At 41.4% G+C, this 72,089-nt stretch overlaps 1 protein-coding gene across 1 annotated transcript; it reads right to left on the bottom strand.

The window, feature by feature from the left end:
- Nucleotides 1-14,739: 14,739 nt before the first annotated feature.
- Nucleotides 14,740-56,031, bottom strand: LOC128742536 (uncharacterized). The gene is made up of 8 exons (XM_053838935.1): nt 55,935-56,031; nt 38,726-38,817; nt 38,555-38,656; nt 29,099-29,203; nt 28,797-28,990; nt 28,488-28,730; nt 15,310-15,434; nt 14,740-15,245 (listed from the first exon to the last, which is right to left on the bottom strand). The coding sequence occupies exons 1-8, from the start codon at nt 56,029-56,031 to the stop codon at nt 14,740-14,742; spliced, it is 1,464 nt and encodes a 487-aa protein (XP_053694910.1).
- Between the last annotated feature and the right edge of the window lie 16,058 nt (nt 56,032-72,089).

The following is a 72,089-nucleotide window of genomic DNA, read 5'->3' as shown; positions in this document are numbered from 1 at the left end:
GCCCTACGAATTCTCTTGCTATTGGGGACAGACGACGCAACAAAATCTGGTAGAGCACCTTGTAGGCGGTGTTGACCAGCGTAATGCCGCGGTAGTTACAGTAGTCTAGCCGGTCGCCCTTTTTGTAGATGGGACAGACTACGCCTTCCATCCACTCCTCCGGTAGTTTTTCTTCTTCCCAAATCCTTGAAATCAGCCAGTGAAGTGCCGTTCTAGCGGTTCTTGGCCATTTTTGAAGAGTTCTGCCGGGAGTCGGTCCTTCCCGGCGGCTCTATTATTCTTCAGCAGACCGATTTCTCGTCGGATCTCTTCGAGATCGGGAGCCGGTACGCTGTTGTCGTTTGTAGGTACTCCGAGGTTAACTTCTCCTGCTTCTATATCACCGTTGAGGTGTTCATCGAAGAACTGCTTCCACCTGTCGACCACCTCGCGCTCGTTTGTGATTAGATCCCCTTCATCGTCCCTACACATGTCAGGATTTGGTGTGGTGACGGTTGCGGCCTCGTTGACGGCCGAGCGTATCCTACTCCATCCGTTTTCGAGGTTCGCAGCATCTAGCTCCACAAAGGAAGGCAGAGCTTCATCCAGTACGCGCGCGTAATTTTCGGCAGTTCGCGGGTTGTCTAGTTGCCGAATGTTTAGCCGAGAAGGGCGACTTTGTCGTGAGGTATAAACCGTCGATAGTTTTGAGCGTACATGTACTGCTATTAGGTAGTGGCCCGAGTCAATATCCGAACTCCGTAGGGAGCGTACGTTGGTGATGTTCGAGAAAAACCGGCCCTCGATGAGAATATGGTCGATTTGGTTCGGGGTTCGTTGGTCAGGTGATCTCCAGGTGGTCTTGTGGATATCTTTGTGAGGAAAGAAGGTGCTTTTGATCACCAAGCCTCGGGAAGCCGCAAAATTGATGCATCGCTGGCCGTTATCGTTCGTGTCGGTGTGCAGGCTATGGGGCCCGATCACCGGTCTATACATTGCTTCCCTGCCGATTTGGGCGTTCATATCCCCGATGGTGATCTTGATGTCGTACGTTGCCTCCAGCTGCGCATTGAACCCTTCCTTCTCGTCGTCGGGCCTACCTTCTTGTGGACAATGAACGTTTCTGATGGTGTAGTTGAAGAAACGGCCTTTTATCCTCAACACGCACATCCTCTCGTTGATCGCTTTCCAATCCATTACGTGATCCTGCATTTTTCCCAACACTACGAAGCCCGTTCCCAGCTCGTTGGTCGCTCCACCACTCTGGAAAAATCGGGCTCTGCCGCCACGGATCCTCCACACCTTCTCGCCCTTGCGACAGATCTCCTGCAGTGCCACGATGCCAAACTTTCGGGGTTCTAGCTGATCGAGCAGCACCCTGTCGCCGCCAACGAAATTTAGCGATCTGCAGGTTCAGGTAGTTTTTTTTTGGTTTAGATAGGTAGCCGTACTAGGGCTTACGCTACCGAGTCTCGTGATGGGGCTGCCATCTTGCAGTGTCGAGACACACTGTGCCTCCTTCCCTGTTGGTATACCACCTTAGTTTCCACCGGAGTTGGTTACCCGATCTCCGCTAAGGTTGCTCGTATTCCAGCTGGTACCACGAGGAGGTAGGGGCAGGAGTTGCTAGATAAGAGGCTAGGGACTAGAGATGGTCGGGTCTCGGATTTTCAGACCCGAAACCCAAAAAAACCCGAACCCGTCGGGTTCGGGCTTAACGCTTTTACCAGGTGTCGCGTTCGGGTCGGGTTCGGGTTTGGTAAAAAAAAAAAATATTCGGGTTCAGGTCGGGTTCGGGCTTAGCGAAAAAAATAAGTCCGGGTTTCGGGTTTGGGTAATAAGAAACCGAACCATCTCCACATTCAGTTCTTGTAAAACTATTATTTTAACATAATAAAATAAGCAATACTTTAATGATATTTAGTGTGACTCAGATATCAGCTACACTGAACTGGTTGCTTTTCAGACGGTTTAGTGTTTTCAGATTTAGATCGAGTTTAGACCAAAAGTTATATATTCCAGAATTCGCCAGAATTCGTCAGTTGGATCATGTCATAACTGCGCCCAAACTAGTTGGGTGGACTGACAGAAGACTAGAATTGTCTGCTATCATAAATTCTATTCCGATTTCCAAAAAGTTTCGAGCCTTGGAATAGTTGTAAGTTTATCAGATAAACTAAAGGTGATAAAGAGGTGGGCAAAACGGCTCTTTTGTGTGAGCGGCTCCGAACCGTTCATTTGCTGCTGCGAACCGATTCAAATGAGCGGCTCATGGCTCACAGTTCGTTGTTCGGCAAGTTGACAGTTCGGAAAATTACGATTCCCGAACCAAACTTCGTGTCGCCTTCGGGTGCGTTTGAGGAACCGTGGTTCTTTTTCAAGAGCCGTTCGTTTGAACGCTCTGTTTTGTGAACCGGTTCGCCCATCTCTAGTTTATCTGTCTTTAACACACAACGTACCGTGCAGTAGAGCTACCACAAATACAGATATTTGTGCATGCATAAATTTGGGACCCATCAATTATTTCAGTTGCTGTGATTTCTGGTTCTACTAATGTTCCTGAATTTTAAAGTACTTCATAAACTATTTATGTTATTTAAAAGATTAGATCGCGAAAATAAAATACTCCGGAGAAAACGGTAGGGTCCCAAATTTCTGCATGCACAAATATCTGTATTTATGGCAGCTCTGCCGTGAAGGGGTCATTTGACCCATTGCTTTTTTTGGTTCATTTTCACGGCGTTATAACACAATTCTGTTTAGCTACTTTTATTAGAAAATATATTTAAACATAATGCAAAGTATGGTGCTCTACTATTTCTTTTTTGTCGAGAAAATTATAAACGCTAATCTATTGATAATCGCGTGATTTCCTGTCTTCTCGCGAAAAATATTCGTAGAGTGAAGTCGTTATGTTTAGTGTTAAAATCAATCCCTTTTATGCTTGCTATCTTTAAACTAAGGTGCTAGTGCCTAAGAACGAGCTTTCGGCTATTAGATACCGGTATAACATAACGAAGCAAGTTCCAAGCATTTCAAAATAATTTTTTATATAAATTTTTCTTTTCGCTTTTTACAGGTTTCATAGAAAACTTAAGAAATATTCCCGTGAAAAGTAAAAGAAACGATTCTAGTGTATACTTTAATTTTTTTAGAATTTTCAATTCGGTTCCAAAAGAAATAGAAGGGTGAAAAAACCCAAAAATTTCATATGAATTTTAGAGCTCGAACGTTATAGAGAATACGAAAAGAAAACTGCCGAGATTTAAATCGAGGTGTGAGTTTTATGAAAATTAATATGAAATTCCAGTTCAGGGCGGGATCAAATTTAACATAACATAAAAATTCGGGCTCGGATCGGGTTTTGGTTTGGCCGAAAAAAAAATTCGAGTTCGAGTCGGGTTCGGGCTCAGCGAAAAAAAAAATAAATCCGGGTTCGGGTCGGGTTCGGGTTTGACTGAAAATAAAATTTCGGGTTCGGGTCGGGCTCGGGTTTGACAGAAAATAAAAATTCGGGCTCGGGTTGGGTCCGGGGTTGACTGCAAAAAAATTTTCGGGCCCGGGTCGGGTTCGGGCTTGGAAAATATGAAACCCGACCATCTCTAGGGACCACAATGGGGTCTGTTTTACGCGTTATTCAACCATTTACCAACCAAAGGATAATATATAAATGTAAAATAAACATCAACTTGATTAAAAACTAAATCAAACATAATTGAGATAATTTGTAAACAAAACAGAGCCACAGTATACGTTTCAACATTTTAAAAGCGAAAATGTAGCGGCTTCAAGTATTTACCATATCCTAAGATCCCCAACAACTACTCGCAAGCAAGGTAGTGGAAGACTAGCCAAAATTATGGACGCAGAAGGACTTCGTTCTCTTTCTAGTGCTTTCAACAACAAGGATTCAACTGTTCCCGCAAGTACATCTGCAAAACATTGAAAAGAGTCGGAATAAAGTGCCGGAAAAAGACCAGAGCCCGGAATACACTGAGGAACAGATTTCGGCACCTAAATCCCAATGCCGCTGGTTGATAAAAAATTATTCCGGAAAATGCTTTGTTTTGGACGACGAAAGTTAATTCCCTCTTTCAAAAACTCACATTCTCAGAAATGATCGATACTATTCCATGGATAGTTCTAATGCGTCTCTAAAAATAAAATATTACTTTAAACTTAAGTTTGAACAGAAAGTGATGGTGTACATTGCTCTTTCTGAGTGAGGTATTTCTAAGCCATGCTTCAAGCCTTCTGGTTTGGCTATCAATCAAGATGTGCACCAGATCAAATGTTTAAAGAAAATTTTGATCCCGTTTCTATAAAAACGTCATGCCGATGGACAATACGTATAAAGCATCATCGCATTACGCCAAAAAATACAGTCGTTCCTGAATACCCATTCGATCCCATTTGTACCCAAAAACCACAACCCGACAAATCTGCTTTAGCGTCGCCTGATCGAAGATTTTTTCGGGATTTTGAGCTCCATGATATACAAAAGTAATTGGAGAGCCAAGGATTGCAAACATTTGATAGGTAGAATCAAGAGATGCATTCGCAAAGTTACCATGACGGCCGTACAAGGCTCCCCTTCCAACATGAAACGGAAGCTTAGCCGAACATCCGATTACGGACGGTTTTCCAATGTTCACCAACTTTTTTTCAACAATGGACAATGTATCTTTAATCTCAATAAATCAGAATCTTTTTCAAGTATCTTTGTCTTTTTTTGACAGCTTGAGAAATAAATTCCAAAATTTTAGTTGTCACCCGTTACAGACGATATATTACAAATACACAGACTGGCGAAGACGAATCTGGTGAAGCCAAGAAGAATACTTCCGGAATTGACGATAATAATAATTGAACAATAGCTAACTACCTAATTCAACAATAAAAGCTCTTCCAGTCGCTGTTGAATGGAGATGTAAACACGGAGATCAGCAACTATAGGAGAACAATTGTGAGCGATGGCCTAGCTGTAATGCCACAGACACAGGAGAAGGTTAAGAAGGCAATCAGTGTGCTAAACAACGGTAAGGCTGCTAGGAAGGATGGTATGCCGGCTGAATATCTAAAATTGGAAAGCGAGTGGCTATACGAAGCAATCCACCAGTTAATTATCGACGGGTCAGATACTTACCCCGCGCGCGTCAGTTACTAGACAAGTTCCTGGAGTATAACTTACAGATTCATCACTGTGTGTGGACTTCAAGGTGGCGTACGATTCAGTCAAACGAAATGAGTTGTGGCAAATAATGCTAAAACATGGTTTTCCGACGAAACCAGTTGACTTAATGCGTGCGAGAATAGCGGGAGAGACCATTATAGTCACTTTCGTGTTGTTGAATGGGCTGAAGCAAGGGGATACACGCTCTAACTTGCGAAACGAAAAGTAAACGAATCTTTCAATTTCATGTATATTGTATTTCATATTGTCCTAAACTTTTGTATGAATCTGTAAAAAACCCAGTTTATTTCTCGTTCACTTTTTTCAACTAATAAGCAGAAGTGCGTATATTGTAATCCAATTTTTTAAAAGCAAGCTAGTAGGTACAAGCTGATTCTTCATTTGTGTGATTGATTGATTGCAGGAAATCTGTTTTCGGATGCTTCCTCCCAGCAAGACATTTGCCAGAAGCCACCTTCTGCATGAAATTGAAGTGGTTTTGCATCACCAAATTTCCCTTTACGTCGACGAGAGCTGGAGCCGATCCAGGCGTAGTTATACGGTATAAATTCTCCGGAGGAAATAGAGATCCGCCGTTCGTTCTACTTCTGTACACTATTCACTACAAACGCCCAAGTTTTGCGTTATGAATAATTGAAGCACTACTCTTAGCAGCCGAAAGCAAATTGCAAGCATCGCGCTGCCGTTTCTCCACAGCCCGGATTCCACAGCCGCGGAGGCAGGCTAGATGCATTTCAATCAACTAAACCAATCTTCACCCTTTGCTCGCTATGCCGCGACTCACAAGCTGCTAGCAAGGCTATCACACAGAATGCTTTTGCATCCTTGAACATTGAAAGCTATGCGGTTAAGACACTTCACTTCCTTAATTCCCAGCTGCATGAGCGAAACTCGAAGGGGAACTACTGCGCTTCCTTGGTGGGATGTAAACATCGACCGACAACGGAACCGGATCCGCAGGTGCACTTGATTGCTCTCTTGCTTCAACTTTATTGAATTTTCCATCGCAGCCGGTGATGATGCTCTGAAGTCTGAACGGCCAAATTCCCACTTACCAAAATATTCCGATCTCCCAGTTTGTGCCTCGTGAGCGCGACTCCTAAACTCTCGGCTGAGTTCGTGCATATAATCATCTTGTTAAAGTGTAATTTGATGTTGTTTGAATTAGCAATATTGTGTATACTGAATAATTAATTTGCACCAGCGAGGCTAACTTTACCGTTGGCACCTTACCTTTGGGTGACTCGAGCGAGAGGATAGTGACGGGAGGAATGTTTTCCGTGCCAACCGCCGCAAGTAGTTGAAGCTAATTCGGGAAGCAGTAAAATTATACTTCCGTAAACCACTCACTTAGCACTGCTTTTTACGACGTTGCGAGTAATGATGAACACGAATGGTTGACGTTGTCTCGTTGGTTGTCACTACATCGGTGCTAAATTTTAGTGCTGGTTATAAAGTAAACATGTATAATTTATCCACTAGACGTTACTATCACACCCACAGGTATTTTTGGGTATGATTCAGGAGCGTGAAAACAAATTGTTCCCATTAGCGTTATATTTAGATGTGCATAGCAGCGTTTGATCTTTATCTAATAACGCTAACTTAAACTGCGACGAAAAGTGCTGGAATATATTAAAAATAGAAAAAGGAACGTTGTTCAATAATATTCCACACTCCATACTGATAAGTATAAAAGAATAGATTCTATTTCAGGTTTGTCTGCAATGAACAAACAACAATGAAAACAACGATTTTTAAATAATTGACTCTTGTAATTGATATGATTAGAGAACATTTGATCATCGGCAGGATAGCAAAAGTTCCCAAAACTCATTAGAAACTCATTGTTCTTTTCAAGCGGAACCCACTATTTTCTAGAATTGCAGTGATAACTGTTCGCGTTGAACTGTATTGTATGCTGCTCTGATATTCAGGAAAATGATGTGTGGGAACGTTGTATTCCCTTGCTTTACTGTATATTGTACTGTATTTTCTTATTATTGGGAATAGATGACGTGACAAGACCTGTAAGAGCACTTTGTAAGTGGTGTAGGTTAACTAGTGTAATGCCACGGTAATTTTGTATTCAAGCCCATCATTCTAGTTGTAGATGAGACATTCTTCCGGTAGTTTCTCCTCCTAAATCCTACAAATTTTCCAATTATTTACCGTTCCTTGCTATGTTTGAAGAGTTCTACCGAAAGTCGGTCTTTTCAGGCCCAATTTCTCGCTATAACTCCTTAAAATCGGGAGTCAGAATGTTACTGTGGGCACTCCCATATTAACTTCCGTTCCGCCTCCTATTATGTCGATATGCTCATCGAGAAACGGCTTTCACCTGTCGACCACGACGCACTCGTCTGTGACCAAGTTTTACTTCTCGTTTCTACACAACTAAGGTTTCGGTGTGTACCCTTATCAGATTGGTTTACCTTCTCACAAAACTAGGAATAGTTAGACCAACCTCATGTGCATAAACCCTGGGAAGAGATGTAGGTTCGAATCAGGTTATAATTGGGTCCGAATATTGCTTGATTCGATCTGCGGATCCCCAAGCTTGAGTAAAAAGGAACGGTACATAAATTTCTAAGCATTGCTTCAATGACATTCTCTTACCTAATTTTCCGTTCTTCCCTCTTCACGTCGTGCATGTTGCCATACATTCTCCTATCGTCCCCTCCGTCGATTATGAGAAGTACTTACTTACTTTAGTGGCAACGGTCCGTTACCGATCATGCGCCAAACGAATTATGGTCCTCCAATACCGCTGGTCCTGGGCTGCCGTTCTCCAATTCCCGCGAACACCAGCTAAACGTGCATCGTCTTCGACAGCACACAGCCACCGGGTGCGGGGTCTACCTCGGAGTCTACGGCCTACGGTGGTTCTCTGCTGAAAACAGTTTTGGCTACTCTTAAGTCGGGCATTCTGGCCACGTGTCTAGCCCACCGCAGCCTGCCACATTGCACTACCTTCACTATATCAGCATATTTGTATATTACTTGATACAGCTCGTGATTCATGCGTCTGCACCAGACTCCATTTTGCCACCAAGTACAGATCGCAGAATTTTACGCTCAAAAATCCCAAGCACTCGTCAATCAGCTCCCTTTAGCGTCCATGACTCGTGTCCGTAAAGGTCACCGGGAGGATTAGTGTTCTGTAGCGTCAGTTTTGTGCGAATTTGCAAACTACTGGACTTCAGCTGGCTACGTAATCCGCAGAAAGCCCGATTCGCGGCTGCAACTCGTCGTTTCACTTCGCGGCTTACATCGTTGTCACATGTCACGAGTGTACCAAGGTATATAAATTGCTCTACTACTTCATACCGTTCCCCATCTAACTCTAACTCGACACCAACACCACTTGGGCTCCCACGTTCCCTACCAGCAACCATGTACTTCGTTTTAGCGTGTTAATGGTAAGTCCCAATCCCGCCGCTTACCTTTTAAAAGACCCGAAGGCCTATTCCACTCACTGCTCTACGGTTGATTCCGATGATATCGACGTCATCCGCAAAACCAAGAAGCATGTGAGATTTCGTGATGATAGTTCCATTCCTTTCCACGTTTGCCATTCGTAATGCACATTCCAAGGCTATGTTGAATAGCGGGTTAGAGAGTGCATCCCCTTGCTTCAGTCCATCCAACGTCACGAAAGCAGCTGAGGTCTCACCCGCTATTCTAACGCATGATTTGGATCCGTCCAGCGTCGCACGAATCAGCATAACTAGTTTCGTCGGAACACCATGTTCTAGCATTACCTGCCACAGCTCATTTCGTTTAACTGAATCGTACGCCGCTTTAAAGTCCACAAACAGTACAACAAACGGATATTATTTTTGGTGCCATCAATTTCTTCATCTTCGGTTAGGGCGTTACTTCTGTCCCGCCTTTTTAACAGCCCTCTCTCGTTCGACATATCGTTGATGGGCAGCTGTCTTAGCCGCTCTGGCTCGCACTCGCTCAATGACGGCTTTTGCCTCTCTTCGCTATTCGATCTTCCATCGTTTCGTCCAAAATCCATTCCTTGCGCCCGTTGCGCACTTTGCCGAGGGTTTCGTCACTGATCGTGATGAAGGGGTTCTTGATGCCGCTCTATTGCTCTTTGATAATTGCACTAAGTGGGAGCTCCGAGGCTCGGGATTCAAGTTGTTCAACAAGGGTCCTTTTCATGACAAGGTGATGGCCAGATGCAATAACGGCGCTGGGCGTATTGCGTGCATCAAAAAGACTCCTTCACTTTCGGATGATGCAAATTTGGTTTTCTGTTCGGCTGTCCCGAGAAACCCACGTGACCTTATGTGCTGGTCTATCAGGAAAGAGCGATCCACCAATGGTCATATTTTTATCACCACAAAACTCTGTAAATACCCAAGCAACACAGCTTGTTATAGAACAATATAAAATTACATATATCAGAACTTTTCTATTACCTGAAAAGCGCAAAAAATTGAAGTCTAATGAAACAAGAATTGAAAGAAGTATGTATAAGGTTATTTCATTCCAATTTAAAACGTTATTATAGCATAAGCTACAACTTGATCTTCCAGTAGTTTAAATTTAGTAATGGAGACATAATAAAAACTTCGTGTTGACATGTTGACAAAACAAACATTTATTTGATATGAGCTGTCAAATAAATTCATGTTATCCCAAAACATCTCAAAACCTTAATAATAACGACATATGTTTTCAAAGTACGTTTATAGTACTCTTAAACGACTACTTTCCACGAATTCATTTTCTAACTTGTTTTGTGTGTTACTTGGGTAGCTCCACGTTTTCGCTCATCTCTCCTAGGCCATGGCGTTCTATGACGTATTCAAGGAAGATCCCTGTCACGACAGCTGTCAGCTGAACCCGCCTCCGATAATGGTGCTAGTAGAGGTAGACAACAAATTTTGGAACTAAATTTATACGAGACTACGCATGTATTTAATGCTGCGCAATATAACGAAGGCAGCGTGGTGTTTCCCCTCTTTCGTTTATCGTAAAAAATAAGACTAACAAAAGTCAGAATTTTTCCTTTCTCATGTTGCCGATAACAGAAAAAACGAACATGTTTCATTATCTACATCCCACATGCAACAAATTTTCTGAAGCATAAAATCGTATGATTGCGTAATTCTTACAGCTGCTGTCAAATTTGACGTAAAATCGAGCCAGCAAGCCTTGAGCCAGGCTTCAGGAAAAATGTATGAGAATGACGTTCGTGCCAGTGATGTGATTCAAGGTCCGTGTTGCTTGAGCCAATCTTCGCGTTGAAGTAACCAAAGTGGATTGGAATATTGAATGAGAAGAACGCAGCGCGTAGAGCCACCTGTCAGAATGTGGAGCGATATAAACAGAAGCGGAGATAGCAAACCCGAGTCTTCCAGGAGAAGTAGTACCTTCCAGGAGAAGGAGTGCGCAAAAATCGAGACGACACACGGAAGTTCTATCATGGACTCAACGAATCTATTAAAGACTTTGTGCCATGGCCCGAAATGTGCAGAGATAAAGATGGAGTGGAAAGATGAGGTTATTTGCCTTATCTACAAGAGAGGCGATAAGTTGGATTGTTAGAACTACCGTGCGATCACTATCCTGAATGCTGCCTACAAAGTGCTCTCCCAAGTCATATTCCATCAACTGTCGTCAATAGCCAATACATCCGTGGGAAGTTATCAGGCCAGCTTCATGGAGAGCTAGTCTACGGACCAAATCTTGACTAAGACCAAAATGGGTACAGCGAGCGAGGTGGCAATACCAGGTGGAGCGAGATCTGACGAGCACTGGGTGCCCCCGGAATTGGAGATCAGTGGCGATGGACCAAATTAGCTGGAGTAATTACATTACGCAGGCCTTGCCCCCCCGGAATATTTTGGCTTAAATAAAAAAAATTCAATGCAGAATAACAATAAACCAAGCTAAAACTGTAGCACAAGTATATTTTTGACGAGTGCGCCTTTGAATAACAATATAACCGACATCGTTTTGTATCTCTCATAGTCTTTGAAAATTTTTAACTATGCAACTCTCAGTTACTCGGAACATTCGGCATGACAAAGGCGACAAAATAAGGACATGGAATGGAGACTTGGTATCTGGAATTGCAAATCGCTAAATTTCGTTGGTGGTGACAGGGTGCTGCTCGATCAGTTAGAACCCCGAAAATTTGGCATCGTGGCACTGCAGGAGCTTTGTCGCAAAGGCGAGAAGGTGTGCAGGATCCGTGGCGGCGAAGGCCAATTTTTCCATAGCAGTGGAGCGCCCAACGAGCTGGGAACGGGCTTCGTAGTGTTGGGCAAAATGCAGGAATGGTCCAGGACTGGAAAGCGATCAACGAGAGGATGTGCGTGTTGAGGATAAAAGGCCGTTTCTTCAACTACACCATCATAAACGTATATTGTCCACACGAAGGTTGACCCGACGACGGGAAGGAAGCGTTCTATGCGCAGCTGGAGGTAACGTACGACAGCTGCTTACGACAGGACATCAAGATCGGCATCGGAGACGATTGACAGGGAATGCATAGACTGGCGATCGGGCCCCATAGCCTGCACATTGACACCAACGACAACGGCCAGCGATGCGTCAACTTAGCAGCTATCCGAGATTTGGTGATCAGAAGCAATTCCTTTTCCCACAAAGATATCCACAAAGCCACCTGGAGATCACCTGACTAGTGAACTTCGAACCAAATCGTACGTTCCCTACGGGGTGCGGATATCGACCCGGACCATTACCTAGTACACGTGCGTTCAAAACTATCGACGGTTTATGCCCGGCGACAAAGCCGCCCTTGTCGGTTAAACATTCGGCAGTTAAACAACCCTCGAAAATGGATGGAGTATGATACGCTCGACCGTCAACGAGGCCGCAACCGCGGTACTAGGAGTGGAAACCTCGAGTGCACGAAATGATTAGTTTGACGGGGAATGCCAACAAGCGATAGAGAGGAAAAACAGAGCTTGGAAAAACTATCTAAGCATATCCACGAGAGAGAACTTGGCCAAGTATCGACGAGCGCGGAATGAGTCAACCACGATCCTGAGGAAGAAAAAGCGCCAGAAGGAGGACAGAGACCGTGAGGAGCTGGAACAACTATTCTGGGCTAATGACACGCGCAAGTTTTACGAAAAGGTGAACCAAACTCATAAGGGCTACACACCTAAACCTGACATGTGTATGGATGAGGGGATCTAATCACAAACGAGCGCAAGGTGGTCGACAGGTGGAAGCAGTATTTCGATGAGCACCTCAACGTTGATATAGCAATAGGAGACGCAACGGAACTGCGTGCCGACTCCCGATCTCGAAGAAATCCGGCGAGAAATTCGTCAGCTGAAGAATAGGACAGGACATTGTGCTCCCTGATCGAAGCGTCTTACGGAGGGAAAAATAGGCTCGATGCGAGAGTGACATGCAGCTTTTAAAAATCCTGTAAAACATTCTTCTCAACAGCAAACTAATTAGCAGAAATCATATTGTACGCAAACTTTTGAAAACCATTAGAAAGTTACTTGTGTTACATGAATACATGAATACTAATTAATTAATTTGAAAGAAAATTCTGTAACATAAGCATTAAATATATTGCTTAAACAAATGGTTTTCTGCATAATAACGTGGCCTCCCTCGAGAGGCGAGTGAACCTCTTAGTTCTAAAACTTCTCTAATAAAAAATGGCTTGCGAACACCCCCCCCCCCCCCCGGACGAAAATCCTGGCTACGTTACTGCCAAACACTGTTCTATGTCGAACAGTTAGGAATTACAAGCGCTGGCGAGAGCGACGCGCTGGAACGAAAAACTTTGCCAGTCTGGTCTGGGCAGTCAATCCGGTTGGTCAATATATCAAAGGCAAATACTTTTTACAGGTATATGCGTCGTTGCGCTGGTGCAAAGGCTCCAGCCTTGTCAGTTGGCATCGCTGTTCGTAAGGCGGCAATCTCTGTGGTTCATTCCAGGGCAGCCGTCGAAGCGCGAAACGAACTAAACCGCGTTGAACCCTTTCGATGCGTGCGATCTGGCTTGCATGATACGGTGTCCAGGCTTATACAGCGTATGTACAGCGTTGTCGCAGTGATTTGCTCGTTAAAACAAAGCTTGCTGTTCATTGTTACTCCCAAGTCCTTCATCGACGTAACACGGTCCAGGCTGAGACCGTTTACTTTTTAATCGTAGTTCAGATGCGTTCGCGATTTCGTAAAACTTATTATTTTGCACTTCGTCCCATTCAGTTTCATGCCATTTAAGACACACCAACTGGCTACAGTCTTGCTGCAGAGCAGTGCAATCGATCAGCGAGCTGATGATCCGATATATTTTCAAGTCGTCAGCGTACAAGAGATGCTAAGAGTTAAGTCGGTTGCTCAAATCGTTTACGAATAAAATGAAAATTAAGGGGCCAAGATGACTACCTTGCGGCACACCAGATGGAGTTGAAAAACTGCCTGACTCGACCGATCCTAGTTTCGCGGCAGCGCGATCTGTCCGATAGGTATGATTGCAACCACGAGATGAGCCAGTGAGGAAAACCAAGCTTTTCCAACTTTTTCAGTGTTAATTCGTGGGGCACCTTATCGAATACTGTAGCAAAATCCACGTAAATGCCATCCACTTGACAGCGCTTTTCTATAAGATTCGTAGTGGTAGAGCGATTTTTCACAAAGCCGTGTTGGTATTCACTTATTATGGGTTTAGCAGCAGAATAGAACTTCTCGTGGATCAGAAGTTCGAGCGTTTTTGCCACGATGCTGGAATAACAAGCCAGTAGTTGCATGTTCGAATCTCGGTAGAGCGGTGTTGCTAGAGTAAGCAGCATCGCTGCATTAGCTCCGTAATTGTCCTGTACTTTAAAATATGGCTGCAAAGTTGTCGATAAAGAAGGTTCAAGCCTTGAAGACGTTTTTACACAATGCTTTGGTTTGCTTTGCTTTCGGATGAATGAATTTAATCAACCTCTTACGTTTGGAAGTTCACTTTATTATCTGCGTGACTGCGGTTGGCCGTTTAGCTAATTATTTAAACATACACTCAGCTTGGAATTCATCAAGCAAAACCTCTGTACACAACTATCTCATTGCTTCTGCTAATTCTACTAACTTCCTTTTGTTATATAACTGCTAGTTTTGATTTTGTTTGGCTTGTGCTTTTATGTGTTCCATGTGTTATTTACATATATTTTTTATAGTTCTGTAGGATCATTAATTGTTATTCGATTGAGCCTGGAATAAACGATTTGGTTGTTTTTTATTCAGTGAATACATTTTCAATAATTGTCTTTCGGTTACCAATAATATCATTTATTTAGTAATTTTTTTCACTGCGATAAATTAATTTAAGTAATTAATTATGACGGATAATGAGAATGAACGTATGCTGTAATACTAAATGTTATTGCAATTAATAAACTTTATTACTAAACACTAATTTGCGTTATATACTAGGACCGAAACGGTACAAATGGGAGAAGGCTTCCTTTACCAATTAATGGTAATTAAGTATTTACATTATTTCCTTCGACACTGAACATCATCTTCATCATCACAATTGCTTTGAACCGTTCATTCGTAATCTTTTAATCACTGATGGATTTATCACCGCTGTGCCTGCTGCCTGGTGACATTTCTCCCACATTCGAGGGGTTGTTGTGGTTGGTGCTGTTCGGGCTGTTGTTGTTTAGATTTGGCGTCCCGCCGAGCGCGGTCAGTCCTGCGGCGTGATTGCTCAAGTGGTGGTGCATCGAGAGGTCACTGATGAAATCGCTAGGCTTACGGCCACCGCTGAGTGCCGAATGCAATGACAACGGTGGCAAGTGAAACCCCGGAAACGCTAATCCTGCAGCCGCGGCCGCTTGCAGCGAGTGCAACAAAGCTGCCGAATGTTCTTGGGCTTTCCGTCGGAGTTCGGCTACGGAGGATGAGCGTGGGTCAGCTACTCCGCTGTTGCTGTTCGTTGCTGTGGTACCAGCTGAAGCAAGCGAGTGCGACAAAGTCGTGCAGCTGGGTGACGAGCTGGCCGTCGAGCATCCGGAAGTGATTGGGGACTTTACCGGACAGCATGAACACAAACTGGGAAAGGCGGCTGAAATAGTGAAAACAACAACAGAATATAAACGGCTGAAATAGGTTGATATTGAGTAGAATACCTTTAAGATTTGGAAATAATGGTGGGGCAAATTGTGACCCAAGCGAAGCAAGGTGAGGGGGAAGAAATAGTGGCGGGGTAGTTCTCGGTTGTCCGTTATCCAAAACCGGACGAAATCCTCCATTGCTGAAAAGGAATAAAAACGAATAATTGGTAAATAATCTAAAAGATAACGTTTAATCATTTTGTAAATCAGTAAACATAGTCACACCAGAAAGCGTAAATTTTTCTCCTTCTCACATGTTACATTCTGATAGACCAAAGTAAATATTTACCTCGACGAAAAGCAATTTCCCTCAAATTAAATTTTCTCAACACGAATTACGGTATAAAATAAAAGGTTAATATATTTTCAGGAAATTACGTTTGTGTTCATTTTTATTCTACGTTCTCTCGTCGTACTCCAGTGGCAGTGTGAAGCACATCATCATTACTGTATCGCTTGTGCGATGAGTGAGCCTGAGCATATTTTTTTTGTATCATGAGAATCATTTTCAAATGGCTTATAAATTGGAGTTATGTGACACACTTGTATTTAACTATACTAGCCTAAAACTTACTTCATCAAAAAATATCAGTAAATTGGATTAATTTCAGCTACAGCATTCAACATTACTATTCAGTCAAACAGAGCTGAATCCCCGAAGCCAAATCCGGTGAAATGGAAATTGAAATCCAGTGGATGAAAGATAAATGATTTGATAAAAATTGATAACGTCTATCGCTATGCTCCCTGGAGAGGGACCGGGGAAATACGCGCTCCGGCACTGATTTGGTTGCCGTTCGTGCGTCACGATTCGCCCGCCTGCTTCAGAAAAAGAGACAGAAAATCGATCACATCACATGCAAATTCTTTTTCTCCTTTTCTCGATGTCCCAAAACGAAACCATCACGGCACTTGGATTTGTATAAAATGTGCAGAACTTGAACAGGTGCATTAAAATTTGATTCGAATCGATTCTGACAAGCATAACATAATATCCCTCACCGGAGCGACCCCCGTCGTCGGTGCTAAGCACTACTGGATGAGGGACGAGCCTGTCTTTTGCTATCTCCGTGTGGACTGGCGGGCGCCGGTCTCTCGCGAATATGGCGCTTGCCATGCCGTAAACGTTTCTGGCATAATAGAGGGATGCTACAGTGTTTGCATGAGAATTGAAGTTGTAGACTAAGTAACGTGTCATAGCCAAAAATGAAAAACGATTTGCTTAAACCGACTTTCAAGTGTTTCAGAAACCAAATTGTGTGATCGGTATTGTGGAATTTCACCGACAATTGCCTTCAAAAATGTAAAAACATTCCGGATCCGGATTCCGGATTAGCTTACTAGACTTACCATGGCTGCGATGGAAAGGATCCAGTGCTGTGTGAGAATCTTGGATCGATAGTCGGAGCAATTAGAATCTTGCAGGGAACTTCAACAAGCAGATGGTCTTTCATGTTTGCTATTCAACATTGCGCTTGAAGGTACTACAATATATGAGCGGCGATCGAAATACGGGGTACGATTTTCAATAAATCAAGTCAATTCACATTTGAGGCGGTGGAGGATTAGTGCACCAGACTCAAAGGTGAAACAAAGAAGATTCGCTGAAGATAAATAGGTCTAAAACGAAATATATGCTGGCGGGCGAAACCGAGTGAGACAGGGCCCGCTTAGGCAGTTCCGTGTTAATCGACGGAGATGACGTGGAGGTAGTCGACGAGTTAGTATACCTTGGGTTACTGGCAACAGAGGACAACAATACCAGCCAAGAGATTAAAAAGCGTATTATCGACGAAAGTTATGCTTACTACGGACTCCACAAACAGTTGCGGACGAACAATCTGAGCATCCGTACAAAATGCACATCGTACAATACGCTAATTAGATCGATTGTCTTCTACGAGCATGAAACGTCGACATTGCTAAAAGAGGACCTGTAGGCACTCGGAGTTTTCGAACGGCACCATGCAAGAGAGCAGTGTATGAAGGCGAAGAATAAACCACGAACTCGTGCGTTTCTACGACAGTACCCAGTATTCAGAAAGTGGCTAAACCTAAACGGGCATAACATGTTGTTAGAATGCCGGACAACTATCCTACAAAAATGGTTTTAACATCGAATCCGAAAGGAATAAGGCGAAGAGGGGCGCAGCGAGCGAGGTGGCAAGACCAGGTGGAGCGAGATCTGGTGAACATTGGCTGCCCGCAGAACTGTAGACCAGCTGCCATGGACCGTATTAGATGGAGGAGTTAGGCCAACTAAGTAAGAAAGTACGGTGGTCAATGCCGCATACAAGGTGCTCTCCAAGATTTCGTTACGTCGTCTATCCCCAATAGCCAGATCCCCATGAACTACGAATCAAATTTTCACCCGCCGTCAAATCCTCCAGAAATGTCCGGAGTACAACGTGTTCACATCTCATATTTTCGTGGATTTCAGAGCAGTATACGATACAGTCGAGCGCGAACAGCTATGGCAGATAATAAACGAGAACGGTTTTCCGAATAAACTGATGCGGCTGATCAAAGTTACCATGGTGCGAGTGATGTGCTACGTGCATGTTTCTGGGGAACTTTCGAGTCCTTCCGAATCGCGACAAGTAGATGAACTAGTTGTCAGTCCCGGTGATTTGGTTAGCATTCACGCCTCTCACGCCGAGGACCCGGGTTCAAATCGCAACCTCACAGAAGTCACGAATGACCTAAAAGTGTTAAAGTGACTATAATTTAACAAAAAAAAGTAGATCGACAGTCCTGTATATTATTCAACCTTACTACGGGCATCGAAACGAAAGGAACGATATTCAGTAAAAGTAGCAAACTCCTAGCCTTCTCGCAGACGAGCTCGATATCATTACTAGAAACCTTGGGAAGGCTACTCCGGACTAAACACGGAAGCTAGGAGGATTGGCTTCCAAATGAATGCGTCGAAACCCAAACATATGGTAGGAAGAGGCTCCAGGGAAAAAACCTGCGTCTCCCACGATCAGTGACTTCTGACGGTGATGAACTGGAAGTGGTTGATGGGTTCATACCCCAGTAGCCTGCATGTTATAAAACAGTTGGGCTGGCTATTATATGACTAATTTCAGTCATTAATACGTTGATATAACTAAAAGAATCGTAAGCGGGGTATATTCGGGATCTCTAGTCACCGCCGAGTAAGGAGAAATCGAGCCTACTTTTTCCTCCGCAAGACGCTTTGGTCAAGAAGCATACGCCGCCGCGCAAAGCTGATGGTGTACAAAATACTAATTATAATTGATAAAGCTAGTCGTCTATAGATTTTAGACAGTAACTTTGCTTACGGAAGACTTGGCATATTTGAATGAAAGGTGTTGCGAACTGTTATTGGTGGAGTACAAACAGAAAGCGAAGAGTGGTGTAGACGTATGAACCACGAGTTGCAGGCACTACTTGGAAAGATTCTCATCGTATAGCTGGGAAAAGATGGAAGACTACAGTGAGCCAGCCACGTCGTAAAGATGCCGGACGATTCTACAGCATAGAAATCCGTTCTTTTTAGTAATCCCACCGGCACCAGAAATAGAAGGGCCCAACGTGCTAGATGGCTCGACCAGGTTGAAGCCGACTTGCGTGTGTAGAGACGCTCATCGAATTGGCGACGAGTAGCTCTGGACCGAGTACAGAGGGGAGGAATTCTTAATACGGCAAGAGTCACCCCGGCTTTATGCTGTTAGAAGTAAGAAGATGTATTAGATTAGTCAAAAATTCGTTCGCCAAGGGGTCTAACAGTTCCAAAAATGTTGAATTTTGAATAAATCTTAAGATCTATTTCACTCAAGCTGCCTAGTTAGCTTCGAGGTACGATGCTGGTCTAACAAACCAGTCGTCGTATGTTCGAATCTCGGCTAGGCGGTGCTTGCTTTTTGAGATCTATATCATGTGATATTTCGTAAATTTGAAACAACTAACAAATGACCATGAAATAACTAACAAATGACCCGGTTTGTAAAGAAGAAGAACAGGGCTTTTAACTTACTTACTTATTCAGCCGAGAGCCGGGGTGGCTCTTGCCGTATCAAGAATTCCTCTCCATTGTACTCGGTCCTGGGCTACTCGTCCCCAATTCGTTGTGCGTGTCGACACACGCAAGTCAGCTTCAACCTGGTCGAGCCATCTAGCACGTTGAGCCCCTCTATTCCTGGTGCCGGTGGGGTTCTTGAAGAGAACGGATTTCACTACACAGTCGTCCGGCATCCTTGCGACGTGGCCGGCCCACCGTAGTCTCCCAACATTCGCCAGGTGTACGATGGGAATCTCTCCAAGCAGCGCCTGTAGCTCGTGATTCATACGCCTCCGCCACTCTCCGCTTTCCGTATGTACTCCACCAAAAATAGTCCGCAACACCTTTCGTTAAAAGACGGCAAATGCACGTATGTTTGCACGGCGTTCACCAACGTGATGCCGCGGTAATTACAGCAATCTAACCGGTCGCCCTTTTTGTAGATGGGACAGACTACGCCTTCCATCTTTCTCTTCTTCCCAGTTCCTCGAAATCAGCCAGTGAAGTGTCGTTGCTAGCGGTTCTTGGCCATTTTTGTTCTGCCGGGAGTCGGTCCTTTCCGGCGGCTCTATTATTCTTCAGCAGACCGATTTCTCGTCGGATCTCTTCGAAATCGGGAGCCGGTACGCTATTGTCGTTTGTAGGTACTCCGAGGTTAACTTCCATTGCGTTTCCTGCTGCTATGTCGCCGTTGAGGTGCTCATTGAAGAACTGCTTCCACCTGGCGACCACCTCGCGCTCGTTTGTGATTAGATCCCCTCCCTTGTCCCTACAGATGTCAGGTTTTGGTGTGTGGACCTTGCGAGTTTGGTTCACTTTCTCGTAAAACTTGCGGGTGTCATTAGCCCGGAATAGTTGTTCTAGCTCCTCACGATCTCTGTCCTCCTTCTGACGCTTTTTCCTCCTCAGGATCGTGGTCAACTCATTCCTCGCTCGTCGATACTTGGCCAAATTCTCTCTCGTGGATATGCTCAGGTAGCTTTCCCAAGCTCTTTTTTCCTCTTTATCGCTTCTTGGCATTCCCCGTCAAATCAATCGTTTCGTGCACTCGAGGTTTTCACACCTAGCACCGCGGTTGCGGCCTCGTTGACGGCCGAGCATATACTACTCCATCCGTTTTCGAGGGTCGAAGCATCTAGCTCCACAGAGGAAGGCAGAGTTTCATCCAGTTGCGCGTAGTTTTCAGCAGTTCGCGGGTTGTCTAGTTGCCGAATGTGTAGCCGAGGAGAGCGACTTTGTCGCGAGGTATAAACCGCCGATAGTTTTGAACGCAGCGTACTGATACTAGGTAGTGGTCCGAGTCAATATCCGCACTCCGTAGGGAGCGTACGTTGGTGATGTTCGAGAAAAACCGGCCCTCGATGAGAATATGGTCGATTTGGTTCGAGGTTCGTTGGTCAGGTGATCTCCAAGTGGCCTTGTGGATATCTTTGTGGGGAAAGAAGGTGCTTTTGATCACCAAGCCTCGGGAAGCCGCAAAGTTGATGCATCGCTGGCCGTTATGCAGGCTGGCTCCAGTCCATTACGCGATCCTGCATCTTGCCCAACACTACGAAGCCCGTTCCCAGCTCGTTGGTCGCTCCACCGCTCTGGAAAAATTGGGCTTTGCCGCCACGGATCCTCCACACCTTCTCGCCTTTGCGACAGATCTCCTGCAGTGCCACGATACCAAATTTTCGGGGTTCTAGCTAATCGAGCAGCACCCTGTTGCCACCAACGAAGTTTAGCGATCTGCAGTTCCAGGTACCAAGTCTCCATTCCATGTCCTTATTTCGTCGCCTTGGTCCATGCCGAATATTCCGAGCAGGTATTTCTTGATTCTTGTTAGTTTTTTAGGGTTTAGATAGGTAACCGTACTAGGGCTTACGCTATCGAGTCTCGGGATGGGGCTGCCATCTTTCAGTGTCGAGACAACACTGTGCCTTCCCCCCTGTTGGTATACGATCTTAGTTTCCACCGGGGTTAGTTACCCGATCTCCGCTAAGGTTGCTCGTATTCCGGCTGGTACCACGTGGAGGTAGGGGTAGGAGCAGACATTGGGAGTAGCACTATTCTCTTACTGTGTAGCACAACATATGCCGAGACTGCACAATATATTTTAAAGTGACTAGTAGGCGCCTATTTCTGTTAGCAAGAGATAGTTGCGTGCTGTGCTTTTCAAGCCAAGGGATACCTGAAAACAGCGTAGGCACATCCAAGTATACAGCACATGCGCTCGCACAGAAATGTCTCTGAGTAGCTCTGTCTTGAAGCACAGTGCTTGGATCTACCACAATAACGTTCATTTCCTTGGAAACCACGTGTTGTCGGCTTGTACAAAGAACGAAATAAACACATAGGTATGCGTGCCGTATGAAATCACGGCGAAGCTGTTGGTATCCGATTTCGACTTTAGGAAGATTACATGATTCGTTCCAAAATTGGTGGACTCATGTTTTATGGTGCATCAAATCCAGCCATAATCTGTTAACCAAGCTATTGATGCCCAGCATCGGCTGCTCGCAAGGCGTTCTAATATTTCAGGAATGTAAGCAAGAGTTGCGTGGTAAAACAGGGCAAGCTCTCACAAAATGTTGACATCACATAATATGCTTCAGAGATCGCGGGTTGAACAGCATCAGTTAAGTGTCTAACAGTTTGGGATCAAGTTTCGAATATACCTGCCCAAGATCCGGAACTATGATTCCCAGGAGACGTAACTTTGCACCAGTAACTCTGTTGAAAGACCTTAAATGGGCTACAGTGGCTTAGGTATCAAAAATTGATTCGGTTAGATTCATCTCATATACCTAAAACTCTGTCAACTGTAAACTAATCCTGGAACCGATTCCGGAAGAATCTATCTACGATATCGTAATATGATATTATGCTCTTGTAGAAGCTGCGGAGCTTTATTGTCGAAAATTGAAATAAGTCACATTATATGTGCTAATTTCCTTTCCGATCCAAACTTGTAACGGATTTCAATCCGTGTTCTGTGATGATGTTTTTCAACATACAACTAGGTGGTATTCCGCCAAGGAACATCGTAATGAATCGGGATCAAGTGACGAAACTAAAAGAGTTTTTTAGGGAAAGTACTTAAGTTTGGTGAAGGCATGGTGTAAAACATGGACACGAACGACTTAAAACGTAATCGCAAACTTAACTCTTAATACTTCTCTAAACATTGGACTGTAATTTACTCGTAATTGCTATCATATTTTAATTACCATTTTTAAAAGATGTTGATAAAATTCAGCTTCAGCCAAGTTTTCAATTGACTCGAAATGTTGCATCATGATTGACAAAATATATTAGTATCGTTAGAACCAGATTCACTAATAAGCATACTAACGGTTGAATTTTGCAAAACAAAAAGCTGTAATAAGCACAGTGCATTGCACGGTGCTTGCTGGGAGCTTTCGAAACACAGTACTCACAAAGTGCGAGAGCTAACCAAAAGCATGTCTCTTAATTTTATATACCATCTCTCAATATTCACTTGCTCAGGCGCAAACAAAGGAGACTGAGACAAGTTACATAGATACACGTTTGTTTTCTACACGTCTCTGTGCTATATGACAATGTCTGGGTAGGAGTTGCTAGATAAGAGGCTACCCAAGTAACCAAAAGTTCCGATAAAAGGGGATTTTTGGCTTAATCAGCCAACGAAATGATCATGAATAGAACTCTATTCAACTTCATTTTTAAGTAATTAACCGTACTTTCAAGTTCGTATTTGATGTTTAAACTTCGAAGGGAATACAAAGTAACTTCCAACAGAACCAGAAAGTTCGCAAAAAGTTAACTTAAGTCGCTATATAGAACACTGTTCAGCCTAAAAAGAAACTTCAATAATTTTCAAAACAAAAAAGATTGGGGGAATATTTTCCCACTTCTTCCTGTTTTGCAGGTTCATGACATTTCTCATTAACTAAAGTGTTTAATTTCGGTTAATATAATCGATTGTTTTTTTATAAATATTAATTTATTGTAACTTACCACACACCACCAACATAAACCTCGGGGATTTGAACTCGAGTACTTCTTTTCGGTAACTTAGACGCATACCACTGCTCCGTTGCTGGAATATGCGATTTGCATCGTTTTTACTCGATGTGCTAATTTCTCATTTATCACAGCCCCGAAACGAACTTACACTTAAGAACAACTCATCGGCAAAATTCATGTCACTAGTGGCGTCAGAGATGGCGCAATGCATCAGGATAGGCTTGCAACGAGGAACGCTCGGGTTCAAATCCAGTAGCGGTCGGTGTTAGTTAGGCTTTTTTTTAAATTGTCTATCTTATCGCATGAACCGACTTTACAAAAGTTAGGAGGAGGCGGAGGTAGAAAATGGAAAAGTATAAAAATAGATCTACAAGCGCTGTTTTATAAACTTTTGCCAAAGTTTCTTCAGAAGCTGCTTAGCGCTCTATGCAGCGAACCCGAGGCAGCTTTGAAGTTCGGTTAATTACGTGTAAAGCTGCTTAGCAAGCTATACCTCCATATACATAAAGCTTGTTAACCTTCCTTAGACACCATTATCCGAACTTAAGGTTACTTTCAAGCTGTATGTTGAACTTTCAAGCTGCATGTGGACTTTCAAGTTGCTACAGATATTAACGGTACTTTAATAAGAATGAAGTTCGGTTTACAAATGTAATGTCTGGTTGTTCAGCAAGAAAGTTCTGCGGAACTAAATTTGAACCAAACATGAACTTTCAAGTATGTTCCTTAAGTGAAATTCGAACTTTTGGTTGCTTGGGTAGGGACCACAATGGGGTCTGTTTTACGCATTGTCAAACCATTTCCCAACAGGGCTTTCAAATGGAGTAAAAAATTTTTTGGCGGCCATCTTGGATCTGGAATTTATCAAAAACTTGTCGTTTTCACCATGCCCCCCCAACCAATTTTTATTTTAATACCTCCATCACCATTTTAATAACCACCATTGGAAAGCTGAGAAAAAAATGCTATAAGAAACATTCATAAAATTAGGTGTGCAATTGCATTGGCATTAACTAAATGATACAACTAGTTATTTTTAGCAAGATTCACAATTTTCATATAATTATTGTGATATTTCCAAAATTTGCTATGAAACCATGAATTTGCTATGTCGTTTGTAGTTTAAACGACACCGTTTTGTAAAGAGGAGGGATAGGGCTTATAAACGAAGTGGAAAAAAAGTGGGCTGTCATGTTGGATTTCATCAATGAATCGCCATTTTCGCCATAATCCCTTCAACCGATTTTAATTTTAAGACCACCATCGGAAAGCTGAGCGATAAGGGCTGGTACCGAATGGCCGAAATCCGAATGGCTGAAATCCAACAACAGTCACAGATGGTCGAATCACGAAAGGCCGAGTCGCAAAAGGCCGAATCACGAAATTTCCCGGAATGTCCCCGTCTAAATCAACAAAATTTTTATTGCTCATTTTGGGACACCTCACACATTTTGAATAAATTTTTTCATCTATTTCTCTTCGCGAATTTGAAACATCCCCCTGAAAAACCTTTAAAATTTTCCCCTCTATTGCCTTTTGTTCCACTCGTAGCTCTGTGATGATTCACGTCATTGATAGGTGGGGGGCAGCCCCCCTCACAGAAACCACTACTATTTAGGTGCAAGCATTTTCCTAGGTTTACTGACCAGTAGAGATTATCCCTTAGTTATGTCCGAGCGGCAGCGAGTAAGGACGGCATATACCCAACATTTGTGCAGTCTGAAGGCCGTGATTATTTTCGGCCGAATATGACGCTCGGCCATTCGGGTTTCAGCCTTTTGTGATTCGGCCATTCGTGATTCGGCCATTTGTGATTCGGCCGTTCGTGATTCGGCCGTTCGTGATTCGGTCATTAGATATATTATGCCATTTGACAATTATAAACTTGGAGCTATCGACTGTTGAAGATTCACGAATTTGGTTTTTTTCCGGCTGGACAGTCAATTGGCAAAGCAAAACGACACTTTATTTTTTCTATGCCCGACGTTTCGATGTATTTGACATCTTTTTCAAGGGGTTAGAACCACGTATCGTCTTTTGTCTGGTGGCTTCTGTTGAAGGCTTAAACTAGTCACATCTACTTGCAATACTAGCATTAACCGAGTGTATCTGAACGAAATTTTGGCGGATCGTTTAAACATACACCCTGGCTGAATCGGCACACTGCTTGGCTATATCTATATATAGCCAAGCAGTGTGCCGATTCAGCCAGGGTGTATGTTTAAACGATCCGCCAAAATTTCGTTCAGATACACTCGGTTAATGCTAGTATTGCAAGTAGATGTGACTAGTTTAAGCCTTCAACAGAAGCCACCAGACAAAAGACGATACGTGGTTCTAACCCCTTGAAAAAGATGTCAAATACATCGAAACGTCGGGCATAGAAAAAATAAAGTGTCGTTTTGCTTTGCCAATTGACTGTCCAGCCGGAAAAAAACCAAATTTATGCCATTTGTTATTTCGGCCATTTGTGTTTCGGCTTGTGGCGAACGAGGGGTTCATTGTTTCGAGGTATTAAAAGTGTAATTCTCATTTTTTAACCATTTTCAACCAATTAAGTGCAAAAGTTTTAATTTTTGAAGACCTCGTGTCAGAAGTGGCCCTGTTTCAACGTGAATTTTTCCGTATTTAAAATCAATCTTTCGTTCACAGGCACGTTATTGTGGCCAGCCATATGCTTGTTGCAAGTAAATGCATGCAATGTTCCTCAAAATACCAATATATCTTCCTCAGCGTTAGCGTTTCGTAAAACACTGTCATTCAACCACTCGCATTGATATAGGTACTCTACGATAATCCTTCGTCAGATATAGCCAGAAATAGCACATCTTGTGTGGGCACAGTTGATACCTTAACCGTATATGAGCGAAGAGTTCATTCAACAAACATTGACTTGACAGACGTTTTATGTAAGACTGAGTGAAAAGCATCACCGTACCTGGTAATGGTAGTATCATTTGTAGTACCTACTGAGGCCGCTAGTACATGTCACAGTTTTCAATATTTTATATTTTATTTTTGGGTTGCTGTGACATCCAAAGAGTGGGAAGTCTAAGATTTGTGATATAATAGAATACAACAGAAAAGAGCGTTCGTGAATTCTGGAATTCTAAAGGGTGTCCCACATCAAATTGCATAACGGAAGAAACGCTGTAGAAAATTACCCATTTGGTATTTTCTCTTGAAAATTTGGATAGAAGTAGTTTAGAGTGTTTACACTGTATTTTCATCGCGGTCAGTTTTTTGCAAATTGAACAAAATGGCGTCACCCGAAAACAACGTCAAGAATTTATTTTGCGCAAGCGCCTAAACAATTCTCAAATCTCTCATCATGCATGAGGAGACTTACGTCAAGGCGGACTTCCGGCAGCTTCCGGGATTACTGTACTTTACCACCCAGCACAAGTTTGATGTTCTGGAGGAAGTAAGGATGCAGAAACTTTCAATGTATGCCAAGAAATACATGATTTGGCAAGCGATCTGCTCATGTGGAAACAGAGTGCACCGTTCGTGACTACAGGGACCGTACATGGGCAGATCTACCTCAAGGAGTGTCTACAGAAGCGTCTGCTTCCTCTGTTGAAGCAACACGAGGGCCCTACGAGGTTACTTTCGTATCCAAGGACATGACCTCCTCACACCTCCCCTACGCACTGGAACTAATGGCCTATTATGAATCAGTTACTAAATCTGTGGAAGACATGAAGAAAAAGTGGGTTTCCGTACAGAAGAAGCTGCAGCCAGATGTTGTACAAAACTTTTTGAATGAAGTTAAGCGTAAGGTGCGAGCATACGGTTATGGTATTGCAGTTGAATGAAATAAATATGTCAAAAGCTTACTAATGGGTTATATTTTATTGTCTGAAAGTTTGAAACGGATCGGTCAATTAGATAATTTTCTACAGCGTTTCTTCCGTGATGCAATTTGATGTGGGACACCCTTTATAATGATGTTCAATATTTTTCCAGCACCCTGTATGATGATGTTCAATATTTTAAGGCATAAACCCGGTAAGAACTCTTGTTTTCGAAATGCGGCCATTAATTTACGCACTATTTGAATATTTTATAATATAATATTTTCCCTGTGTTTCCGTTCAACGTTGAATTCCATTCAACGATGAAATCATTACAAACAAAACGCCGTCCATGGCATTATTATTGCAAAAAGGAATATTTCGAATCAAAATTGTAGAAATAATAAATAAACATTAAATAAATTTTACCGAAAACAGCTTTTAGCGGAGTTTTTTAAATGTGAGTTTCTCCCAAAAAACAAATAATTGAAATGTTCTCTTCTACAGTCAGGCCACAATCATGGGCCTCACACAATTGTGGGTCATTTTAGCTTTAGCTGCTAAATAGCGTTTAAATATCACTTAATGATTGATCCAATTATTAGTGCTACTTATGAGTAACAATTTTATCAATCACTTCGTATAATTTTCACGCATTAAACAGCATAAAAAGCTAAAATGACCCATAATTGTGTGCGGCCCATGATTGTGGACTGACTGTATATATTGCTTACAGAAAGATTAAATTTAGCTGGATGAACACTGCTTATATAGGAAGCAGTAGTTGCTATCAATTTACCCATCCTATCCAAGAATGACAGCAATTAACGGTATATTTGCGTGGATTACTGCCGTTGAAAAGAACGCAAAAGTCACGGCATTATCGTTTGCAAAACCGGGAATGACATATGCTTTCGGCGGGCGCACTCCATTCGAGAGTCAACTCATCTGTTAAACACTAAACAAAGCGATGATGTGTCATACCAGCCCAGCAGCAGGGCAAAAAGCCTATAGGGTGTGCAGCAGTCAATGCAGCGAAAGTGACTTGCTGGGTAATGATTGTTTTCGTATTAGATCATTTGGAGCGAAACAAACACGCCACGTGCCAGGCGCACACTTTCCGGATGCAGGTAATTGCATTACTTTTCAAGAGTGCGTCACTGGAAAAATCTGATTCCATGCCTGGGAGCTGAAGGCAAGCCAGTGCGATATCTCAATTATAGGATTTTTGCATATTCTCATGCGAATGTCAGTCGAAGAAGATTTATTATCCCGAGCGGGATGGCTTTTAACTGACATTAGAATAAACGCCGGCGGAAGAGGCACTTTCTTTGGAAGTCATTGAATAGGAAAATAGGGGATTGCATTGCACCTACCTCTCACTGAAGCTGCCGAAGAGATGACTGCTGAAGCTGGGAGTTCCGTTCGCTGCTGCAGTCGAATTCGGACCGTTACTGGTGTTGTTATTATTGTTGCTATTGCTGGCCAGAGTTGGCAGTGGGCTGGAGTCCTCTGCCGAAGCACGTGTCGACGTTGTTAACGAAATAGGCCCACCAACTTCGATGGGCGAGTCTGCCGACATGGAAGGTGTCGGACTTAGCTCTGACTGCTGGGAAAATCTGCATAAGAGATACGAGGTTTGTGGTTTTAATGTCGGTCGAATGGAAAGATATTTAAAGACTCACTTTAAACCAGGAGACGGCGTCCCTGCACTGTTTGAACCGGATTGTGTCATCGAATGCAGCTGAGTGGTCGAGTGCGGCCTGTCAGGTTCTGAGTCCATTCTTGGGCTCAGCGGTGGTGCACTGGAACTGCGCATATCGTCGTCATCCGGGTCGCCGGTGATATCCGGACTAGAGTCACGGCTGTCGGTTTCGAGCTAAAGGTGCATAGGAAAACATGAAACAAGGTTTCGAAAGGTTATAAATTTCGATGGAATTATCCCCAATTTTTTCTCGTAGTAATTTAGTATTTCAGTTCAATTTACCTTATCATTCAATAACTGCGGATCGGAACCATCGCCCCGCTTTCGCTGTTCCTCCTTTAGTCGTTCTGCCTTGCGCCACTTGGCCCGTCGGTTCTGAAACCAAACCTGCAATCAAGAAAAACCGAATAAAAATTCAATTTCGTAACAAATTGACTGGGCGTACCAGTCGGTGTGTTTTTCCCATGTTCCACATTTCCCTTGCACGTCACGTCAGTGAAAAAATAGAGTCTAGCACTGCCGCAAACGCGTATAGGTACCTACACGAAAGCAGGCTCAGATTGGTGAAGGATTGGCAACTGAATTATGTGGGGGCATAAGCAAATGGGTGTTCGTTCGTCGAACAGCCTTATTATGGATGTGCAAGGCTTTAGTGTGTCCTACATTTTTGTATGGTTGGTGTTGAAATTTTCCATTTGTAATTTCCTTTTCCTTTGTTTATTTTATTAAGTTTTTTGATCATTCTTCCTTTTCAAATGATTAACTGTATGTCGATTATTCTGAGTTAAATAGATTATTTTGATTGAAATTAAATTAACAAATTGCCAAGCACAAAGAGTGGAATCAGCAGCAAAACCATTCTTTGAACTAGGGACTCCCTACGGCAACCGCCGTCTACCAGGCAGCGTGTGGATGCCGCCAACGTTCGGCGAGGAGTCGGGGAGGAAAATCAAGAGCTTAAATAACGAGCCAAATTGAATTTTTCGACTTCCCATTCGTTTTCTTCGGAATCGCTCCGAACGACCCACCCAATTTGCTGGATAGCTGTTCCAAATTGGCTGATTGGGTTCTAAATTTTATATACTCATTCCTATGCTCTACCCCTTCCTTCCTTGCTGATTTCCCCTATTGATCTCCACCATACCTAAGCTACATACATTGCTGTGCTTATTTTTTATTGCGTTTTCTCCATTTGTGATTACTACAATTTCTGCTGCCGCTCCCGCCGCGTCTGCATCGAACGTGGCTCCGGAGCCATTGTGTGCTGTTCCAGTATGCGAGTATGTGTTGACGATGCATTCGCCGGTAGACGATGGAACACCATTTTGTTAGAACGCACATGCGCCTTGTAAGGAATCTGGCTCTGCTGCTGAGACTTGCAAAACGGCTAAGAAAGAAATGCCACCACCCACAATAGCGCGCCTGGCTGGAGGCTGAAGGCACTGACGGCTGAGGGGCTGAAGTTGCGGTTTCGGTGGAAACGGTATAGAGCGATAGAGCATTCGTACCGAGTATAAATGTGATATTTGTTATTGTGGTGGTAGTTTAATGGACGAGAAGAGTGCTTCTCAGAAGGGGGTGGTAATTTATTTAGCATTACATATTCGAGCTTGGTCTGAAATGAAACTGAACGGGTCGAGTGAATCGTTAAAGCAAACGTGAGTGATGATTTGGCCAATTTCGTATTGTTCTGAGAAAATATTCAATAAGGGCCAAGTTCTTTTTTGCAAAATCCCTTGGGAATATAGCTGAATATAGCAAAAAAAGCAAGTCATTGTTTCGGTTGAATTCCGTTGTGATGGAACCAAACATCGGATCTACTTGTATGGTATGTGTCAAAAAAGTATTCACTAAAAAGGTATTGCAAACAAAATAGTTTTAGATGAATAGCATGGAAGATGTAACAATACTATAGTTACCATATTTTGCAGTGTTAATTATTATTTCGAGATTGTCCAAATTGATCCAAATTAAAGTAAAATATTGAAAGCCGAAAAGTGAATAACATAAAAATATTTTTGTATACAGTAAAACAACACTAGATTTATCTAGTCGTTACTAAATTCAGCAATAACGAAAATTGTCCTAGCAATCGATAAACTTTTTCATGTGTAACGATTTTTCAATTTGAAAAATGTAGTTCAATATATTTCTTCGATATCTTATGCAGTACATCACATAATCATTAGCAATAGCGTGACCAGACATAACCTTTCAGAAGAATGTTTTAACCCGAAAAAAAACTGAATAAGATGGCGAATCTATTTATTACTTATCACGAAAGTACCGACATCTCCAGACTTTCGGGTCCAACTGGATTTAAAATCTAAGTTACAATTGGACTAGAAATTCGACTTGACATTTAATTAACCTTGAATTAGGACTAATTTGGGTTTGAAGCTTTACTTCAAATTGAACAGGACTTAAATTTGGAGTAATTTGGACTGAAAGACATCAAGTTTTTTGTTTGGAATTAGAATTGAATTAGATTTGGTATTGGAATTGGGTTTAAAATTGGTCATGCAAACGAATTTGACGTTGGAAATCGAATTAGATTTGAATTTGGACTAGTTTGAACTTGAAATTCAAAGCGAAGTTTTACTTACAATTGAGGGGGTTAGAAGGAAAGGGGTGTAAGTAACAAAATTGAAAAAATCGAGATAATGGTAGAAAACGATACTTTGAGCAAGGTTTTATGCATGCTAGAAAATCACGTCAAAATTTTGCCTTTTTATGACTTTTTTAGAAACATGATTGAAAAAAAGAGCAAAATAAAAATTGGTTTTCACTTGGAAGGAAAGGGGTGTAAGTGCACCATATGAGCAATTCCAGCTCAACTAACAAAATGGTTTGTCTCGAATATTTCTTATTGGAACGAAATTTTGCTGATATGTTGGATGCCACGAAAGGTTTCATTTTCTACGAAACGTAATTATTTTCAGCAAGAATAACTTTTCAAAAGGGCGTATTTATTAAATCAGATTTTTCAGAAACTACTTATACTACTTACTACTACTAAAAACAGTGCAAAGTCAAGACAAAAATCATCAAACTTTAATTATCGCAGAACATGTCCCCTCAGATTTGTCTCATTTTTATTAAATTTAGCATGAAACATGTTCTAAAATCTGGTGAAGAGCTATTGATGGACAATCTTTCGGATTTTTTCAATCTGACAAATTTTTCAAAAATATCCACATTTTACTTTTTTTGCTTTTTTATACTAAACAAAATCAAATTCTACGCATAATGTTGAACAAATTATGTCATTTAAACTTTTTTAGGCCCAGTCGTTCTCAAGTTAGGCCATTACAATTATGAAGTTTTTGTCCTTCCGATGTAGGGCCAGTGAAAGGGAGGGGGAGGGGGGCAAAAAATAAACAAAGAGATTTTTTTAATCTAGCAAAAAAGCGTTTTATGAGTTACATACAGTTTAAATTCTAGAAAAATGGTCGTCTAAAAATATTTCTGTTCTCGAAAAAAGTAATTTCTTAGATTAGTAAGATCATTAGCTATGACAACTACAAGAAGGTAATATATAACTTAGCGCCGCCCGTTGAAAAATTCTGAACTATTTTCTAAATCATCTTAGTTAAAAATGCAAGTCACTTGAGCAACATTTCCGAACATTCCGCAACATTCTAGAGAGTCAGCAGCTCAAGACACGGCCCACACAAGTATATTACAGGCGCCAGGTGGTGAGACAATTTTATACCATTTTCCATACTATCTACAAAGCTGCTATTACTTAAACAATTTTCCCGGAGAAAGTAATATTTTTGGTTACTCGTATCATGATATATAACGTATACGCATATGAGCTAGCGCCGACCGATGAGAAAATTCTGAACTATTTCCCATACCGTCTTGAAGGTAACAGTCACTTGGATAAATTTCTCGAATACCACTACTTTCTAAATAATCAGTAGCATAAGTCGCAGCCTATACAGAAATATTACATATACGGTAGCGCCACGTAGGGAGACAATTCTGCAGTCTGCACTATTTTCTATACCATCTGCAAGGCTGCTATTACTTAAACAACTTTCCCAAAGAAAGTAATATCTTAAGCTACACGGATTACAAGCTATAGCAAATAAAACGAGGTAGCATATACACTAGCGCCGCACGTTAAGAATATTATGAACTATTTTCAGTGCCATCTTCGAGATGACAGTTATTTGAACAAGCTTCCCAAAGACTGCAACTTTCTAAATAGTAAGTAGCTTCTTACGCTATACGTCTTACAGCCTATACAAGAATATTATATATACACTAGCGCCACGTAGCGAGAAAATCCTGGACTACTACTGCCTACCCGCTAACCTACCTGTCAATGAAGATGATTGTAACATGATTCCAAGATATGCACTTGCACCCTTTTTACTCCAATTAGTAATTCCTTATAATCGCTTGGAATGAAAGGGGTACAAGTGCATAACTTTGAAGGAAAGGGGCGTAAGTGCAAATAACATTTTCAAAAATGTCTTATAAAACCCGAAAATCAAAATGATTTTCCATGAATTCAATAGAAATTGATAAAGTAAAGTTAACGCAACCATTGTGCGTCATTAGTTTTGGGTTATATAACCTGACGAATTTTCTAGATGCTGTTAACTTTGGATCCGATTTACTAGAAATTTACTTTTTGTCACTTACACCCCTTTCCTTCTGACCCACTCAATTGAGAAGGAGAAATATGAGACAAAAAACGAGAAAATGGGACAGAAAAAAAGAAAAGAACAACAATAAAAACCGACTCAAAAAAATATCGGTAACACGGAAGAGAAAAAGACGAAAATCGGGAGAGGAAAGGAAAACTGTAGAGGAAAAGGACAAAAGGGAGCCTTGTTGTCGGCTAAAAAGACAGAAAAACGGGTTTTCAAAAAGAGAAAAACGACACAGACGAAGACGAAAAACGTCTATTGTTCTCCTTTTTTTCTTTTTCACTTCTTTTTCAGCAAGAGATGAACTACCTCTAGATCCGTCGGTAATCCACCTGTGAATATGCTAAGAAAATTTACTAACGTTTTCATAAGAAACTGTTTGCTATGCGTAGTTTGGTTGAATGAGATATGAATTTTTGAATTTGACAAATATGCAGGGAAAATCTACAGGGTGTTCAATAAGTTTGATTACATTTTAAAAACCCACCCTGAAAAAGAAAACAAAATTTTATTTTTTCAGGCATCTATTTTTCTTCTTTTTCGTTTTTCTCAAGCTGTGTTTTGTTTACGAAACTGAAAAGTTATAAAAGTCTTTGCCAAGCTACTACCAATAAAAAAAAAGTTTGTTCCAATACGTTGTGTAGTTTCTGGGAAAAAGGTACATAAAGTTTGAAAATCGTGGTTTTCCAGGAGCGGCGTTTTATTCCGCCAAAGTTGTTCCACGCCGCACTGGAATGCTTATGTGTATGATCGTTTTTCGGACACTTCCCGTGGTCGGATCATTACAAATTTAGTATCAAAATAAGCGGAAAAGATTGCAGAATCTGAAATAAAAAATAATGATTTTTTCAAAATTTTTGGTCGTTCATGTTCCCATAAGCCAATTATGAGACACAACCTGAAGAGTACTGCAGCGTTAGCCGTGTTGGGTACTGTGGTATCCTGACATTTATACTACATTGAAAGGTTTGCCTGAAGTATGTAATAGGTCATCAATACTTAATCATGACTCAATATTGCGTGGGCCATCGATAGCGTGTAACTATCAATCGCGTCTAGATTGCAGTGAGGTGCTGAGGAGTTCACGAGGGCGGTTGCAGTGATTTCCGCTGGCTGGCTGTAGATAGGGCTTGCCACAGGTTCTACTGCTGCAGCCACTTCCAATGAGTGCTATCCAGAACTCCTATATTGGCTGCAACTGTGACACAGCAGAACAAGGAGAGATACCGAGATACTGGAGCTGCCAAAAAAGACTTTACCATCGTAAGAAACTGCAGCACTGGGATATCGTTCTTGCAGAGGCGGAGAATTCCTTCGAGAGGCACGATACGAGTAGCTTCTTTAAAACGATCCAAGAAAGGGAACCTGATTACCGAAAGATCGGTGGTGTCCTTGCGTTCGAAACAATATTTCAATGTACTGTTGAATGGTGAACAAGATGGAGCTGTCAACAGAAACAGGGCAACGATTGAGGATGATGGACAAGCTGTGGATCTACCAACTTTGGAAGAAGTTAAGATGCAGAGGTCTTTAAAAAGGCAAAGCAGCTAAAAAGGATAGCATTGCCGCCAAACTTTTGAAAATCGGAAGCAAACGGCTATATGGTGCAATTCATCAGGTTATGCTAAAGATATAGACTGAGGAGGAACTATCTACGGACTGATTGGAACGTCTCATATGCCCCCTCCTTAATCTTGCGTACAAGAAATCCTTTGTTGGCGAACACCAGTTGGCTTTTCGAGAGCGACGCTCCACGACAAACCAAATGCGACGAATCCCAAGTAACAATGTGAGTTTTATTGTACTCTTATGGTGGTCTTCAAGACTAATTTTGGTCTTAAATGCCATCATAAGAGTCTAATAAAACCCAAATTGCTACTTGGGATCCTCGATAAATTCCGGGAATTCCACTTGCAGACTCACATTTTACATTTGTTAGTAGACTTCAAAGCGACATACGATTCAATTAAACGAAATGAGCTGTAGCGGATTATGCTTGAACGTGGTTTTCTATCAAAACTGATTTGACCGATACGTGCTACCCTTGATGGTCCAAAATCATGCGTCAGAATAGTGAGGTATCGGACTCGTTTGTGACGATAGATGGTTTGAAACAATCGAATTTGCTGTTCTACTCTAATACTATAAGCGCCTTATTCTGTCTGTAACGAAAATCAGATTCCTGATAGGATGTCATGTTTTCATATCAAGAACTCCAGCTCGCTCGCTAAATGCTTTACACCAAGCAGAAACTAATACATATGTACCTAAATTACAGCTGGTGCCAGCATCTCACGAACACCCTCGTATCAGGATTTGCCTTGGGTGCAATAAAGAAATTGGTGTCACAAACACAACTATATTCGTGATACAACGATGTATGTACATACGTCAGTGCCCTGGTTAAAGCTACAGCGTCATAGTTGACAGTGGCATATTAGTATATAAGTGTAAGTGAAGATTCAAACAGATTATTCTAGATTGCAGTTAAGATACGCATCAGTAACGTAGTTGCATCTCATAGAGTTACATAGCATCAGAGGTACATTTAGGCGCTTTGGTCATACATTCCGGTTATCTCCGTTACAATAAATCTGAATTATCACAGCAAAAAAGTGTTTTTTCGTCGAAATTAAAGAAAATTAGGTACAGATATACCTCGATAGTACGTACACCTTTGCTTCGTTTAGCGTACGTATTACCGAAATGTACGTATTATCGAATCACAATTTTAGGCTTTGAAGCATTGTTGTACTATGCTCAATATTACATGAAATTTGCAAATTTGCATACACTTTTGAATAAATATATATTTTAGTGGTAGTGATTTAATATAGCAGTTAATTTTTAAATTTTTTAAATTAATGATTTTGCCCTTTGTGAAGCTTGGAATGAAACAAATAAATTGTTACTGGAAAATGTACGTACTATCGAGGCAAAATGTACGTATTATCGAGGATACGTACTATCGAGGGTACGTACTAACGAGGGTATAAGGTATCTTCGATTTGCATTGAATTAGACGTTAGGTGATGCACCCGGACTACAGCTAGTAAGTTATAAGCGCCAAAACCTGATTACTTATCCCATACAATTCATAGGTATAGGTAAGTGTGCATGAAAAAAATATAATTTTGACTTATTAGAAATATGTTTTGGGATAGGCTTTACTGGCAGAGATTTTCACATTTACATGAAAGTTGCTTTAATTACAATTGAGACTCATTTATTGTCCCGCTCCAAGTGCTTATAGCATGTTTTGACTGATTGAATTAGATTGCTAACTCCATTCACGATCACGACTACTACTAAACACGTGAAACCCTCTTCCGGGCTCCAAAAATACCGTGAAAATAAAGCAAGCCCTCGAAAATTTACCCTTTCGTTGGGCTTGTAAGATTCTCATTTGGAGAAAAGCTATACTAGGTCACGTTTTCAGCTTCCACTTCCCATCGTCGACTTGGCAGGCAACGCGAACAACAAAACCACTCAGAACGAAATTCCTTAATCTCATTCGCTCGTGTTACGTTCCTTTCGTCCGACGTTCCATTTATGAAATTATGATTATTTACGTTGAAAATTGTATTTAATTTTTCAACCGAAACCGAACTCCGGCGTGATAAAACGGGAAAAGCCACGTTCACAGCTTCCGTGCGCTACCGCAACATCAGAATTCCACGCAGATCCATAAAACATTAGGTGAAATTATGAAATGCTATACTTTCGACATTCGGGCTCGGAAACGTGTGCCGACTGCCGGGCCGTTCCAAGCAACGCCGCCGTCGCAAACCGGGTGGTGAAACCTCTGCGCTTCTTGATGCATTTAAAATATTAATCGCACATCCTTACAGCCTTGCTTCTGTAGTCTGTTAGAAACTGAAACAACGTTTCAGGAAGGACACGTGTTTCACGCGGATTAAACATCATTCTCAAGTGTACAACGGCTCCGATATTGTACAGCCGCTGCCGCTGCCAGTGCCGGTGCGGTGTCCTTCAAGTGATGTGGGCAATTCCCTGGACGATACCATTTACGGTGGTGTCAAGTTACAAATTGCGATTGCAACTTTGGCTTTTCGGATGTTTTACAAAAAAAGTTTCAAATAGAGACTTCAGCCGGAGGGGTTGATTTGCTTTTGTGAACCGGTCGCTGAATTGATATTGTAGGGTTACGTTTTAAATTCAATTTGCTATGTTTGCTGGTGGCAGAGATATGTTACACTTGCTACGGAGCAATTATTGTGGTACTAAATTAGGCAGAGGGGTTTTTGATACAAAAGTATATTTCCTAACTTTCATTGTATGTGAACAACTGGGTTCTTTTTGCTTTCTCACGTTAGTCTCTGTATTAGAGAAACTGTAAATTTATAAAATTGATATTAAATAATAAAAATTTGCAAAACCTGTATTTTCCTTCACATTTTTGCAACAAGTTGAATTAGTAAACAAATTTGCGAGTTAGAGCATGATTTCCTTTATAATCTTTATAGTCAATCATCATTTTTCTAACGTGCCAACCTGTCATATGTGTAGCAGGCAAAATAAATCTTGTCCGGTTGCATCCTGAATTCGACGCCATCGCCACGGGTTTGATGCAATTTATAAACCAACCAGTAGACGGGCGAAAAGATCCCGACTAATCTAGTCTCGATAGCGTTCAAATTTCGGCACAACGTCAACGGCACATTATCGGATTATAGGATTCCGACGTTATTAAATTTGACTGCCCGGTCGTTGTTCGGTCTCTCCGTGCTTCTTCGTTGATTCGGTTCGTATTGAGTTACAACCCTGTCCGCTTTTCCCGATGGCGTTAGCACATACATGTGCACAACGGAAGTGACATATGCCGGTGAAAAGCTGAACCATATGTAGACACGTCTATGAATGTTTGCATGCCTTCAGGACTTATGGACTTTAGCTTTTCTTTCCGTAGTTTTTGTTTTCATCCACTTTATCTGTGGGTGCCCCGAAATAGATTGGATTTGATGTGGTTATTCTGTGCGAGGAGGATTTTTTGCGCTGCTCCTGACCTAAACTTGCCGCAGAAAAGCTATTATGGGATCGAATAACTTACTTGCACTCTGGCCTCGGTCAGGTTGATTTTCATTGCCAAGTCCTCCCTGGTGAATACGTCCGGGTAGTGAGTTTGGGCGAAGGCAGTCTCTAGTTCTTCGAGCTGTGAAAGAAAATGGCGCAACTACTCAGTTAAAATCGCTCGGTGGTGTATTTTTTTTGTTTGGATTACCTGTTGCAAAGTGAAGGTCGTTCGATTCCTTCGTTGTTTTCTTCTTACGAAACTTTCGTCGTGAATGGCAGGATGGTAGGAATAGCTGGTATCTGTAAAAAATAAAGAAATAGGATTGATTATATTAATATTCAAAAACGAAATTTAATGTTTGTCAAGGAACCTTGTTGATAAAGCATTTAGTTGTAAAGATATTTAACGCAAAACTTGCTGCAAAATATGTAATTATTCGTTGTTTCAAGTTTTACGCCACATCTGTTACAAAATCTGTAATAAAAAGCTAAAAGGGTATTGTATCAGCCTATATTCTGCCTATATGTCTGCGTTGTACGATTATCGTGTTGGATGCGAAATGTTGCAGTAGCCCACACAATCGCGATTTACACAGGCATAAGTATAGCGACCCGTGCGTTGGATTCTTATAGGTTGTTAAAATTTTTTTTCGTAGAGTTGTTTCAATAAATGTATTATGTATAGACATGTAGCATATACTGTAACCGAAAATGACAAAATTGCAGCGAAATCTGCCGGGTATCGTTTTGGGTGTACTGACGTACGCTTGATCAAGAATAAATTAGTATTTTCGCCTTTGAAAATGTAGTTGAAATCTTCTATCGAGTCATTTTCTCCATGATTTCTCAACTTCCCTGGTTGCGAAAATTTGGGAACCCCTCTTTTTGCTGAGAAAAAGATTTATAATCCAGTCCAAATCTATACGTTTAGCGTGATCAAGCGATTACTCATTTAATCAATTTACACAACAAGAAACAAAAAAATGGAATCTCTCCACTTTTCACGCATTTTTCGTTTTTTTAACTGTCGGTTGGCCGTTATGGCCAGTGGCAGGCAGTTGCTCACCCATGAATGTCGGTTGTTCGTCTTCACCGCCTGCAGCAGGTGGTTTGCATGGTCTATTCTGTTCTGCCAAATTCAGAATAAAGTTACTTGAATCTTTAGACGTAGTAGCTTGAATCTTTACCAATGTCTCCAACTCTTCCAATGGAGTTAAATAGTCGGTGGCTCATAATGACCTCCTCTCGTCTACTGCTCAATGTTGCAAATCGAACGAGAAGCTAATGATGCCTACACTGACGTGAGAGAGTATGAAAGGCATAGCATTCAACGTTTACGCCACTCACGCAAGCGTAAGATAAACAGCCGCTAATGACAGACATTCTACTACAGATACATTCGCGAACTCACAGCTTCCTATCGTTTTTCTGCATAACCCACTCGCGAGTCAAATAACTTATGAATGTCCAACCATACGTGAGGGCTAGTGGCGCACTGGGATACCAATTTTCATTTCATCTTCGCCCTCGATTCTACTCACGGGCGGGATCGCGAGCTCTCGCGAGTAATCGGTATCAGCAGCTCGGGCTGCAACGATGAAGCGGCGAGCGACGACCGTTGCTGTTACCTAAATACACACTCGCAAAAACTCGTCGCAGTGCATGAATAAATTAGAGCGAGAGTCCGAGCGGAATGCATATCCCGGCGTGTTCGTTAGAATGAGTACGCGTGTGTGAGAAAATTAGACCACACGAGTGTTGCTGCGTCTACTTCGGAATAAAAAAAGGCCCACCTTTTGTTGTTGTTTTGACCTGCAATGACGTCAGGCGTATAATTAAATTTTGACTACGTCTTACTGCTAGGCTTGGGATAGGGTGTCATTCCAAAATATTAAAAAGCGTCACAAAAAAATAATAGGTTTTGAGCGCTAATAGCTCAAAGGCTTCCCGACCGGTTTTCAATATTTTTGCGCCAATCGATCGGAAAATTTACGCGTTGAGTCAAATAAAAAAAACTTGTAATTTTCTTTCCATATTCACTGAATAGTGAAAATTAACGAACAGTTTCAAGGTCAAATTTAATTTCCCAATACATTTTCTTCGTTCTTGCTTCACTAGCAGGGACGGCAGTAAAGTGCCCCATTTGCTTACTATAATTTCGATTACTTTCTTTTGAAGAAAATAGTTTCTTAACAACAGATGGAAGATTCGTTACGACGATTGAACCTAGACCAATTAGATGTCCTTGCTGGGGAAGTACGCCAGAAAAAGCGACAAACCCCCTCCCCCATCCCCACAAGGTTTCTTACGACCGCGAGTAAACCCAAACCAATTTGATGTCTGTGTTAGGGAATTGTGTAGGAAAATTTTTTAAAAAGTCTCTTGTCTTAGCTAATCCCAAGTTTTTACGGCGAGACCATTAAACCTAGGCGAATATCTGTGTTGGAATATCTACTTTTGGTTATATTTTGTCCCAAAAAATGGCACTATGGTAGAAAACCTATAGTATGGTAGAAGCTTAGAGTGCCACAACAAAATTTTTATATTTTTATTAATTAATTTTTATTGGTTGATGCGATTTAGGGGTCGCACATTTGAGTTTTACGAGAAAATGGCATTTTTCAGAAGCAAATTCATAGAAATATTTTTTAGAAATGTTAAAGTAGGTGAAACAAGGCACTTAACTATTTTTTTACAATCATTGAGATCTGATACATTCATAAAAAAGTTATGGAAATATGTCTGGAGTCATATTTAGTTTCAAAAATTTATTGAACTCGGCAAAAATTTAAAATTTCCGAAATTTTATTTAAATAAACGCCAAAACAGGGTATCGAACAATGTCTCAGAGCAACGTAGCTATACTGTATAGATGGGAAATTTTATGACGAACAACTTTGCCGAAGAAAGTAAGGACGTATGTTCAAATCTCGCTGAGACATTTATCATTTTATGAAAGCGGAACAAAACACATTTCTGTAATTTTCAAATTTTAGCAGTTTTATGTGAAAGAGGTAAATGATAAAACTTGAACTATTTATTCTAAACGTCACTTATGTTTTTGATAATTGCAAATATGCACCTTCCTAAAAATTTGGCACCGTTTAGGCTCAAGAATCACTTTTAAAAAGGGCGTATTTATTTTATTCAGTATTTTGTGTGAGAAATTGTATATCGGAAACTAGGTTTCCTCCAAAATGATGCCTAAGCGTGAGTTGTTGGAAATTGAGTTCTTCCTAATGGTACTTACTTACTTTACTTTAGTGGCAACGGTCCGTTACCGATCCTGCGCCGAACGAATTATGGTTCTCCAGTACCGTCGGTCCTGGGCTGCCGTTCTCCAATCCCCACGAAAACCAGCTGAACGTGCATCGTCTTCAACAGCACACACCCACCGGGTGCGGGGTCTGCCTCGGAGTCTACGGCCTCTTCCTGGTTCTCTGCTGAAAATAGTTTTGGCTACTCTTTCATCGGGCATTCTGGCCACGTGTCCAGCCCACCGCAGCCTGCCACATTGCACTACATTCACTATATCAGCATATTTGTATACTTGGTACATCTCGTGATTCATGCGTCTGCGCCACACTCCATTTTCCATTTTGCCACCAAGTATAGATCGCAGAATTTTACGCTCAAAAACCCCAAGCACTCGCCGATCAGCTTCCTTCAGCGTCCATGATTCGTGTCCGTAAAGGGTCACCGGGAGGATTAGTGTTCTGTAGAGCGCCAGTTTTGTGCGAATTTGCAAACTACGGGACTTCAGCTGGCTACGTAATCCGTAGAAAGCCCGATTCGCGGCTGCAACTCGTCGTTTCACTTCGCGGCTTACATCGTTGTCACGTGTCGCGAGTGTACCAAGGTATATACATTCCTCCACTCCCCCACTACTTCATATCGTTCCCCATCTAACTCCACCTCGGCACCAACACCATTTGGGCTCCCATGTTCCCTAGCAGCAACCATGTACTTCGTTTTGGCGGTATTAATGGTAAGTCCCAATCTCGCAACTTCCCTTTTAAAGGGCCTGAAGGCCTCTTCCACTGCTCTACGGTTGATTCCGACGATATCGACGTCATCCGCAAAACCAAGAAGCATGTGAGATTTCGTGATGATAGTTCCATTCCTTTCCACGTTTGCCATTCGTAATGCACCTTCCAAGGCAATGTTGAATAGCAGGTTAGAGAGTCCCCTTGCTTCAGTCCATCCAACGTCACGAAAGCACCCGCTATTCTAACGCATGATTTGGATCCGACCAGCGTCGCACGAATCAGCGTAACTAGTTTCGTCGGAAAACCATGTTCTAGCATTATCTGCCACAGCTCATTTCGTTTAACTGAATCGTACGCCGCTTTAAAGTCCACAAACAGATGGTGTGTCTGCAAGTTGTACTCCCGGAACTTGTTTAGCAACTGGCGCAGGGTAAACATCTGATCCGTCGTGGAGCGACCCTCACGAAAACCAGCTTGGTATTCGCCGACGAAGGACTGCGCTAACGGTCTCAGTCTGCAGAACAGGATACGGGAAAGCACCTTGTAGGCAGAATTGAGCAATTCCTCGATAGTTTTTACACTCCACTCGATGTCCCTTTTTGAAAATTGGGCAAATGAGGCCATCCAACCACTCCTCCGGCATTTGTTCTTCCTCCCAGATCCTGACAATGATCCGCTGGATTGCTTCGTACAGCCGCTCGCTCCCCGCTTTTAGAAGTTCAGCCGGGATACCGTCCTTCCCAGCAGCCTTACCGTTTTTCAGCTCACTGATTGCCTTCTTAACCTACCCCTGTGTTGGTCTTCCTAATGGTAATGCTCAAATAATTTTTCCAAGTCATTTTTTCTCTCCACCGCTTGTTAGTATTTCCTATTAAGAATGATTTCGTATACTCGCAAGCTCTTCACCTAGCGGTCCAATGCTCATGCGTATTCTGCCCCAAACCATCTTCGAGAGTTGAAGTACCAAACTTTCGGAAGAAGGCAGTGCCTCACATGTAGTTCTTGCGAGTTGTCTAGCGGTGCTCAACAGAGGAGGACGGCATTCATTGACGTGCCTGGTATTCGGTTGACAGTTTTGAGTGCACCATCAGCAGTGCACCAGTAGCAGTCTATACTAGGTGATGGTTAAAGTTAAATATCCGCACCCCGTAGGGAACATATTTTTGTAAACCGGCCGGAAGAACTGGCCATTTATGAGAACGGGGTCAATCTGGTCCATTGTGCGTTTTCTTTTTCATGTGTGGACTCATTACCACGACCAGTATAGTTGATCTATTGTAATATCGTCCGGGTGTTTGCTGTATGACCTGCACTGCATTTCTTTTCGCTATAATCGCTATTGAGTGAGGGATATGCTTATTAAATTTATGCGTGTTTGTGTGTATTGGGGTTTACCCTTCCTTCAAAGCTTGATCTACTTTACCCACTTATTCCTCGCTGCCAGCACTATCCAATATTATAGCCGTCCCTGGCGAGGACTCATTCGTACCTCTGACCAGTACACCTAACTAGGAGGGACATTTGCACAGTCAGGAAGCTTCAGTGTGAAGGAAGGGTATATGGAGGGGCCTGAGAATAAACCCATGCTAAAGTCACTTGACATGGAATGGCTTGATTCTACTAAGATTCGAACCCACGACCACTCGCTTGTCAAAGCAGACTCGGTAACCCTGTGGCTACGAAGCCCCCCTTTCATTGTGCGTTGGTCAGATGTTCTCCATATGGTGGATTTGTGGATATCTTTGCGTGGGAAAAAGGTGCTTCTGATCACCAGACCTTAGGAAGCTGCGAGGTTTATGCATCGTTGGCCGTTATCGTTCGTATCGGTTTGCAGGCTACCCAAGTAGCACACTTTTGTCATTTCTGGTTGCTGCAACCTATTTATGGCTGAAATTAGTCATTAATTGGTTACCACAACTAGTTTATAACAACTGTGCTAGTAGGGTATAGCGTTCTACACCGGTCTATCATTCCCTTCCTACCGACTTGGGCGTTCATATCCTCGATGACGACCTTGATGTCCCGTAGCGACCTTCGTGTCGTGTCATGCGGGCAGTACACGTTGATTATACTGTAGTTTATCCGCAATAGATACACCCTCGCCTTGATCGCCTTCCAATCTATCACGTGATCCTACGTTCTGCCCAACATTACAAAGCCCGTTCCCAGTTCGTTGGTCTTTCCAGATCTTCCAAACCTTTTTTCCTTTGCGACAGATTTCCTGCAGAGCTACGATACTGAGTTTGCGGGATTCAAGCTGTTCGAGCAGCATTTGAACGCCAATTGCGAAATATCACACTACTACTGTTACAGAAGGGCAAAAAAGGGTTGACCGAACTCAAAAATAGAAGCCCTAGTGCGCATTCTGGGGCTAGTGTGCTTTCGACTACCAACGGATATATGTTTAATGTTAAAATGTTATAAATTCAGGAGACGCGCTCAGAGAGTATACATCTAAAACCTAGAGAAGAATGCGGGGAAGCTGCTTGCAGTGTCAAGGCCGTGACTGCCCTCTTACCTTTGGGGCGATGTACGTTGCGTCGGTTTCAGTTTGCTTCTTGCGTCAAAAAAACTGACTCAAAGTTTTTTCAATTCATGGTAAGTTCGAAAGTTCATTCGGTCTAATTTTAGCATCTTTTTCGATGAATCGATCCAAGCATAACACACTTAATGGTCCAGGGATGACATACTGTGATATAACAGCATCATTTTTCAGTCGAATTATGTTCCCATATTCGATTTAACTGGTAAATCAATTAGAAGTTGCCCTGCACGCTGACATCGGAAGCGCAGCGACCGAGACACCGAGAGGCCATAAAACGACAAAGTTCAAACGTGCCGAAAAAACTTGACGCCGGCCGATAAAACACACGCCACATCCCAGATCGACCGAGCGACCGACCAACCGTAGGTAGTTAGATAATCTCTTTTAGCTTTGAATGCACATGCATTGGATTATCTGACCTCCGAGCTCGGCGGCGATGGTGCTCCTGAATGCTGCAGCTCGTCTAGAAACGCTGGCACGCTGAAAGCACTCCAAACTCGGACAGTAGGCCTATGATGATAACTCAATTGCATCAGGAAATGTTTTTGGTGTATATATAACATGTTGTTTCGATTTTCCCATTCAAGCACCATATTATCGGGAAGGACGAACTAAATGGGTGAGATAGCGGAAGTCCAGTAGGGGCACTCCTCATCAACAGCCCGTTTGCTTCCCGTTTGAAGGAAAGGCAGAAATTTGAGATCTTCTAATTCCCATCAGATTCGAATCAGCTTCTCGCTCTTTCCGGCATCTGGAATGTTTGACGTGCCAAGGAATTATCATCGTTTATGAGCCTATTAGATGGCCTATCTTCGAGGCGTTGGCAGCCCGAACCGAATGGAAGTTCCCTGTTGTCAGATCGTGTTTCATTGGGGAAATAGAGCACTCTTCTTGCAAGAATTTTCTTTTTCCAATGGATGTGCGCCTATGTGGCATAACACAACTGGGATGTCCGGAACGATAGATAAAAGTTAGTAATTGAATTACCGTTAACCGAAATTTCGATCCCTACTGTGCGAGCTGGTGGAGGAACACGACGAAAAGTTCGAAAATTATCGGCTAACCAGTGTTGCCGGGTGCTGTTTTTTTTCAGTCAAGCAAAATTGCAGCAGGGTAATAAATTGATTTGATATACAATATTAATCCATAATTTGAAGAATATTTACAGATTTGGATATTTTATCAATTGAAAACAATCGGCCTGGGAACATTTCTAATAAACGCCAACCGTACGGGTGATGCAAAAGATCGGAAGTCTCACCACAAGCAAAATTCTCGTTCATCGAATTATTCATTTAGATCGGATCAATGAAGTAACCCTGTCAGCGCAGCCATCGGGCTGGAAAGTAGAAGCTGTGCATGTTCTAGCTTTGGAATTCTCTGCGGACCGTACGTACATTTCCAACAGTTCAATTAGAGCCAGAAATGGCAAAATCTAATTACATGTTGATGCGTACATAAGGCCGAGCTGATTCGGATGAGTGTCCGGATTCGTACGTCATGTTGGGCTGATTTTCTTTCACAGTAGGAAGCAGAAAATCGATGAGAAACCTCGACATGCTGACCAAATTTAGTTTTTAATTAGAGATTATATTTACTTCCTGACTCATTACGATGCAAACCAAAATTCTTGGTTACCTTCTAAATAGTTGAATCACCGAAGCGTAGTGCTGGAAAATTTTAATTTCCTCTCACATAACCCGAAGGAAGGGTTGCCCGTTTGGTAAAAAAAGTTAATACCGCTTCGCTGCTGGCCAGGACACGAACAAACCACTTAGCAAATTAGTGACTAATTCATAAGTTTAACGTAACACTAATGTAGTTACGAAACAGATTATCTTGATAATTTCGCCTCCCAGGGCCAGAGATCAAATTTCTGCCGGTTGACCGTTGCAAAAGTTGTACGTAGATGTCAAAACGACGCGCAGGAAGCGGTAACCGGTGCGAGGCAAGGAGGTTAATCCAATCTGGTGCGGTGATGGTTTCATCCAGTCAGTGTCCGTATGTGCTGACAACATCATTAGTCGAGCGTGCGGGGTGTGCCGCCCAGGTTGGTTGTGAGCAGTGAACGTTCTCGTACTCAGTCCTGGGCTCCTAGGCGGAATCGTAGGGCCACTACATGGTGGCAATGTTTGTTGAAGCGCAAGGACTCAAACTTTTCATGCATGGGTCAAGGATTTGCTGCACACAGTTTTATGCTGTCACCGGAGGCAGCAAAATTCGAATCAGTTCCACCTGTCCTAATCTTTCAACAATCCCGTCGGTGTAGTGCAGTTTGTAGCGTTGGGTAGCATAGGAAGCTTTCCGTTTACCAATGCTGGTTGCTGTCTGGAACAGCATTTTTTTTGAAAGTGAAATTCGCGTTGTCATCAAGTTATACAAATCGTACTTACGTTTGTATCCAAGAATCACTGTTGGAACTCACGACTAAAATATACTAAAATATATATTTAAGTCGTGGTTGGAACTTATTTAGTGCTCGACTTCGGTTGAATATGAAGCTTAATTATAACGATTGAATTAATCGTGAGAAAAGTTGCTACTGTTACTGCGATTGTGACTTATTTTTCATATTTCTCAAACGCAAAAGGAGATATGTTTCATTTGTTAATTTGAATTATTTTCAAAAACAATATTTTTTTAGCAAGATTTTCCATTTTTTATTCCTGTATAGCTGTGAATCTAAAATCTTTACCTATCAACCTTGCCAGTTATAAAATATATTGTAGAATTGATGTTTGAAATAGAAGAAATAAGATGAGATTTTTGTGCTATGTGACCCATAGGAGGAGAAAATCGAATTACTTTTGAGCAATTTATTACCAGGGTGGCAACTACCTGGAAAAACCTGGAAAACCTGGAATTGTCAGGGAATTTTAAATTACCTGGAAAAACCTGGAATAATCAGGGAATTTTTAACAAAATCAGGGAATTTTTCAAACAACCCCAATGATCGATTCATTGAGTAGTCAAGAACACTTAGAAATAGATGAAGAAGTACGGCACACAAGCGATAGATTGGGTTATCGATAATTAGTTCAGTGTTTTGCAAAGGACCTTATTCTGCGAGGCAGGTGAAGTGATTAACAAATTTAGTTTGCACTCACTTCGCGCGTTTCGTTTGGCGTTAGTCAAGTCGAATCGAATGACATTGAAGTTTCAGGACAGATATTTTGCGGCATGCGACAGAATTCGCAGAACATCGAAGTAAATGCCAGTGGCACCGCAGCGAAATTCGGTTTTCGAGAAAAATGTTGGAGAAATTCCGCTGACTCACGGCAGTACATAAACTTGCCATACTGTTGTAACAAATTGTAACCGAAATGCGGGTGTAGCGACCCTACCTTCTACGTTACGAATTTTTGGCTCTATCTTGGACACGGAAGAGTAAATCCCGATCAATCCATGCAAAGTGAAATAAACCGCGTTGGTCAGAAAGTAGAACAGCCACCAGTGGTAAAGCGAAATTAAACTGCTTTTTTGCATGGCTTATGGCTCGAAGAACGAACATTAAACATACGAACATTTCGCATGGCTGGCAGGAAAAGTACCACGGCGGGTTCGAGAGCTAGCCGCAATGGGCACTAAAACTCCGCTTGCGCCTGAGTTTGCGAATAAACTTGCGCGGGAAAAAGAACAGACGAGGAACTTACGGGAGGAGTGTAATTTGCTGGTCGGCAGAATAAGAGAAAGCGATTGAAGAATTTGCCTAGGGAAATAGAGTAGGTGGGGAAATTTTTCTCAATACCTCGTAGATTGATAAACAATTCAAATATCAATGATCGAAACACATTTTCAGTTAAAATTATATCGCAATATGAAACCTAGAATTTTATTAAACACCGGGAAAAACCTGGAAAAATCAGGGAATTTGGTTTTTCGTATCCAGTTGCCACCCTGATTACGCTTTTCGCTTATGTTGGAAGGAATTCTTATTTACCAGTGGAATGTGCGTAAGAGCCTTTGCTACGAGTCCATCCAATCCCCTTTCGCTCTTTTTATAACATTTTCGTGAAAGTTGCTCGGTGAACAATTTTGATTCGACAGTAATTCTTCTTACCCACACAGGTGAATCCTTGAGATAATGGTGGCTTTCCCCTACATACACACATTTTTTATTACGTATTACGTTTCGTGTGTTCTTGGGTGGACTCAGCATTCAGATAAATAATTGTAATGCAATAAAAATTTAACGAAATGACTACTTTACCGATAAAATAAGAATATCACAGAAATATTTGTGAAAAATAACCATTTCAGTATAATTAAAGTATAATGTAAAGTGGTGCCGCGTAAATTATGAATAGTATTTTTTTTATAAAAACTGCAACTTCAAAACTATAAAATAAAGATATTCTACTCAGCTTTTTGAGCAAATAGTTTTGAGCGAATATAGTACTGATTTTCACATGTGGTGCGCAACTAACTGCTGCTTGTCGATAGATGTCTCCAATAGTAAGTGCTGGTCGATTTCGACATATTCAAATCATCATGAACCAAGTTTTGACAAATGGCAAACGAACCGCTTTGAAACAATAGTGCTTTTATTTTGACGCCAAAATACTTTTGGTAGTATGAAAATGTCCGACTTGTGGTGCGGTGTGTTGATTTTCTCCTTTCATTCAAAAATGATTCAATACCTAAAAATAAAAAAGAAGAAAACTTATCCAATTTAATTCTATTATGTGTTAGTAGAAGTATATAGTAGAATTAAATTGGATAAGTTTTCTTCTTTTTTATTTTTAGGTTTCGTATTCTACTAAGACGCTCCAAAAACTTCAGTCAATGATTCAATAGTTTTGAATTTGGATTCATATCATTACAGCACCCCAAAGAAAAATGTCGAGGTGACAACCCGATCATACTTCTTCAGCGCCCCGCAGAGCCGGCGTTAAAGCGCGAGGGGCCCTGTGCAGATTAAGCAGCGAGGCCTTTTTTGTATGCCAGAAGGGAATTGGCTTAAAACGCCACTAAGGGGAAACCGAAAGTGGCTCAAAGATGGCTGGATAAATGGCTACCATTCGAAGCATGTATTGTTTTGAGCCTTAAAAATGCATCTGTATTGGCAGAGCACGCTTTCGCCACGTAATCAGTGCTTCCAGCGCTGTTATAATTTCCTAAAACTTGTAATTCAATTTATCGATCTGCTATGTATCAATAAACGCTCAGCAAAACATAATTGTTAATGGAAAATAAATTTAACTGAACATATCGATCATTACGTGTTCATAAAAGCGACCAATGTATAATTTGGAATTAGCTAATAGATATTTGGTTACGCACATATTTCGTTGAACTAGCGATTTCCGAAAAACCAGCAACACAGTATCAAACTTTCGTCACATCAATGAGCTTTTAAAGAGCTTTCAACTTTCGCCGCATCGATGAGCTTAGAGTGAAGTAAACCAACAAAACGCAAACGCAGAAACCAAAAACGCAATCCGATGCAAGCGGATTAATTAAACATCCTAGTGATCCTACGCATTATTCAGTTGCTGTTAGTGATGGGCAAAACGGATCACTAGACTGATCGGATCAGAGCCGGTTCATTTAGTCAAGGATCCGGATCTTCGGAACGGTTCATCGGATCTTTGGTTACACTGAATATATATTTGGGTTTTTTCTCTATTTTTCAGGCAAAATTTGAGAAAAGAGCCAATCTTCATGGAGAGAAAGAAAAACTGAAGAAGATTCTACGGAGAATATCGTCACGCATGCTTTACGTGCACGCGTTTCTCGTATAAACTAGTACTTTAAAACGGGTTTTCCGTCATCTTGTTAAAATGCGTTATGGCTACGGAGACATTTCCATTCAAACCCAAATTTGAAATTATTGTTAAGGCGTACGGAATATAGAGCCATTAGGCCGTATGAATTAAACAGTTTGCTTTACTTATTTACTACTTTTGTGTAAATCTTATGGGAGAGTTTGCTCTAACTTTTTTATTCATACGGCCTATTGTCTATGATCTCATTTTATCCTGCCCCGTCATTAGTCTACCTTCATGATAACAACCTGAAATAGAATGAAGAGAACGAAGAGCTAGGTACTAGATAAGACATCAAATGAAATTCTAGATAGAACTGTCAGTGGCGAAATAAACCCTAATGAAATTCGCAGCAGACTAAAAGTCGCACGGGCAAAGATCCGTGTCTTAAAAGAAAAGATCCACGGATCAGTCATTCTTTTTACGGATCCGGATCTTTTCAATGGATCAGGAGCGGATTGCCCATCTCTAGTTGCTGCTGTTAATTTTGATTGAATCGGAATGCCTTGATAAAGAAAACAAACCCTTTCTCGGGATGTTTGTAGTCAGTGTGGTTGGCTTCGGATCAGCTGTTTATGTTTGCAAGCTCCGCTATTTGACATATAGTACCGATACTAATGCAATATTCAAATAAACGTTTAGGTTTTTAACGAACACATGAGATGTACAGTACAGTGTTTGTCGCACAAACACAATAACGTTAGCCACTTTCGGTTCCGCCATCAATGACGTTGTGGGATTCGGTGTGGAGTGAGAAGGAAAGTTCTGAAGAAGATTTGCCTAGATAAAGCAAGGGCCCCGCAATAAAGCAATTGCAGAGCAGGTGCGCAGAACTTTCAAGTTCAGAGTTACAAAATCGGCAGGTGTCTGCATCATCCAATATACTGTAAATAATAAAGAGCGGGACTGTGTCCAGTTAGAAGCCCCTGCCTATGCGTAGTTCACTGTTTAACTGTTTAGTCTACAACCCTGTATTTGATTCCAACCAGATGCTTTCTTAAAAGCATAATCTAAGTGGGCAGCATAGTTCAGTTTTGTATATAGATTTATTCCGAGGAGTTTGACTGCATTACTGGTGCTCAGCCTGACAGTTAGACATCAGTATAGGGGAGTAACAATATATTTTTTTCGTCTAGGGAATGTTATAACGACTATTTTTGTGTGGTTTATATTAAGCCACCCTTGTAAACATCATAACATGGTGGTGTTTATAGCTCCTAGCTGCACTGCGTCAAACTTTCCTTTGGCGGCATAAGCAATAGTAGCATAACCAAGCTGCGATAGCTTGTGAATGAATGCGTCGACCACCAGTGACCAAAGCAAGAAGCAGAGAACTACTTGTGGACTTCCTTTCATCGCTAAAATCGTGAGCGACGTCTCTCGCAATGATGCTATTATTTCTCTGGTCGAAAACATTTCTTGAATCTAGCTCATTGCAGTGTGGCCGATTTCATTTTGAAAGAGAGCACCATATGATAACACTACAGACTTAATAATTAAAGCGAAGGGCGTGTTATCGAAAGCGCCTTCAATATCAAGCAAAGCACAAAATACCGTCTCTAGATATTTGAGCGATTTCTCGATTTAACTTCAGTACGCAGTGCAATGCGATTTCTGGAGATTTACTCTGGCGTCCCGGTTAGGCCAAATATTTATGTCGCGAAGATTATGCTGTATATTATTTGCTAGGATCAGGTTTTTTTTAAGTGGGGGTTATGATGAAGTGTCTTCTGCGAAGAATGGTAAACTGGATGAACGAGATTTTTTTATATATAAGCCAAAAATATATTGGGTCGTTCAATGGGAGGTGGGGTTCGCACCCACCCTCTTTCGGTTGGTATCCGAATGTTTTACTAACTAAGCTAAGCCCTTACATTAGGTCTGCGTCTGGTATAATACTGAACGTGCCGCTTGCTTCGATGGTCGGTATCCGACTGCTCGCTCGCCTCTACTACACTACAGTTGATGACGGTCTATCTCCTTGGTGGTAGAGGCAAAGGCAATCATCATAATTATAAGAGGCTTGTGTCTGTCGCCAAAACGAGGGGCGCGATATGTATTTTCGTGGTAATAATCGGCAAAGACTCAAACCAATCATACCAGATTAAATTCAAGACTTTTGCTCGTCTTAGTTGCACCTCATAGAGTTACATAGCGTTAGCATTACGTAGCGTACCACCAATTCGCTCACAATTAGACGCGATGCAACGCGCGGGGGTTACAGCTAGTATAAAAATAATTACCGTCAGTATATGTGTGCGTGTATGAAATAGTTAAGGCTGGAGAGACAAAATTAGATATGAGACTATCTGATAGAAGGGTGCGGCGGTAGTTTTATTGCATGAATCATTCGGGTATCAACCGAGAGTGTGTGGGTTGGAGTCCCACCTGCCATTGAACTTTATTGTTGGCCTCATATCGAAATTTCTCAGTTTCTTCCCGTTTATCATTCTTTTCACTAAACGCTCCTTACCCTTCTTTATCGATAGAAGTTGCAGCCAGTTATTACAGTACAGGACAATTACGGGGCTACTGCAACGATTCTACTGATTCTAGTAGTTTTTATTGAAAACTTATATTATAAAAACTGCTATAGGTGTGCAACAAAACTCACATTGTTACTTAATTTAGTTTAGTTTAGTTTATTTGCTCACAAAAACTTAAGACTATTGTCTTTCATGTTTACGATTCGACTAGATGAAGTGTTGTGTAACAGAAACTATATGCTGCCATTGAGTATTTTTTAATTTATCTGAATTACAGGGTGTATATAATTACAGAAGTCATTAATAAGTTCATTTATTTGTAGTTACCGGAACAAGCCCAAATTAACGCAAGCTAATTCAAAGCTCAACTTATCCTAAAACTCAAAATTCAAGTTATTTTCAACCGGAATGCCGAGTTGTTATCCAGAGACTATTTTCATATGTCCTGAAAGCAAAGAAGCCGGCTGGTCAGAGAAGTTTCAATGCACTAATTATACTGGACCGTAACGCGAACCAAATCAAAAACTTTCAAGGAAGTTCTACGGGAATTTATTACTTACTTTATTACTATTAATAACGGTCTTTAGCAGGGAAACCCGGACACGAATCAGAACATGGAGTATACTGACCCTTGTCCAGCAGGGTAAGCAAACTCAACTTACAGGGGATCATAGCCGGCTGCCGCTTAAAATCTAGGGGCCGAGGTCCGTTGGCCGGATACTGGCGAACACAAGACATCGTAATGGACAAATCCTGCTCTACTCTGGCGTAAGAAAATGCTACTCGCAAGAGAAGCGTTGCTTACGATTGTGAGGAGCGTGCTGCTCGAGCCTCAAATGTTGGATTTCTACTGAGCCTAGGCGCACATGCAGCCCCTGGAATCGCGGTCAGATTTAGAACACATGTTCGATACCAATGTTGCTAATAGAAGCAAAACGATGCCCACTCTTATGTGAGCAAGTGTGAGTAACATAGCATTTAACGCTAAGTCCACTGACGCAAGCGTACGACCAACAACCTACTTCACCAAGCACGAGAGCCACTGCTAACTTTCGTTAGATGAACGATGGGAGCCTCCCTAAGAAGTGCCTGTATCTCGTGATTCATACGCCTCCGCCACTCTTTGCTTTCAGTTTGTACTCCACCAAATATCGTCCGCAGCACTTTCCGCTCGAACACGGCAAGGGCGCGTATGTCCTCCGTGAGCAGCGTCATGGCGTTAAGTCCATAGAGAACTACCGTCTAATTAGCTTCGTAGCTTCGTGCGGCGGCGTACGCTTCCTGATCGTAGTGTTTTACGAAGGGCAAAGTATACCCGATTTCCCGCTTGGATGTGCCGCTGGATCTCCTGAGTCCAGCATATAATGTCACGTGGGTTTTCCGCGACGGCCGACCAGAAAAAGAAATTAACTACATCTGCATCAGCCGAAAGTGGAGCAGAAGCCTTCTTGATGTATGCAACAAGCACAGCGCCGATATTGTATCCAACCATCCACCATCACAGAGAATTCCGATGTGAAAACGACCTTTGCCGAACAACTTGAATTAGCAGCTTTGGAGTTGTCAGTTGGTGGAATTATTTAAAAGCAATGGACTGGCGAGAAGAACGCATTCATCAGCACAGAACCAAAGACGAAACTCTCCACAAAGTGCGCAGCGGACGCAGGGTATGGATTTCGCATGAAACTAGGAGGACGATCGAGCGGTCAAGACAGCTGCGCGTTAACGATACGCCGAGCTAGGAAGAGCTATTGAAAAAGCTTGTAGCCGGGACAAGGGAGCCTGGACTTAGGCTCCCTAGACAGAGAAGGAGAAACCGCCGCCGTAGGTACCAGGATGAATAGGATGAAAAGGACAGAGCTGGTCAGTTGCTGACTGACCATACAGAATCGCTTATGCGATGGACTGGATGCAGGGTCTGGGTTTGTTCAAAGTCCCTAAAACACGAGACCTAACTAAATGCGGTAACTACCACGTTTCTTTGTATTACTCTGTGAGGTAATCCTCAACCGGATCCAGAAGTAGATCGACGCTACTCTCCGACGACAGCAAGTTGGATTCCATGCTAGCCGATCATGTCATCGTTGCTAGTGCTAGTGCTAGTGCTAGTGATCGTTGACTTCGAAAAAGTGTTTAACCGACTCAACCACGAAAACATCTGGGGCGTACTTAGGCGTAGAGGAGTTCCAGATAAGCTAGTCCATCTCATCGAGGCTCAGTACGAGGTGTTCTCATACAAGGTGTTGCACAATGGGGTGTTGTCCGATCCTATCAGGGTTACTGTTGGTGTGAGACAGGGCTGCATGTTATCACCGTTGCTGTTTCTCATCGTTATGGATGCAATACTAGTTGGTGTAATTGACACTAGACCAAATCGAGGATTAACTTGGAATCCTTAACAATGGAGTGGAGACAACGCAAAAACTGCTGATAGCTGAATATCCAACGAGCAACTCCATCATCAAATTACATGTAAACTCTTTGCTGGGCTTGGAAGTTTTTTATCCAATGTACGTAAAAGTTATAAATTCAAAACAACAAATATTTTATGAAAGATTATTTTTACCGCAATAAGAGATGCTGTGAAAAATAAAGAATTTGGAAACAAGCAGCTCGAAAGGTCACTTACAGGGATGTGTCGGTGCGAACGGGTACTCCAGTGTCGGTAATCGCGGCGGATGTGGACCGGCCGGATGCAGCGAAGGAGGACAGTGATAGCAGAACATTCCACGACCCGCTGTGGCGGAACCAAGCTGAAAAAAAATAAAACAAAACGGAATAAACGTTATTTGAAAGTTCCTTCTTCTGTATTTGGCTGGTATAAACGAAAACAAACTTATTCTATTAATGCGATCATTAGGCTTTTCAGTTCACTGTAAACCGCGTAACCATCACACTGTTCAAGTGTTTTTGGGTTAATTATGAAAGCAAATTATGTAGGGGTACTTTCGTGGCACAAACAAGATTAATCGGAATTTGGATTGAAGTGTTTTCTTTCGCTCCTTTCCTGTGATTTTCCTCACATATCCCGAACACGCGGGTTCAAAGCAAGGACACACTCGTAGATCGCTGATTACTTGAGAGATTGTTTTTAGTGGCAGTGTTCAGTGTTTGCTTATCGCAACCTTCACATCACGGGACGCTCTCGGGTCGGCAATCATCCGTCATCGTCTCCATCAAACAATTAATACCTACCAGCCTACCACTACCCGTATATTAAATATGTGGTGTGCGCTGCACGTTCTCTGGCTCGGTTCGTGGCATCGTCGGGCAATAATTGAATAAAACCGAGTTTATCAAATGGGTAAGAAAATTGCGTGATTTTATTAAGGCAAATTAGAAGGGAAAAAACAACACCCGGGCCGAAATATGAAGCTTTTGAGATTTTGAACCTCTTGAAAATACATTGGGCCGGCGATGGAAAGAGATGAAAAGCAGGCAGGCAATGTATGTATGATCCAACGATAAGGAGGTTTAAATTTGCTTGATTCAGTTTACGCTCCTTGAACAAAATTTGCAGCTCTAGTGTTGATAATCATTTGGTATTCAACACTTTTCAGTTGGCTTGAGTGCGCTATGCAGTAGGGATGTCAGTTTGTTGAAGGAAGCAGATGAGCGGTGGCTTCAAGTTACAAATTATGATTAATAAATAATTGGATTGGTTCAGGTGCACATCGTTCAGTGCAACAAGCGTAGGTAGTATTTGCATTGAATCAGGACACCGTCATCCCTAACCGAAAATGATGTCATCCGACTGGAGTGTCAAAATGCGTTCCGCTGCCGATCTCTCAACCGCGAACAGCACAGCACACAGACCCATGGCACAAGGCAGCATTTCGCGTATTGCACGAACGCAATTATTAGCCCTCCCTGGAGAGCGCAGCGCTGAAGTTAGACACACATCCTTATGATGGCGAATAATTAAAGAGCAGGCGGAAAAAGCGAACGCTAATCACATGTTGTCAACGCTTCTATCTGCACTCTGCAAGTGAGTGGCCAATTTATTGTGTTTGCGGACGGCGAGCGAGCCAAATTCAATTATCCGCCACCATTGCACTGTGGCTGTGTGTGCGTCTATGAGGAGGAGGAGGAAAAGGGGTTCAATTCTGAGAGATCGTTCGTCCGTCCGTCCACATCAAACATTATACAATTTGAATATGCGCGAACAAACATCGCGGGAGGCGCCCGGTCGACCAAAGTCTAGCAAATCGATTCGATTCAATTGAGAAGCACAACATATGTATTCCCCCCTCTTGTACGTGGTGGTAATGGCGATGATGATGGTGCTGATGATGATGATGATGCTATTGATGATGATTCCGGATAGCCCACGCCGCTCTGTTTATACACTGTCGAGTAGGCATATTCATCAGCGGCAGAAAGCGCATTCGTCTTGATTAATTTAATTCTGTTTGATGGCACTCGCCAGCACGGAAAACCTTCGTCTTCGGTTCGTCGAGTCGCGAGAGCTGACTGATAAATTAGTTTTTATTACAATTAATTTATGAATACATTATTAACAACGTTTATAGTCAAACAATTTCATCTAAATTAACTTAAATTGAATTTGACGCTGTGCTGCGGCTGTTCTCAGCATATTGTTGAGGACGAAGAATTTCTGCATGAGCTGAAGCGGGTGAGTCCGTTGATCGAGAAAATTTTAAATAGCCTAAAGCCGCATGATTGATTATGAGTTATCGGCATAGTGGTAATCTACGGTTAGTCGCATCAAGAAATTAAATTTCTGTAGCGTAGTTAATTAATTGCGAAGTTATGAAAAATTAAATACCAAGAATGCAAATATATTTACAGGGTGAGTAGTAATACATAACTGTCAGTGTTTTTGAACGTTTTTAATTAAAAATGGCTTAATCACAGATATGTTTGCATATTATTCGTTTAGAGTGTATTCAAAGGTCAACACAGCTTGTAGGTTCGTTTTGAATTTTCATTCGTTTTAGACTGGTGGTAATCATGGACGCAAAAAGGGAACCTGCGATATTTTAAAAAAGCTGAAACCACACGGATTATACGAAAGATTCATTTTTCGTACCATCAAGCGGTACAAGGAAGCCGGTTCATAGGAAATGCTCGCCGAATCTGACCGTAAACGCGCTGTAAGGACACCGGAAACCATCAAATGAGTAAGAGAGGGAATTCGACGGAAACCAGATCAGTCTGGATGTAAGATGGCCAAGGAACGAAAAAGTGTTCCTGTTACAGGATCACCACAACCAAAAATTTGAAGGTTCCATTGCTGTTCATTGAACCTGGTTTTAAACTCAACACTAAATATGATATCGACAATGTTTTGAAGCAGTTATTCTCGTTGAAAAGGACCGACTACTGACACGAGGCCTTTAAATATTGGAACTTATTGGTAGCTGCGCTTAACAAGTAGTCCTTGTGACTCCTACCTTTTGTCCGATGCTGGAAGGTGCATGGGCCGAATCAAGCTATAATCTGAGATTATAACCGGAGTCGAACCCACAACACCCGCCAAGGCATATGGCTAGCTGGTACCCATTTTTTTCCTGTATGGACTCATCACTGCGACCAGTATAGTTTGATCTATTGTGATATCGCCCGGGTGTTTGCTGTATAACCCGCACTGCATTTATTTTGGCTACAGTCGCTATTGAGTGAGCGATATGCTTATTGAATTTTATGCGTGCTTGTGTGTAATTTGAGTACCCTTGCCTCAATGCCCTTCCCTCAATGCTTTTTCTCTACTTTACCCACCTCGTTCCACATGACAGCGCTGTCCCCAATTATAGCCATCCCTGGAACAGCTAACCAGCGCATTGAACTATAAAGGTCTCATTTTTGCACTGTCAATAGGCCATATCATAGAATTCAGCGCGAAGGAAGGGTGGTGAAGGGCCTGGGAATAAACCCATCCTAAAATCACTTTGCCATCGAATGGCCTGATTCTACTAAGATTCGAACCCATGACCCCATTCTCTTGTCAAAACAGACTCGGTAACCTTGCGGCTACAGAGTCCCCCAGCTCACTATGGGCCAGAAATTAAAATTTCGGGACAAAAATATTTGCGGTTAAACAGCATGTCTCAGCTCAATGTGGTCTTCGGCAACTTTTTGAATAAAAAATTGATGCATATTTTGAAGGGGTCGTCTAATATTTAAGCGTTACTTGAACAACAATTTAAGTAATAAATTTTTGAGTAAACTTTTTTTTTACCTTTTTGGTTTCAAAATATTAAAGATAAACCAATTTAATATAATTTTTGTGAAGATATCAAACTTCTACCTTTTACCCATTTTCAGCAATAGACCTTTGTTTATAAACGACCCATCAAATCACATTTCTTCTTGTAACATGTTTATTTCAACAGACAGCTCAATGTGATGTTCTAGAAAATATTTTGCACATAAAAGAGGAATATTTTTGCTAAAGACTGTTTTGCTTTATATGCATTAATTAATAAGATATAACTGATTTTATATTGTAATTGTTTTTTAAATGCTCTTTTTTAACACATCATTATATTTCGTAACCGGTAAAAGATAGATAGTTACTTTATTCAGCAAAGTTGCTTATTTTAGTATTTTCTGCAACTTTTGGAGAAAAAACCTTTTTTTTTAATTATTTAAGAAAACAAAAGTTTGTATCACCCTAATAGGTGAATTCTTGGTCACCCTAATAGTGCAGGAAGATGCGCTATATTTTATTATTTTACTTCTCCGGTGTCTTCGACCCTTGAAAAAATACACATTTTTCATCAAACGGTTTTTAGCTTAAAAACAGTTATATCTTATTAATAAATGCAGAAAAAGCAAAACAGTCTTCAGCAAAAATATTCCTCTTTTATGTGCAAAATGTTGTCTAAAACATCACATTGAGCTGTCTGTTGAAATAAACATGTTACAAGAAGAAATGTGGTTTGAGGGGTCGTTTATAAACAAAGGTCTATTGCTGAAAATGGGTAAAAGATAGAAGTTTGATACCTTCAGAAAAAATATTTGAAATTGGTTTATCTTTAATGTTCTGAAACCAAAAAGGTGAAAAAAAAATTTACTCAAAAAGTTATTACTTAAATTGTTGTCAAAGTAACACGTAAATATTGGACGACCCCTTCAAAAAATGCATCATTTTTTCATTCAAAAAGTTTCCGAAGACTACATTGAGCTGAGACACGCCGTTTAACCGCAAATATATTTGTCCCGAAATTTCAATTTCTGGCCCATAGTGCAGCTGGTACCCATATACCTTTGAACCACAGAAGCGCTGAACAAAAGGAGACTGCAAAGCAAAAAAAGTAAAACCATGGGTATAAACGTCCTGTTGAGAACTTGGCCCTTCTTTATCGACAGACTTCGCAGCCGGTTATTAGAGTACAGGGCAATTACGAGGCTAGTGCAGCGATCTTACTGACTCTAAACTGAAAGGAGACTGCACAACCCCCTTTATTAAGCTAGCGACGTATCTGGTTGGGTTATTTTTAGACAAAAATTGTGCCTCTTCCTCCGTCTGCTGTAGAAACCACCGACCGAGACGTTTTAATCTAACTAGTTTTTACTGGCAGGACGACGACACCATACAGGCCGTCGCGACTTACAAGGTGCTGCGCGGACGCTGTTCGTCTGTCAGCGTGTTAGCCGCGATTCTCAGCGCGGGTTTTCGGGAAAAGGCTCCATTCCTATGAAATAGACCAACCTCGTGTTTTTAGTCTTGACCTTAAAATGTGGTCAAGTGTATGTATTCATATTTTTTGAAACTACTATATTGATGAAGGAACGGTAGGGGAAAGTAATGAAATGTTTTTTTTGGAATAGACTACATCACAGACAAACAGACATAACACTTGTTTTCCGTTCTTCGTACCAATAAAACCGTCATTTCAAATTTGGGCTTAGTTGGGAATGTCTCCGTTTTAGTCAAATTTGCGTTTTTTAACGAAAGAAGGGGAATACCCCATAAAAATACTTGCTAGTTCAACGGATACTCCTGTTGCTATTTGATATTTGGGAATGTCGATCATAGATGGTGCTAGTGTTCAAGCAAAATGTGAGGTACGATAATTTTTGTTCATTTTTCTTCCAAGAGTTATGTCTGTCTGTGACTACATGTTAAGCGTAGATACCAATAACCTCCCCCTCCTCACCTTTCCGCTTTTTCCCCACCATTCAAAAAAAAAATTTCATTACTTTCCCCTACCGTCCCTTCATCAATTGTTGAACCATCGTTTCAAAAACTATTAAAAGACTAAAACACGAGTTTGGTCTAACTAACAAATGGTCCGGAACTGTAAAGAATAAGAACAGGGCTTTCGAATGGAATAAACCAATTTTATGCGGCCGTCTTGGATTTGGTCGCCATATTAGATTTTATCAATAAATCGCTTTTTTCGCCATGAGCCTCCCCCCCACCGATTTTCAGTTTAAGACCACCATTGGAAAACCGAGAAAAATGCTACAAGAAACATTCATAAAATTAAGCGTGCATTGACATGACATTAACTGAATGAAGCAACCAGTTATCTGTAGCAAGGTTCACAATGCAAAGCAAAGAGGATGATAGGGCTACAAAATGAAGTGAAAGAGAATTGGCAGTTTGCAATTCTCATGTAATGGTATATCTTTTTACAAAAAAATAATTAATTCATTTAGTTAATGCTACTACACATCTAATTTTATGAATGTTTCTTGCAGCATTTGTTTTCAGCTTTTCATTGGTGGCTTGAATACGGCGATTATTAGATAAAATCCAACATGGCGGCCATATCCAAAATCGACTTCCATGCATGGGGTTACATGCTTGGCTTGCATGCATTCCATGATTGTGAGGAACGTGCTGCTCGAGCCAAAGATGCTGATACATGCTAGGCTAACCAGGGAGCACCAAAGGATTGACTGTGGGTACTTCTAAGCAACGTTTGGAGAAGTTTCGAGATAAAATGCCTCAGGATATCGTGCATGCTAGCTGTAATGCTTTTCAACGACGATTGCGACTGGTAATTAAAGCAAATATTTATTAGATTTGTTGATCATTTTCGGTGAAATTTTGATAATATTGAATTCCTTTTTTACTACGTGACGTTTCAGTCTACTATGCTTCGACCATTATCAGACATCTGCAATTTTTATTAACATAGTTACACATACATGCAACTATGCAACTGTGTAAATAAAACTATTGCAGGCTTCTGATAATAGTCGTAGAATAGTAGGCTGAAACGTCACGTAGTAAAAATGGAAAAATTTTACCGTAGTGGCCAACAAGCTGGGAACGGTTTTAGAAATAATCGGCTGAATGCGGGTTTGCGTAATGGACTGGAAAGCTATCAACAAATGCATTTGTATGTTAAGAATAAAAGACCGTTTCTTTTTCTACACCATCATAAACATGCACTGTCCACACGAAGAAGAACCCAACGACGAGAAGGTACCGTTCTATGCACAGCTGGAGGGAACGTACGACAGCTGTTCGCCATGGGACATCAAGAACGTCATCGATGATCGGGCCCTACGGCCTGCAGACCGATACGAACGATAACGGCCAGCGAAGCATCAACTTTGCAGCTTCCCAAGACCTGGCGATCAGAAGCACTTTCTTTCCCCGCAATGCAATGATATTCACAAAGCCATCTGGAGATCACCTGATCGAGGAACCTTGAACCAAAACGGCCATATTCTCATCGAGGGCCGGTTTTTCCCGAACATCACTAACGGGGTGCGGATATCGACTCGGACCAGTAGCAGTATATGTAAACTCAAACGTATATATGTACGCTCAAAACTATCAATAGTTTATACTTCGCGTCTAAGGCGCCTTCCACGGTTAAACATTCAGCAGTTAGACAACCTACGAGTTGCGGAGAACTACGCGCGAGCGTACTGGATGAAGTTATACTTTCCTTTGTTAAAGCTAGGTGCTTCGACCCTCGAAGACGGATGGAGCAGGATATGCTCGACTGTCAAGGAGAACGCAACCGTGTTGCCAGATAAAGAAATCTCGAGAGCACGAAATAATTGGTTTAACGGGAAATCCCTTACATGCGATGGAGAGGAAAAACGAGCTTGCAAAAATTATCTAAGCATTGCCGCGAGTGAGAATTTGGCGAAGTATCCACGAGTGCGGAATGAGCTGACTTCGATCCCAAAAAGGCGCAAGTTCTATGAGAAAGTGAATCGGGCTCGGAAAGGATACATATCGAAGCCTGATATGTGTAGGGACGATGAGAAAACCTGGTTACAAACGAGCGGGCTACAAGTGGAAACAGCTCTTCGATGGGCATCTCGACGGTAATATAACAGAAAAAACATTACGTCTATCCCTAAACGCCAGACTACCGGCCTAGTCTTGTACGGACTTGAAACTATAACTTTTCTTATGGAAGACCTATGTGCAAGATGTGGACGAATTTGGCGGAGTACAAACGAATAGCGGAAAGTGACTTCGGCGCATGAACCAGAATTACCTTTGTACACAGTTTGTGGTGACAGTTGGGAGGATCGTCTTCGACCAGGTTGAGACCGACTTGCCTGCACTGAGTAACCCAGGGCCAAGAGGAATTCTTGATACGGCAATAGTCCTGCTATATGCTACTAGAAGACCGTCGTTATTCCCTCTCGAACACAATAAAATTTGATATAATATGCAAAGGATTGTTAATAAATAAACAGGGCAGTTTGATAATATTAGATCATGTATTTGTAGTCGAAAGCATTATTCCTAATTTTTTTTTATTCTTATCTTTAGGCTTTTCTAAATGTCCACCATCTGCGGACAATAGCAATTCTAATGTTTAAAATTTTATACTCTTATCTTAAGTCACTCTTTACTTTTTTAATTAGCAGTAATAATTCTAATGTTGACGATTACTGTTTACTGTTGTCGATTCATTTGGTTGAAATCCACAGTAACGTCTTAGGTCTTGCAGTTCTTCAGCCGTCGCACCTCTCTTTAACAATAATGATTCTAACTTTAATACATTAATCGCCAACTTAGTTTCCATGTCATGCAGGAGTGCATTCTCTGTATGCATGAATTTCACCTCTGTTTCGGCGATCTCCATCGAAAAGTGTCCTAAATCCGAATCCTTACGGCCAGCAGCAGCCTGTTGAGTCGACAACCGATCGGCGAAAAATTTCTCCCTTCGTGAAGCCGATCTATGTAAAACTCGGTCCATCTGTGGTTGGAACCGTTTAGTAAAACTTGACTCTATTAACTTTCGATCCAAACCATTCGAAAACACAGAATGTGCGATCCTGGGATTTCCGGAATCAGTATTGCCACATTCGGCGCGGTTACCGGTCAACCTTGCTATTGGAATTAGGCTTATTCGCTTCGATGCAGTCGACGAGTACGATACGATGCAGAACGTTTAACAATAATTAATACAATGAATTATTCATTCAAGTATATTAAATCCAGTCAATGACTCACGCTATGTCCGAAGGCACATATTATTTAACTTTGATGCACCTCAGATTTTTCTTCACAGGCTGTTAGTATTGATCAAAACAATGAATTTAAAAAAGGTCTTAAAATATTCTATGTTGGGTTTTTTGAAAAATTCAATTTTTAAGTTTATATAGGGGTCATTTCCTCTCAAGTGATATTACCCGTTGTAATCGACCACCTCCGATTTCGACCAAATTTGGCATAATTGCTCATTTTAACCTCACTCAAAACTCATTTTTCACTGCATGTCACTGCAAGGGGGATTGATCAATCCGTACAAAACTTTGGGAAATTGAAGGTGAGGTTGGAATGAGCAATTATGCCAAATTTGGTTGAAATCGGAGGTGGTCGATTACAACGGGTAATATAACTTGAGAGGAAATGACCCCTATATAAACTTAAAAATTGAATTTTTCAAAAAACCCAAGATAGAATATTTTAAGACCTTTTTTAAATTCATTGTTTTGATCAATACTAACAGCCTGTGAAGAAAAATCTGAGGTGCATCAAAGTTAAATAATATGTGCCTTCGGACATAGCGTGTGACTGCGTCCTTCATCAATTGTAGAACCACCGTTTCAAAAAAAATCTTATATATAAAAATGGAAGTGAAAAAGGTCGACCGCGCATCACTTGAGAACGGAGCGTCCGATTTGAGCCGTCTTTTCTTTATTGTGTTCGTTTCCACCACCGCTATGTTTTTACGGCGAGAAAAGTTGAAAAATTTACTCGGAAGATAGGAAAACTCGAAAAATTAGTTTTCCATATAAAACCCGCAACGCATTGTATGCGCCATGTCGTTGGCTGCTATGATCATCGTACGATTTTTTGCAGCACCGTTGTCGTATTCAAACAAACACGTGGTTACCTTCATTGGAACCGCCACATCTAACAATGCTATTACACATTTTGGAGGTTTACAATTTCAGAAAATAACCAATCAATAGGTCCAACTTATTAATCAACCTAAACTCAAGCCTAAAGTGTCAGCAATAAAATTCGTTAATGTCATTCATTCGTTCATTCATATCAAATTTATGAAACAAACACGAATCATTTTTATTCCTTTTTACATCGGATGCGTAGCCAGAAGATCCAGTGCAGGTTAACAAAAGGTTTAAGCACTAAATTGACTAAATTGCCACTTCCCAATCGTCAAATGAAGAATAAATTTTGCATATGTTAACGGATTATGAGCATATTCGGTTTAACTGAATATCAAGCTAATAAATCAACAGTAAGAGCATATGATTTAGAATTTAAAAAAAAATAGTGAACGAAGCAACTATTATACATCGTATTTAAGGGATCAGTCCCGGCGTAGTGGTTAGCATTCACGCCTTTCACGCCTAGGACCCGGGTTCAAATCCCAACCCCGCAGAAGTCACGAATGACCCAAGCTGGTTAAAGTGACTATAATCAAAACAAAAAACAATCGTATTTAACTTTCAGTCGATTTCATTTCGTATTAGACTCTTTAGAAGTGTAAAAAGGTTTATAAAATGACGCTTTTTTGTTAAATTGCTTTAGTGCGTGAATTACCAAAGGAACAATACAGCGATCAATTGATTTTGTGGAATAATAAAATTTAGTTTGTTTTGAGAATTGAGAATAACAGTTATCGAGATTCAGCGATGCAATTCCTTTGGAAATAAAAAAAAATAAAAATCTGATGACTATTGATATTGAATACATATCAGAATATAAAATTGGCCCTTAAATTATCAAGAAATTCCAAAGTTGCAGCAGACGATATTAGCCGTCGTACCCAATTTTACAACAAATATATTTACATCCAGTATTACTATTTTTAACCAGCAGAGTTTATAAAACAAGACTCAATGCAACTACCACAAATACGACTGTTGATATTACGGGGATTGGCAAACCAACTTTTACACCGATATGCATTTCTTACTAATGACTTAATACAGTTGTTAAATTTAGACATTCTCTGAAATCCCAGCGTTTAATAAACCAAACGCAGAACTCCTTAGACAACGGCAAAACTTGACTTATACCTAGAAAATATTCCTTTTTCTAAAACGCAGCAGGAGTTCATCTGAAGTTTACATATCGTATATTTAGCCCAATTTGTGGCAGTACCAAGTTTGCCGGGTCTTCTAGTATTAATATATGCCTGACCGCATTTCAAGGTCAAGACTAAAAACACGAGGTTTGTACTTATTGAACAGTAAGTGCATACGATATGCAATTTACTACAATTCAGAATTAATGATGCTTGAGCGAGACGATTTATCTATTAAGATATTGATGTAATGTAATTAATGTGTGTAATTGACCAGAGCGTACAGAGAGTAGTAATGGGCGTTGACGGCAGTAACAACGACTTCCCTGCTATTAACGCGTTATAATAGCGACGACATAAAGCTTGACCCAGCGTTTTTGACATCTATGTTTACGTCAATCTAAGCATTGCCGCGAAGGAGAATTTGACGAAGTATCGACGAATGCAGAATGAGCTGACTTCGATCCTGAAAAAGGGAAAAGCTCCAGAAGGAGGACAGAGATCGTGAGGAGCTCGAACAACTATCTCGAACCAATGAGACGCGCAAGTTTTATGAGAAAGTGAATCGGGCCCGGAAAGGATACAGATTGAAGCCTGATATGTGTAGGGACGATGGGAAAACCTGGTCACAAACGAGCGGTCTACAATTGGAAACAGCTCTTCGATGGGCATCTCGACGGTAATATAACAAAAGGTGATGGAACGGATGTTAACCTAGGAGTGCCTAAAAATAACAGCGTACCGGTTCCCGATCCCGAAAAGATCTGGCGAAAAATCAATCAGCTGAAAAATAACAGAGCCGCCGAAAAGAACCAACTTCCAGCAGAACAAAATTGATAAAGAACCACTAACGACGGCACTTCACTGGTTAATTTCAAGCAGCAGAAGCTACCGGTGAAATGGATGGAAGGTCTGGTTTGATCCAGCTCTTAAAGGGTTATCGGCCCGATTGCTGTAATTATGCCTCCCAGATTTTAAAACATTACGTCTATCCCTAAACGCCAGACTACCGGTCTAGTCTTGTACGGACTTGAAACTATAACTTTTCTTATGGAAGACCTATGTGCATATGTGCAAGATGTGGACGAATTTGGCGGAGTACAAACGAATAACGGAAAGTGACTTCGGCGCATGAACCAGAATTCCCTTTGTACACAGTTTGTGGTGACAGTTCGGAGGATCGTGCAAAGGATTGTTAATAAATAAACAAGGCAGTTTGATAATATTAGATCATGTATTTGTATTCGATAGCATTATTCCTAATTTTTTTTATTCTTATCTTAAGGCTTTTCTAAATTTCCGCAGATGGTTACAGTAGCAATTGTAATGTTTAAAATTTTATACTCTTATCTTAAATCACTCTTTGCTTTTTTAATTAGCCGTAGCTGGTTACAGCAATAATTCTAATGTTGACGATTACCGTTTCCTGTTGTCGATTCATTTGGTTGAAATCCACAGTAACGTCTTAGGTCTTGCAGTTCTTCAGCCGTCGCACCTCTCTTTAACAATAATGATTCTAACTTTAATACATTAATTGCCAACTTAGTTTCCATGTCATGCAGGAGTGCATTCTCTGTATGCATGAATTTCACCTCTGTTTCGGCGATCTCCATCGAAAAGTGTCCTAAATCCGAATCCTTACGACCAGCAGCAGCCTGTTGAGTCGACATCCGATCGGCGAAAAATTTCTCCCTTCGTGAAGCCGATCTATGTAAAACTCGGTCCATCTGTGGTTGGAACCGTTCAGTAAAACTTGACTCAATTAACTTTCGATCCAACCCCTTCGAAACCACAGGATGTGCGATCCTGGGATTTCCGGAATCAGTACTGCCACATTCGGCGCGGTTACCGGTCAACCTTTCTATTGGAATTAGGCTTATTCGCTTCGATGCAGTCGACGAGTGCGATCCTCCAGGAGGGTGCGGCATTGTTTGCTGGTTGCTTAACTTCAAGTGTTCAAGATTCAGTACCAGCTCTGACTCCCAACGACTGAGCAACGCAAAATTACCGTTGATTTTTGTTCCTTGATTCATCTCCATACTTTGTATCCAGAAGCTAACAGCACGAACTTTAAATTCTTTAAATTCAAGCACGATCTTACCGACACTAGATGTTGAAAAACTATGCTAAATCGCTGTGAACGATAACGGTTTATATACACTCTCAACCCGAACAGAAGAGGATACATTTTTTACCTGCATAAGTGTGCACAATTCACACCTATGGTATTGGTGGTATGGTATTGGTAATCTACCTAACGATATTACCTGATCTTTCTACTACAACAATAATTATTTGATAATTTCTCAGTATATGTATGTCTAGAGTAAATGTATTATATTTCGCTCCCTAGAACCCAATTTCCAATGAATTTTGAGAGTTAGCTTAGTTTGGATTTGGAGTCTCATTATTGGAATTAAGTGTTTGAAATCTTCAGAAATAATTTCGCCCCCCCGTAAGTACTATATTTTCGCCCCCAGGCGGAAAGATGCGTCGTTAGCCGTTTTTACATAGAAATGTTCAAATTTGATTATATTGAAGATTTCAGGACTTTAGTATGAATAATACTCGCCTTTTCTTTTCTCGCGATATCACTCGATTTTCGAAATTTCAAACTCTATATTTGAACCCATATTATACTGGATAGGAAAAAGTATCTATTGAACTATAAATAAAACATAGTTCACATTAAAATTAACATGCAGAACGTTTAACAATAATTAATACAATGAATTATACATTCAAGTATATTAAATCCAGGCAATGACTGCGTCCTTCATCAATTGTAGAACCACCGTTTCAAAAAAATTATTAATTATTATTAATTATTTACTACTTTATTATTTACTTTATTATTATTAATTATTAATAAATTATTGCCTGACCGCATTTCAAGGTCAAGACTAAAAATACGAGGTATGTACTTATTGAACAGTAAGTGCATACGATATGCAATTTACTACAATTCAGAATTAATGATGCTTGAGCGAGACGATTTATCTATTAAGATATTGATGTAATGTAATTAATGTGTGTAATTGACCAGAGCGTACAAAGAGTAGTAATTGGCGTTGGCGGCAGTAACAACGACTTCCCTACTATTAACGCGTCATAATAGCGACGACATAAAACTTGACCATCGTTTTTGACATCTATGTTTACGTCAATCTAAGCATTGCCGCGAAGGAGAATTTGGCGAAGTATCGACGAGCGCGGATTGAGTTGATCACGATCCTGAAAAGTAAAACGCGCCAGAAGGAGGATAGAAATCGTGAAGAGCTAGGAAGGACCGAATCCCGACAGAACTCTACAAACTGGCCAAAACTTCCTAGTAACATCACTTTATTGAATAATTTCAAGTATTTCACAGGAGAACTACCGGAGGAACAGATGGAAGGTGTGGTTTGTCCCATCTACAAAAATGGCGTTTAGTTAGATTGCTGTAATCACCGTAGCATAACCCTGGTCAAAGCCACCAACATGGTGCTCCCCCAGATTTTGTTACTTCGTCTATCTCCAATAGCAAGAGAATTCGAAGGGCAATACCAGGTGGGTTTTATGGGGGCCCGTGCAATTGCTGTTCAATCTTTTTTCTCCTACAAAACCAAGTGCAATATGCCCCCACATCTTATTATCGTGGTTTTCAGGGCAGCATACGGTACAGTCGAGCGTGAACAGTCAACGCAGATAATGCACGAGTACGGGTTTCCGGACAAACTGACGCGGCTGAAACAAAGCTACCCTGCAGTGAGTGATATGTTACGTACGTGTTTCGGGAGCATTCTAGGGTCCTTTCGAATCGCGTAGAGGGTTGCGGCAAGGATACGAACTGTCCTGTATGTTATTCAACATCGCTATTGAAGGTGTGATGCTATGAGTGGGCATCAATATGTGAGGAGCAACCCCTAGCCTTCACAGACGAACTCGACATTATTAATAGAAACTTCAGGTTGGCTGAGGCAACCTATGCCAGGCCAAAAACGGAGGCTAGGAGGATTGGGTTACAAATCAATGCATCGAAAACCAAATATATGGTAGGAAGAGGCTATTGACTATTGACGGCGATAAACTGGCACTAGTTGATAAGTCTTGATGATATCAAGAGTAAGGATACTCAACGACGCATTCAAGCTGAATGTCGAGCCTACTTTTCCCTCTGAAAGTGGTGAAACTACGATGAGCCGGCCACGTCGCTAGGTTGCCAGACGACTTTGAATGAAATCCGTTTTCTTCAAGAACCCCACCGGAACCAGAAATAGAAGGGACCAATGTGCTAGATGGCTCGACCAAGTTGAAGCTGACTTGCGTGTCGAGATGCTCAGCGAATTAGCGACGGGGCTACTCCTCTCTACTGTACAGTGACAGTTATTAGTGCATAATGTCACGGCGTTCGAAGAAGAAAACGATTCATCAGTGATAAATTACTGTAACGTCGGCTGCCACCGATAGTACAGAATTTGTTAGGCGGGCGCGCCTTGCGCAAATACAGACCAAATTTTCACATCGTACAACAATGCCCTAATGGCCCTTAACACCTAATACAGTAAACATCGAAATATTGGAATAAATGTAGAACGTAACACTTGCTGAGACAGATGAAAGTCAAACACTGCTGAAACTTGGTTGAATGCACGTTGCCCTGACATAGCTAGAATGCGTCGTTGAATCTGCTTACTCGTATTATTGACGGCGGTTGCCAGGGATCCCTAATTTATGAACTCATCAACCCCTTCCAGTTCATCTTTGTCAAAAGTCACTCCATGCACTCAGGGTTTCTTCACTTAACAATGCGGTTGCGGCCTCATTGACGGCCTAGCGTATCCAACCACATCCATCTTCGAGTGCCAAGACAACTAGCTCTATTGAGGAAAGCAAAGCTTTACTCAGCAAGTGCGCGTAGTTCTCAGCAACTTGCGAGTTGTCTAATTGATCGCATTTGAAATTAATTTATTTATTAATTAATTGATGATCAAATGATATTGGACTTCACTTTTAATCAATTTCAACTTAAATCTTTACTTTAAATTGAACTGTAAGTAAGACTTTAAATTGAACTTAAAATTAAACTAAAAGTGGAACTTGAATTTGGACTTCAAATTACACTTAAAATTGGACGCGAAGTTAAACTTAAGTTTGGACCAATTCAGACTAAAATATATAATTTGGATTTGAAATTACACATGAAATAGGACTTATAATGAGAAATGAGATTGATTATCTTTAAATAGGACAGAACAGAGAACTTAAAATTTTACTTGAAACTTACCTTGAATTGGATGTAAAATTTGACTAGAATTTATACTTACAACTTTGCCAGAAATTGAAGT

The sequence above is a fragment of the Sabethes cyaneus genome, chromosome 3, assembly GCF_943734655.1.
Source record: "Sabethes cyaneus chromosome 3, idSabCyanKW18_F2, whole genome shotgun sequence".
NCBI classification, from domain to species: Eukaryota; Metazoa; Arthropoda; class Insecta; order Diptera; family Culicidae; genus Sabethes; species Sabethes cyaneus.
Note: the sequence above shows the minus strand (reverse complement) of the source record. Positions and strands in the feature narration are given on the sequence as shown.

Coding starts and splice junctions, on each gene's coding strand:
- LOC128742536 (XM_053838935.1), bottom strand. CDS start 56,031: ATGTTCTGCTATCACTGTCCTCCTTCGCTGCATCCGGCCGGTCCACAT. Junction 38,657..38,725: donor CGACCTTCACTTTGCAACAG/GTAATCCAAACA, acceptor TTTCTTTCACAG/CTCGAAGAACTAGAGACTGC. Junction 29,204..38,554: donor TGACCGAGGCCAGAGTGCAA/GTAAGTTATTCG, acceptor TCTTGATTGCAG/GTTTGGTTTCAGAACCGACG.